The sequence below is a fragment of the Chiloscyllium punctatum genome, unplaced genomic scaffold, assembly GCF_047496795.1.
Source record: "Chiloscyllium punctatum isolate Juve2018m unplaced genomic scaffold, sChiPun1.3 scaffold_93, whole genome shotgun sequence".
NCBI classification, from domain to species: domain Eukaryota; kingdom Metazoa; phylum Chordata; class Chondrichthyes; order Orectolobiformes; family Hemiscylliidae; genus Chiloscyllium; species Chiloscyllium punctatum.
In genome coordinates this window covers 290219-362307 of record NW_027309827.1, presented here as the reverse complement: position 1 = coordinate 362307, position 72089 = coordinate 290219, and the positions used below count along the sequence as shown (strand labels likewise).

At 51.1% G+C, this 72089-nt stretch overlaps 1 long non-coding RNA gene across 1 annotated transcript; it reads right to left on the bottom strand.

Moving 5' to 3' along the window:
• Positions 1-33572: 33572 nt before the first annotated feature.
• LOC140471516 (uncharacterized) lies at positions 33573-64518 on the bottom strand. The gene is made up of 3 exons (XR_011957065.1): positions 64316-64518; positions 63810-63920; positions 33573-33650 (listed from the first exon to the last, which is right to left on the bottom strand). It is a non-coding gene; the product is annotated as an uncharacterized lncRNA (long non-coding RNA).
• Between the last annotated feature and the right edge of the window lie 7571 nt (positions 64519-72089).

The following is a 72089-nucleotide window of genomic DNA, read 5'->3' as shown; positions in this document are numbered from 1 at the left end:
GACCCCACTCTGTCAATGTAACACCCTCAGGCAAGAGCAGACTGACCCCACTCTGTCAATGTAACACGCCCAGGGAAGAGCAGACTGACCCCACTCTGTCAATGTAACACACCCAGGGAAGAGCAGACTGACCCCACACTGTCAATGTAACACACCCAGGGAAGAGCAGACTGACCCCACTCTGTCAATGTAACACACCCAGGGAAGAGCAGACTGACCCAACTCTGTCAATGTAACACACCCAGGGAAGAGCAGACTGACCCCACTCTGTCAATGTCACACACCCAGGGAAGAGCAGACTGACCCAACTCTGTCAATGTAACACACCCAGGGAATAGCAGACTGTCCCCACTCGGTCAATGTAACACACCCAGGGAAGAGCAGACTGACCCCACTCTGTCAATGTAACACACCCAGGGAAGAGCAGACTGACCCAACTCTGTCAATGTAACCCACCCAGGGAAGAGCAGACTGACCCCACTCTGTCAATGTAACACACCCAAGGAAGAGTAGACTGACCCCACTCTGTCAATGTAACACACCCAGGGAAGAGCAGACTGACTCTAATCTGACAATGTGACACACCCAGGGAAGAGCAGACTGACCCCACTCAGTCAATGTAACACACCCACTGAAGAGCAGACAGACCCCACTCTGTCAAGGTAACACCCTCAGGCAAGAGCAGACTGACCCCACTCTGTCAATGTAACACGCCCAGGGAAGAGCAGACTGACCCCACTCTGTCAATGTAACACAGACAGGGAAGAGTAGACTGACCCCACTCTGTCAATGTAACATAACCAGGGAAGAGCAGACTGACCCCACTCAGTCAATGTAACCCTCCCAGCCAAGAGCAGACTGACCGCACTCAGTCAATGTAAACCACCCAGGGATGAGCAGACTGACCCCAATCTGTCAATGTAACACACCCAGGGAAGAGCAGACTGACCCCACTCTGTCAATGTAACACACACAGGGAAGAGCAAACTGACCCCACTCTGTCGATGTAACACACCCAGGGAAGAGCAGACTGACCTCACTCTGTCAATGTAACACACCCAGGGAAGAGCAGACAGACCCCACTCTGTCAATGTAACACACCCAGGGAAGAGCAGACTGACCCCACTCTGTCAATGTAACACACCCAGGGAAGAGCAGACTGACCCAACTCTGTCAATGTAACATACCCAGGGAAGAGCAGACTGACCCCACTCAGTCAATGTAACCCTCCCAGCGAAGAGCAGACTGACCCCACTCTGTCAATGTAACACACACAGGGAAGAGCAAACTGACCCCACACTGTCAATGTAACACACCCAGGGAAGAGCAGACTGACATCACTCTGTCAATGTAACACACCCAGGGAAGAGCAGACAGACCCCACTCTGTCAATGTAACACACCCAGGGAAGAGCAGACTGACTCTAATCTGACAATGTAACACACCCAGGGAAGAGCAGACTGACAACACTCTGTCATTGTTACACACCCAGGGAAGAGCACACTGACCCCACTCTGTCAATGTAACACACCCAGGGAAGAGCAGACTGACCCCACTCTGTCAATGTCACACACCCAGGGAAGAGCAGACTGACCCCACTCTGTCAATGTAACACACCCAGGGAAGAGCAGACTGACCCCTCTCTGTCAATGTCACACACCCAGGGAAGAGCAGACTGACCCAACTCTGTCAATGTAACACACCCAGGGAATAGCAGACTGTCCCCACTTGGTCAATGTAACACACCCAGGGAAGAGCAGACTGACCCCACTCTGTCAATGTAACACACCCAGGGAAGAGCAGACTGACCCAACTCTGTCAATGTAACCCACCCAGGGAAGAGCAGACTGACCCCACTCTGTCAATGTAACCCACCCAAGGAAGAGTAGACTGACCCCACTCTGTCAATGTAACACACCCAGGGAAGAGCAGACTGACTCTGATCTGACAATGTGACACACCCAGGGAAGAGCAGACTGACCCCACTCAGTCAATGTAACACACCCACTGAAGAGCAGACTGACCCCACTCTGTCAATGTAACACCCTCAGGCAAGAGCAGACTGACCCCACTCTGTCAATGTAACACGCCCAGGGAAGAGCAGACTAACCCCACTCTGTCAATGTAACACACCCAGGGAAGAGCAGACTGACCCCACTCTGTCAATGTAACATACCCAGGGAAGAGCAGACTGACCCCACTCAGTCAATGTAAACCTCCCAGCGAAGAGCAGACTGACCCCACTCTGTCAATGTAACACACCCAGGGAAGAGCAGACTAACCCCACTCTGTCAATGTAACACACCCAGGGATGAGCAGACTGACCCCACGCTGTCAATGTAACACACCCAGGGGAGAGCAGACAGACCCCACTCTGTCAATGTAACATACCCAGGGAACAGCAGACTGACTCTAATCTGACAATGTAACACACCCAGGGAACAGCAGACTGACAAAACTCTGTCATTGTTACACACCCAGGGAAGAGCAGACTGACCCCACTCTGTCAATGTAACACACACAGGGAAGAGCAGACTGACCCCACACTGTCAATATAACACACCCAGGGAAGAGCAGAGTGACCCCACTCTGTCAATGTAACACACCCAGGGAAGAGCAGACTGACCCAACTCTGTCAATGTAACACACCCAGGGAAGAGCAGACTGACCCCACTCTGTCAATGTCACACACCCAGGGAAGAGCAGACTGACCCAACTCTGTCAATGTAACACAGCCAGGGAATAGCAGACTGTCCCCACTCGGTCAATGTAACACACCCAGGGAAGAGCAGACTGACCCCATTCTGTCAATGTAACAAACACAGGGAAGAGCAGACTGACACAACTCTGTCAATGTAACCCACCCAGGGAAGAGCAGACTGACCCCACTCTGTCAATATACCCCACCCAGGGAAGAGCAGACTGACCCCACTCTGTCAATGTAACACACCAAGGGAAGAGCAGACTGACCACACTCTGTCAATGTAACAGACCCAGGGAAGAGCAGACTGTCCCCACTCTGTCAATGTAACACACCCAGGGAAGAGCAGACTGACCTCACTCTGTCAATGTAACACACCCAGGGAAGAGCAGACTGACCCCACTCTGTCAATGTAACACATCCAAGGAAGAGTAGACTGACCCCACTCTGTCAATGTAACACACCCAGGGAAGAGCAGACTGACTCTAATCTGACAATGTGACACACCCAGGGAAGAGCAGACTGACCCCACTCAGTCAATGTAACACACCCACTGAAGAGCAGACTGACCCCACTCTGTCAATGTAACACCCTCAGGCAAGAGCAGACTGACCCCACTCTGTCAATGTAACACGCCCAGGGAAGAGCAGACTAACCCCACTCTGACAATGTAACATACCCAGGGAAGAGCAGACTGACCCCACTCAGTCAAAGTAACCCTCCCAGCGAAGAGCAGACTGACCCCACTCTGTCAATGTAACACACCCAGGGAAGAGCAGACTGACCCCACTCTGTCAATGTAACACACCCAGGGATGAGCAGACTGACCCCACGCTGTCAATGTAACACACCCAGGGGAGAGCAGACAGACCCCACTCTGTCAATGTAACATACCCAGGGAAGAGCAGACTGACTCTAATCTGACAATGTAACACACCCAGGGAAGAGCAGACTGACAAAACTCTGTCATTGTTACACACCCAGGGAAGAGCAGACTGACCCCACTCTGTCAATGTAACACACACAGGGAAGAGCAGACTGACCCCACACTGTCAATATAACACACCCAGGGAAGAGCAGACTGACCCCTCTCTGTCAATGTAACACACCCAGGGAAGAGCAGACTGACCCAACTCTGTCAATGTAACACACCCAGGGAAGAGCAGACTGACCCCACTCTGTCAATGTCACACACCCAGGGAAGAGCAGACTGACCCAACTCTGTCAATGTAACACAGCCAGGGAATAGCAGACTGTCCCCACGCGGTCAATGTAACACACCCAGGGAAGAGCAGACTGACCCCATTCTGTCAATGTAACACACCCAGGGAAGAGCAGACTGACCCAACTCTGTCAATGTAACCCACCCAGGGAAGAGCAGACTGACCCCACTCTGTCAATATACCTCACCCAGGGAAGAGCAGACTGACCCCACTCTCTCAATGTAACACACCAAGGGAAGAGCAGACTGACCACACTCTGTCAATGTAACAGACCCAGGGAAGAGCAGACTGTCCCCACTCTGTCAATGTAACACACCCAGGGAAGAGCAGACTGACCTCACTCTGTCAATGTAACACACCCAGGGAAGAGCAGACTGACCCCACTCTGTCAATGTAACACATCCAAGGAAGAGTAGACTGACCCCACTCTGTCAATGTAACACACCCAGGGAAGAGCAGACTGACTCAAATCTGACAATGTGACACACCCAGGGAAGAGCAGACTGACCCCACTCAGTCAATGTAACACACCCAATGAAGAGCAGACTGACCCCACTCTGTCAATGTAACACCCTCAGGCAAGAGCAGACTGACCCCACTCTGTCAATGTAACACGCCCAGGGAAGAGCAGACTAACCCCACTCTGTCAATGTAACATACCCAGGGAAGAGCAGACTGACCCCACTCAGTCAAAGTAACCCTCCCAGCGAAGAGCAGACTGACCCCACTCAGTCGATGTAACCGACCCAGGGATGAGCAGACTGACCCCACTCTGTCAATGTAACACACCCAGGGAAGAGCAGACTGACCCCACTCTGTCAATGTAACACACCCAGGGATGAGCAGACTGACCCCACGCTGTAAATGTAACACACCCAGGGAAGAGCAGACTGACCCCACTCTGTCAATGTAACAAACCAAGGGAAGAGCAGACTGACCCCACTCTGTCAATGTAACAAACCAAGGGAAGAGCAGACTGACCCAACTCTGTTAACGTAACACAACCAGGGAAGCGCAGAATGAACTCACTATGTCAATGTAACACACCCAGGGAAGAGCACACTGACCCCACTCTGTCTATGTAACACACCCAGGGATTAGCAGACTGACCCCACTCTGTCAAAGTAACACACCCAGGAAAGAGCAGACTGAACTCACTCTGTCAATGTAACACACCCAGGGAAGAGCAGACAGATCCCACTCTGACAATGTAACACACCCAGTATAGAGAAGACTGACTCTAATCTGACAATGTAACACACCCAGGGAAGAGCAGACTGACAACACTCTGTCATTGTTACACACCCAGGGAAGAGCAGACTGACCCCACTCTGTCAATGTAACACACACAGGGAAGAGCAGACTGACCCCACACTGTCAATGTAACACACCCAGGGAAGAGCAGACTGACCCCACTCTGTCAATGTAACACACCCAGGGAAGAGCAGACTGACCCAACTCTGTCAATGTAACACACCCAGGGAAGACCAGACTGACTCTAATCTGACAATGTAACACACCCAGGGAAGAGCAGACTGACCCCACTCAGTCAATGTAACCCTCCCAGGGAAGAGCAGACTGACCCCAGTCTGTCAATGTAACACACCCAGGGAAGAGCAGACTGACCCCACTCTGTAAATGTAACACACCCAGGGAAGACCAGACTGACTCTAATCTGACAATGTAACACACCCAGGGAAGAGCAGACTGAGCCCACTCAGTCAATGTAACCCTCCCAGGGAAGAGCAGACTGACCCCAGTCTGTCAATGTAACACATCCAGGGAAGAGCAGACTGACCCCACTCTGTCAATGTAACACACCCAGGGAAGAGCAGACTGACCCAACTCTGTTAACGTAACCAAACCAGGGAAGCGCAGAATGAACTCACTCTGTCAATGTTACACACCCAGGGAAGAGCAGACTGACCCAACTCTGTCAATGTGAGACACCCAGGGAAGAGCAGACTGACCTCACTCTGTCAATGTACCACACCCAGGGAAGAGCAGACTGACCCCACTCTGTCAATGTAACACACCCAGGGAAGAGCAGACTGACCCAACTCTGTCAATGTGAGACACCCAGGGAAGAGCAGACTGACCTCACTCTGTCAATGTAACACACCCAGGGAAGAGCAGACTGACCCCACTCTGTCAATGTAACCCACCCAAGGAAGAGTAGACTGACCCCACTCTGTCAATGTAACACACCCAGGGAAGAGCAGACTGACTCTAATCTGACAATGTGACACACCCAGGGAAGAGCAGACTGACCCCACTCAGTCAATGTAACACACCCACTGAAGAGCAGACTGACCCCACTCTGTCAATGTAACACCCTCAGGCAAGAGCAGACTGACCCCACTCTGTCAATGTAACACGCCCAGGGAAGAGCAGACTGACCCCACTCTGTCAATGTAACACACCCAGGGAAGAGCAGACTGACCCCACACTGTCAATGTAACACACCCAGGGAAGAGCAGACTGACCCCACTCTGTCAATGTAACACACCCAGGGAAGAGCAGACTGACCCAACTCTGTCAATGTAACACACCCAGGGAAGAGCAGACTGACCCCACTCTGTCAATGTCACACACCCAGGGAAGAGCAGACTGACCCAACTCTGTCAATGTAACACACCCAGGGAATAGCAGACTGTCCCCACTCGGTCAATGTAACACACCCAGGGAAGAGCAGACTGACCCCACTCTGTCAATGTAACACACCCAGGGAAGAGCAGACTGACCCAACTCTGTCAATGTAACCCACCCAGGGAAGAGCAGACTGACCCCACTCTGTCAATGTAACACACCCAAGGAAGAGTAGACTGACCCCACTCTGTCAATGTAACACACCCAGGGAAGAGCAGACTGACTCTAATCTGACAATGTGACACACCCAGGGAAGAGCAGACTGACCCCACTCAGTCAATGTAACACACCCACTGAAGAGCAGACAGACCCCACTCTGTCAAGGTAACACCCTCAGGCAAGAGCAGACTGACCCCACTCTGTCAATGTAACACGCCCAGGGAAGAGCAGACTGACCCCACTCTGTCAATGTAACACAGCCAGGGAAGAGTAGACTGACCCCACTCTGTCAATGTAACATAACCAGGGAAGAGCAGACTGACCCCACTCAGTCAATGTAACCCTCCCAGCCAAGAGCAGACTGACCGCACTCAGTCAATGTAAACCACCCAGGGATGAGCAGACTGACCCCAATCTGTCAATGTAACACACCCAGGGAAGAGCAGACTGACCCCACTCTGTCAATGTAACACACACAGGGAAGAGCAAACTGACCCCACTCTGTCGATGTAACACACCCAGGGAAGAGCAGACTGACCTCACTCTGTCAATGTAACACACCCAGGGAAGAGCAGACAGACCCCACTCTGTCAATGTAACACACCCAGGGAAGAGCAGACTGACCCCACTCTGTCAATGTAACACACCCAGGGAAGAGCAGACTGACCCAACTCTGTCAATGTAACATACCCAGGGAAGAGCAGACTGACCCCACTCAGTCAATGTAACCCTCCCAGCGAAGAGCAGACTGACCCCACTCTGTCAATGTAACACACACAGGGAAGAGCAAACTGACCCCACACTGTCAATGTAACACACCCAGGGAAGAGCAGACTGACATCACTCTGTCAATGTAACACACCCAGGGAAGAGCAGACAGACCCCACTCTGTCAATGTAACACACCCAGGGAAGAGCAGACTGACTCTAATCTGACAATGTAACACACCCAGGGAAGAGCAGACTGACAACACTCTGTCATTGTTACACACCCAGGGAAGAGCAGACTGACCCCACTCTGTCAATGTAACACACCCAGGGAAGAGCAGACTGACCCCACTCTGTCAATGTCACACACCCAGGGAAGAGCAGACTGACCCCACTCTGTCAATGTAACACACCCAGGGAAGAGCAGACTGACCCCTCTCTGTCAATGTCACACACCCAGGGAAGAGCAGACTGACCCAACTCTGTCAATGTAACACACCCAGGGAATAGCAGACTGTCCCCACTCGGTCAATGTAACACACCCAGGGAAGAGCAGACTGACCCCACTCTGTCAATGTAACACACCCAGGGAAGAGCAGACTGACCCAACTCTGTCAATGTAACCCACCCAGGGAAGAGCAGACTGACCCCACTCTGTCAATGTAACCCACCCAAGGAAGAGTAGACTGAACCCACTCTGTCAATGTAACACACCCAGGGAAGAGCAGACTGACTCTGATCTGACAATGTGACACACCCAGGGAAGAGCAGACTGACCCCACTCAGTCAATGTAACACACCCACTGAAGAGCAGACTGACCCCACTCTGTCAATGTAACACCCTCAGGCAAGAGCAGACTGACCCCACTCTGTCAATGTAACACGCCCAGGGAAGAGCAGACTAACCCCACTCTGTCAATGTAACACACCCAGGGAAGAGCAGACTGACCCCACTCTGTCAATGTAACATACCCAGGGAAGAGCAGACTGACCCCACTCAGTCAATGTAAACCTCCCAGCGAAGAGCAGACTGACCCCACTCTGTCAATGTAACACACCCAGGGAAGAGCAGACTGACCCCACTCTGTCAATGTAACACACCCAGGGATGAGCAGACTGACCCCACGCTGTCAATGTAACACACCCAGGGGAGAGCAGACAGACTCCACTCTGTCAATGTAACATACCCAGGGAAGAGCAGACTGACTCTAATCTGACAATGTAACACACCCAGGGAACAGCAGACTGACAAAACTCTGTCATTGTTACACACCCAGGGAAGAGCAGACTGACCCCACTCTGTCAATGTAACACACACAGGGAAGAGCAGACTGACCCCACACTGTCAATATAACACACCCAGGGAAGAGCAGAGTGACCCCACTCTGTCAATGTAACACACCCAGGGAAGAGCAGACTGACCCAACTCTGTCAATGTAACACACCCAGGGAAGAGCAGACTGACCCCACTCTGTCAATGTCACACACCCAGGGAAGAGCAGACTGACCCAACTCTGTCAATGTAACACAGCCAGGGAATAGCAGACTGTCCCCACTCGGTCAATGTAACACACCCAGGGAAGAGCAGACTGACCCCATTCTGTCAATGTAACAAACACAGGGAAGAGCAGACTGACCCAACTCTGTCAATGTAACCCACCCAGGGAAGAGCAGACTGACCCCACTCTGTCAATATACCCCACCCAGGGAAGAGCAGACTGACCCCACTCTGTCAATGTAACACACCAAGGGAAGAGCAGACTGACCACACTCTGTCAATGTAACAGACCCAGGGAAGAGCAGACTGTCCCCACTCTGTCAATGTAACACACCCAGGGAAGAGCAGACTGACCTCACTCTGTCAATGTAACACACCCAGGGAAGAGCAGACTGACCCCACTCTGTCAATGTAACGCATCCAAGGAAGAGTAGACTGACCCCACTCTGTCAATGTAACACACCCAGGGAAGAGCAGACTGACTCTAATCTGACAATGTGACACACCCAGGGAAGAGCAGACTGACCCCACTCAGTCAATGTAACACACCCACTGAAGAGCAGACTGACCCCACTCTGTCAATGTAACACCCTCAGGCAAGAGCAGACTGACCCCACTCTGTCAATGTAACACGCCCAGGGAAGAGCAGACTAACCCCACTCTGACAATGTAACATACCCAGGGAAGAGCAGACTGACCCCACTCAGTCAAAGTAACCCTCCCAGCGAAGAGCAGACTGACCCCACTCAGTCAATGTAACCGACCCAGGGATGAGCAGACTGACCCCACTCTGTCAATGTAACACACCCAGGGAAGAGCAGACTGACCCCACTCTGTCAATGTAACACACCCAGGGATGAGCAGACTGACCCCACGCTGTCAATGTAACACACCCAGGGAAGAGCAGACTGACCCCACTCTGTCAATGTAACAAACCAAGGGAAGAGCAGACTGACCCCACTCTGTCAATGTTACACACCCAGGGAAGAGCAGACTGACCCAACTCTGTCAATGTGAGACACCCAGGGAAGAGCAGACTGACCTCACTCTGTCAATGTAACACACCCAGGGAAGAGCAGACTGACCCCACTCTGTCAATGTAACACACCCAGGGAAGAGCAGACTGACCCAACTCTGTCAATGTGAGACACCCAGGGAAGAGCAGACTGACCTCACTCTGTCAATGTAACACACCCAGGGAAGAGCAGACTGACCCCACTCTGTCAATGTAACCCACCCAAGGAAGAGTAGACTGACCCCACTCTGTCAATGTAACACACCCAGGGAAGAGCAGACTGACTCTAATCTGACAATGTGACACACCCAGGGAAGAGCAGACTGACCCCACTCAGTCAATGTAACACACCCACTGAAGAGCAGACTGACCCCACTCTGTCAATGTAACACACCCAGGGAAGAGAAGACTGACCCCACACTGTCAATGTAACAAACCCAGGGAAGAGCAGACTGACCCCACTCTGTCAATGTAACACACCCAGGGAAGAGCAGACTGACCCCACACTGTCAATGTAACACACCCAGGGAAGAGCAGACTGACCCCACTCTGTCAATGTAACACACCCAGGGAAGAGCAGACTGACCCAACTCTGTCAATGTAACACACCCAGGGAAGAGCAGACTGACCCCACTCTGTCAATGTCACACACCCAGGGAAGAGCAGACTGACCCAACTCTGTCAATGTAACACACCCAGGGAATAGCAGACTGTCCCCACTCGGTCAATGTAACACACCCAGGGAAGAGCAGACTGACCCCACTCTGTCAATGTAACACACCCAGGGAAGAGCAGACTGACCCAACTCTGTCAATGTAACCCACCCAGGGAAGAGCAGACTGACCCCACTCTGTCAATGTTACCCACCCAAGGAAGAGTAGACTGACCCCACTCTGTCAATGTAACTCACCCAGGGAAGAGCAGACTGACTCTAATCTGACAATGTGACACACCCAGGGAAGAGCAGACTGACCCCACTCAGTCAATGTAACACACCCACTGAAGAGCAGACAGACTCCACTCTGTCAATGTAACACCCTCAGGCAAGAGCAGACTGACCCCACTCTGTCAATGTAACACGCCAAGGGAAGAGCAGACTAACCCCACTCTGTCAATGTAACACACCCAGGGAAGAGCAGACTGACCCCACTCTGTCAATGTAACATACCCAGGGAAGAGCAGACTGACCCCACTCAGTCAATGTAAACCTCCCAGCGAAGAGCAGACTGACCCCACTCTGTCAATGTAACACACCCAGGGAAGAGCAGACTGATCCCACTCTGTCAATGTAACACACCCAGGGATGAGCAGACTGACCCCACTCTGTCAATGTAACACACCCAGGGATGAGCAGACTGAACTCACTCTGTCAATGTAACATACCCAGGGTAGAGAAGACTGACTCTAATCTGACAATGTAACACACCCAGGGAAGAGCAGACTGACAACACTCTGTCATTGTTACACACCCAGGGAAGACCAGACTGACCCCACTCTGTCAATGTAACATACACAGGGAAGAGCAGACTGACCCCACACTGTCAATGTAACACACCCAGGGAAGAGCAGACTGACCCCACTCTGTCAATGTAACACACCCAGGGAAGAGCAGACTGACCCAACTCTGTCAATGTAACACACCCAGGGAAGAGCAGACTGACCCCACTCTGTCAATGTCACACACCCAGGGAAGAGCAGACTGACCCAACTCTGTCAATGTAACACACCCAGGGAATAGCAGACTGTCCCCACTCGGTCAATGTAACACACCCAGGGAAGAGCAGACTGACCCCACACTTTCAATGTAGCACATCCAGGGAAGAGCAGACTGACCCGACTCTGTCAATGTAACACACACAGGGAAGAGCAGACTGACCCCACTCTGTCAATATACCCCACCCAGGGAAGAGCAGACTGACCCCACTCTGTCAATGTAACACATCCAAGGAAGAGCAGACTGACCCCACTCTGTCAATGTCACGCACCCAGGGAAGAGCACACTGACCGCACTCTGTCAATGTAACACAACCTGGGAAGAGCAGACTGACCCCACTCTGTCAATGTAACACACCCTGGGAAGAGCAGACTGACCCCAATCTGTCAATGTAACACACCCTGGGAAGAGCAGACTGACCCCACTCTGTCACTGTAACACACCCAGGGAAGAGCAGACTGACCCCACTCTGTCAATGTAACACACCCACTGAAGAGCTGACTGACCCCACTCTGTCAATGTAACACACCCAGGGAAGAGCAGACTGACCCCACTCTGTCAATGTAGTACACCAAGGGAAGAGCAGACTGTCCCCACTCTGTCAATGTGACACACCCAGGGAAGAGCAGACTGACCCCACTCTGTCAATGTAACCCACCCAAGGAAGAGCAGACTGACGCCACTCTGTCAATGTAACACACCCAGGGAAGAGCAGACTGACCTCACTCCTTCTATGTAACCCACCCAAGGAAGAGCAGACTGACCCCACTCTGTCAATGTAACCCACCCAAGGAAGAGCAGACTGCCCCCACTCTGTCAATATAACCCATCCAGGGAAGAGCAGACTGCCCCCACTCTGTCAATGTAACCCATCCAGGGAAGAGCAGACTGACCCCACTCTGTCAATGTAACACACCCAGGAAAGAGCAGACTGACCCCACTCAGTCAATGTAACACACCCACTGAAGAGCAGATTGACCCTACTCTGTCAATGTAAAACACCCAGGGAAGAGCAGACTGACCACACTCTGTTAATGTCACACACCCAGGGAAGAGCAGATTGACCCCACTCTGTCAATGTAACCCACCCAGGGAATAGCAGACTGACCCCACTCTGTTAATGTCACACACCCAGGGAATAGCAGACTGACCCCACTCTGTTAATGTCACACACACAGGGAAGAGCAGATTGACCCCACTCTGTCAATTTAACACACCCAGGGAAGGGCAGACTGACCCCACTCTGTCAATGTAACACACACAGGAAGAGCTGACTGACCCCACTCTGTCAATGTAACACACCCAAGGAAGAGCAGACTGACCCCACTCTGTCAATGAAACACACCCACTGAAGAGCAGACTGACCCCACTCTGTCAATGTAACACACCCAGGGAAGAGCAGACTGACCCCACTCTGTCAATGTAACACACCCAGGGAAGTGCAGACTGCCCCACTCTGTCAATGTAACACACCCAGGGAAGAGCAGACTGACCCCACTCTGTAAATGAAACACACCCAGGGAACAGCAGACTGACCCCACTCTGTCAATGTAACACACCCAGCGAAGAGCAGACTGACCCCACTCTGTCAATGTAACCCACTCAGTTAAGAGCAGACTGACCCCACTCTGTCAATATAACACACCCCGGAAAGAGCAGACTGACCCCACTCTGTCAATGTAACACACCCAGGGAAGAGCAGACTGACCCCACTCTGTAAATGAAACACACCCAGGGAAGAGCAGACTGACCCCACTCTGTCAATGTAACACAACCAGCGAAGAGCAGACTGACCCCACTCTGTCAATGTAACCCACTCAGTTAAGAGCAGACTGACCCCACTCTGTCAATATAACACACCCCGGAAAGAGCAGACTGACCCCACTCTGTCAATGTAACACACCCAGGGAAGAGCAGACTGTCCCCACTCTGTCAAAGTAACACACCCAGGGAAGAGCTGACTGACCCCACTCTGTCAATGTAACACACCCAGGGAAGAGCAGACTGACCCCACTCTGTCAATGTAACACACCCAGGGAAGTACAGACTGCCCCACTCTGTCAATGTAACACACCCAGGGAAGAGCAGACTGACCCCACTCTGTAAATGAAACACACCCAGGGAACAGCAGACTGACCCCACTCTGTCAATGTAACACACCCAGCGAAGAGCAGACTGACCCCACTCTGTCAATGTAACCCACTCAGTTAAGAGCAGACTGACCCCACTCTGTCAATATAACACACCCCGGAAAGAGCAGACTGACCCCACTCTGTCAATGTAACACACCCAGGGAAGAGCAGACTGACCCCACTCTGTAAATGAAACACACCCAGGGAAGAGCAGACTGACCCCACTCTGTCAATGTAACACACCCAGCGAAGAGCAGACTGACCCCACTCTGTCAATGTAACCCACTCAGTTAAGAGCAGACTGACCCCACTCAGTCAATGTAACACAACCACTGAAGAGCAGACTGACCCCACTCTGTCAATGTAACACTCTCAGGCAAGAGCAGACTGACCCCACTCTGTCAATGTAACACGCCCAGGGAAGAGCAGACTGACCCCACTCTGTCAATGTAACACGCCCAGGGAAGAGCAGACTGACCCCAGTCTGTCAATGTAACACATCCAGGGAAGAGCAGACTGACCCCACACGGTCAATGTAACACACCCAGGGAAGAGCAGACTGACCCAACTCTGTTAACGTAACCAAACCAGGGAACCGCAGAATGAACTCACTCTGTCAATGTTACACACCCAGGGAAGAGCAGACTGACCCAACTCTGTCAATGTGAGACACCCAGGGAAGAGCAGACTGACCTCACTCTGTCAATGTACCACACCCAGGGAAGAGCAGACTGACCCCACTCTGTCAATGTAACACACCCAGGGAAGAGCAGACTGACCCAACTCTGTCAATGTGAGACACCCAGGGAAGAGCAGACTGACCTCACTCTGTCAATGTAACACACCCAGGGAAGAGCAGACTGACCCCACTCTGTCAATGTAACCCACCCAAGGAAGAGTAGACTGACCCCACTCTGTCAATGTAACACACCCAGGGAAGAGCAGACTGACTCTAATCTGACAATGTGACACACCCAGGGAAGAGCAGACTGACCCCACTCAGTCAATGTAACACACCCACTGATGAGCAGACTGACCCCACTCTGTCAATGTAACACACCCAGGGAAGAGAAGACTGACCCCACACTGTCAATGTAACAAACCCAGGGAAGAGCAGACTGACCCCACTCTGTCAATGTAACACACCCAGGGAAGAGCAGACTGACCCCACACTGTCAATGTAACACACCCAGGGAAGAGCAGACTGACCCCACTCTGTCAATGTAACACACCCAGGGAAGAGCAGACTGACCCAACTCTGTCAATGTAACACACCCAGGGAAGAGCAGACTGACCCCACTCTGTCAATGTCACACACCCAGGGAAGAGCAGACTGACCCAACTCTGTCAATGTAACACACCCAGGGAATAGCAGACTGTCCCCACTCGGTCAATGTAACACACCCAGGGAAGAGCAGACTGACCCCACTCTGTCAATGTAACACACCCAGGGAAGAGCAGACTGACCCAACTCTGTCAATGTAACCCACCCAGGGAAGAGCAGACTGACCCCACTCTGTCAATGTTACCCACCCAAGGAAGAGTAGACTGACCCCACTCTGTCAATGTAACTCACCCAGGGAAGAGCAGACTGACTCTAATCTGACAATGTGACACACCCAGGGAAGAGCAGACTGACCCCACTCAGTCAATGTAACACACCCACTGAAGAGCAGACAGACTCCACTCTGTCAATGTAACACCCTCAGGCAAGAGCAGACTGACCCCACTCTGTCAATGTAACACGCCAAGGGAAGAGCAGACTAACCCCACTCTGTCAATGTAACACACCCAGGGAAGAGCAGACTGACCCCACTCTGTCAATGTAACATACCCAGGGAAGAGCAGACTGACCCCACTCAGTCAATGTAAACCTCCCAGCGAAGAGCAGACTGACCCCACTCTGTCAATGTAACACACCCAGGGAAGAGCAGACTGACCCCACTCTGTCAATGTAACACACCCAGGGATGAGCAGACTGACCCCACTCTGTCAATGTAACACACCCAGGGATGAGCAGACTGAACTCACTCTGTCAATGTAACATACCCAGGGTAGAGAAGACTGACTCTAATCTGACAATGTAACACACCCAGGGAAGAGCAGACTGACAACACTCTGTCATTGTTACACACCCAGGGAAGACCAGACTGACCCCACTCTGTCAATGTAACATACACAGGGAAGAGCAGACTGACCCCACACTGTCAATGTAACACACCCAGGGAAGAGCAGACTGACCCCACTCTGTCAATGTAACACACCCAGGGAAGAGCAGACTGACCCAACTCTGTCAATGTAACACACCCAGGGAAGAGCAGACTGACCCCACTCTGTCAATGTCACACACCCAGGGAAGAGCAGACTGACCCAACTCTGTCAATGTAACACACCCAGGGAATAGCAGACTGTCCCCACTCGGTCAATGTAACACACCCAGGGAAGAGCAGACTGACCCCACACTTTCAATGTAGCACATCCAGGGAAGAGCAGACTGACCCGACTCTGTCAATGTAACACACACAGGGAAGAGCAGACTGACCCCACTCTGTCAATATACCCCACCCAGGGAAGAGCAGACTGACCCCACTCTGTCAATGTAACACATCCAAGGAAGAGCAGACTGACCCCACTCTGTCAATGTCACGCACCCAGGGAAGAGCACACTGACCGCACTCTGTCAATGTAACACAACCTGGGAAGAGCAGACTGACCCCACTCTGTCAATGTAACACACCCTGGGAAGAGCAGACTGACCCCAATCTGTCAATGTAACACACCCTGGGAAGAGCAGACTGACCCCACTCTGTCACTGTAACACACCCAGGGAAGAGCAGACTGACCCCACTCTGTCAATGTAACACACCCACTGAAGAGCTGACTGACCCCACTCTGTCAATGTAACACACCCAGGGAAGAGCAGACTGACCCCACTCTGTCAATGTAGTACACCAAGGGAAGAGCAGACTGTCCCCACTCTGTCAATGTGACACACCCAGGGAAGAGCAGACTGACCCCACTCTGTCAATGTAACCCACCCAAGGAAGAGCAGACTGACGCCACTCTGTCAATGTAACACACCCAGGGAAGAGCAGACTGACCTCACTCCTTCTATGTAACCCACCCAAGGAAGAGCAGACTGACCCCACTCTGTCAATGTAACCCACCCAAGGAAGAGCAGACTGCCCCCACTCTGTCAATATAACCCATCCAGGGAAGAGCAGACTGCCCCCACTCTGTCAATGAAACCCATCCAGGGAAGAGCAGACTGACCCCACTCTGTCAATGTAACACACCCAGGAAAGAGCAGACTGACCCCACTCAGTCAATGTAACACACCCACTGAAGAGCAGATTGACCCTACTCTGTCAATGTAAAACACCCAGGGAAGAGCAGACTGACCACACTCTGTTAATGTCACACACCCAGGGAAGAGCAGATTGACCCCACTCTGTCAATGTAACCCACCCAGGGAATAGCAGACTGACCCCACTCTGTTAATGTCACACACCCAGGGAATAGCAGACTGACCCCACTCTGTTAATGTCACACACACAGGGAAGAGCAGATTGACCCCACTCTGTCAATTTAACACACCCAGGGAAGGGCAGACTGACCCCACTCTGTCAATGTAACACACACAGGAAGAGCTGACTGACCCCACTCTGTCAATGTAACACACCCAAGGAAGAGCAGACTGACCCCACTCTGTCAATGAAACACACCCACTGAAGAGCAGACTGACCCCACTCTGTCAATGTAACACACCCAGGGAAGAGCAGACTGACCCCACTCTGTCAATGTAACACACCCAGGGAAGTGCAGACTGCCCCACTCTGTCAATGTAACACACCCAGGGAAGAGCAGACTGACCCCACTCTGTAAATGAAACACACCCAGGGAACAGCAGACTGACCCCACTCTGTCAATGTAACACACCCAGCGAAGAGCAGACTGACCCCACTCTGTCAATGTAACCCACTCAGTTAAGAGCAGACTGACCCCACTCTGTCAATATAACACACCCCGGAAAGAGCAGACTGACCCCACTCTGTCAATGTAACACACCCAGGGAAGAGCAGACTGACCCCACTCTGTAAATGAAACACACCCAGGGAAGAGCAGACTGACCCCACTCTGTCAATGTAACACACCCAGCGAAGAGCAGACTGACCCCACTCTGTCAATGTAACCCACTCAGTTAAGAGCAGACTGACCCCACTCTGTCAATATAACACACCCCGGAAAGAGCAGACTGACCCCACTCTGTCAATGTAACACACCCAGGGAAGAGCAGACTGTCCCCACTCTGTCAAAGTAACACACCCAGGGAAGAGCTGACTGACCCCACTCTGTCAATGTAACACACCCAGGGAAGAGCAGACTGACCCCACTCTGTCAATGTAACACACCCAGGGAAGTACAGACTGCCCCACTCTGTCAATGTAACACACCCAGGGAAGAGCAGACTGACCCCACTCTGTAAATGAAACACACCCAGGGAACAGCAGACTGACCCCACTCTGTCAATGTAACACACCCAGCGAAGAGCAGACTGACCCCACTCTGTCAATGTAACCCACTCAGTTAAGAGCAGACTGACCCCACTCTGTCAATATAACACACCCCGGAAAGAGCAGACTGACCCCACTCTGTCAATGTAACACACCCAGGGAAGAGCAGACTGACCCCACTCTGTAAATGAAACACACCCAGGGAAGAGCAGACTGACCCCACTCTGTCAATGTAACACACCCAGCGAAGAGCAGACTGACCCCACTCTGTCAATGTAACCCACTCAGTTAAGAGCAGACTGACCCCACTCTGTCAATATAACACACCCCGGAAAGAGCAGACTGACCCCACTCTGTCAATGTAACACACCCAGGGAAGAGCAGACTGTCCCCACTCTGTCAAAGTAACACACCCAGGGAAGAGCTGACTGACCCCACTCTGTCAATGTAACACACCGTGGGAAGAGCAGACTGACCCCACTCTGACAATCTAACTCACACAGGCTCGAGGAGATGATCCAAGAGATGAACTGATGGCCGGTTCAATCCAGAATTTAGGGTCTCGAACACAGTGTCAGAGAGTTTGGTGTGGCTGGGTCAATCCCTGGGTTCGAGACTGGAATAAAGTATCTGGGAGTGTGTGATAGGCCCTATTAATCCATGCATTAGGGTGTGGAGCACAGTTTCTGCGAGTGTGGGATTGGCCGGATTAATGCATGGGTTAGCGTATGGAACACAGTGGCTGAGGCTGTGGAGTAGGCCGGATTAATCCAGGGGTTAGGATCTGGAACACAATTTCTGAGAGTGTGGGATCGGTCGGATTAATCCAGGTTTTGAGGTCTGGGACACAGCATTTGAGAGTGTGGGATAGACTGAATTAATGCAGGAGTTACGGTCTGGAACACTGTGCCTGAGAGTATCGGATAGGCCAGATCAATCCAGGGGTTAGGGTCTGGAACACAGTGTCTGAGAGTGTGGGATAGGCTGGATGAATGCAGCAGTGTGGGTCTGGAATTCAGTGTCTGCGGGAGTAGGATAGGTCGGATTAATCCAGGGATTAGGGTCTGGTACAAAGTGCCGGAACATGTGGGGAAGGCCGATTCAATCCCGGGGTTAGAGTCTGGAACAAATTATTTGGGAGTGTGGGATGGGCCGGATTAATCCAGGGGTTAGAGTCTGGAACACAGGGTGTCTGAGAGTGTGGGTACGCTGGATTAATCCAGGGGTTAGGGTCTGGAACAAAGTGCATGAGAGCGTGGGGAGGCCGGAATAATCCAGGGGTTAGGGCCTGGAACACAGTGTGTGAGTGTGGGATAGGCCGGAATATTCCAGGAGTTAGGGTCTGGAATGCAGTGCTCGAGAGAGTGGGATAGGCCGGATTAATCCATGGGTTAGGGTCTGGAACACAGTGTCAGAGAGTTTGGGGAGGCCGGGTCAATCCAGGGGTTAGGGTCTGGAACACAGTGTCAGAGAGTTTGGTGTGGCCGGGTCAATCCAGGGGTTAGGGTCTGGAACACAATGTCAGAGAGTTTGGGGTGGCCGGGTCAATCCAGGGGTTAGGATCTGGAATACATTGTCTGAGTTTATGGGATAGACCAGATTAATCCAGGAGTTAGGGTCTGGAACACAGTGTGTGAGTGTGGGATAGACCGGAATATTTCAGGAGTTAGGGTCTGGAATGCAGTGCTTGAGAGAGTGGGATAGGTCGGATTAATCCAGGGGTTAGTGTCTGAAACACAGTGCCTGAGAGTGTGTATTGACTGGATTAATCCATGGGTTAGGGTATGGAACACAGTGTCTGAGCGTGAGGGGTAGGCCGGATTAATCCAGGTGTTAAGGTCTGGGACACAACGTTTGAGAGTGTGGGATAGGCTGGATTAATGCAGGAGTTAGGGTCTGGAACACAGTGTCTGAGAGTGTGGGGACACCGGGTCTATCCAGGGGTTAGGGTCTGGAACACAGTGTTTTAGCGTGAGGGATAGGCCGGATTAATCCAGCGGTTTGGGTCTGGAATACAGTGAGGGAGTAGGATAGGCAGGATTATTCCAGGGGTTAGGTCCGAGAACACAGTGTCTGAGAGTGTGGGATAGGCCGGATTAATCCAGGGGTTAGTGTCTGGAATACAGTGTCTGAGAGTGTGGGATAGGCCCGGTCAATCCAGGGGTTACATTCTGGAACAAAATGTCTGAGTGTGTGATTGGTCGGAGTAATCAAGGGGTTAGTGTCTGGAACACAGTGCCTGAGAGAGTGGGATAGGCCGGATTAATACAGGAAATAGGGTCTGGAACACTGTGCCTGATAGTGTGGGATAGGCCAGATTACTCCATGGGTTAGGGTCGGGAACACAGTGTCTTAGATTATGGGATAGGCCGGATTAATCCAGGGATTTGTGTCTGGATTATAGCACTTGTGAGAGTGGCGTAGGTCCGAATAATCCAGGGATTAGTGTCTGGAACATGGGTCTGAGGGTGTGGGATAGGCCAGATTTATCCAAGGGCTAGGCTCTGGAATACAGTGTCTGAGAGTGTGGAACAGGCGGGATTAATCCAGACGTTAGGGTCTGGAACACAGTGCCTGAGAGTGTGTATTGGCTGGATTAATCCATGGGTTAGGGACTGGAACACAGTGTCAGGGAGTTTGGGGTGGCCGGGTCAATCCAGGGGTTAGGGTCTGGAACACGGTGTCAGAGAGTTTGGGGAGGCCGGGTCAATCCAGGGGTTAGGGTCTGGAACACAGTGTGTGAATGTGGGATAGGCCGGAATATTCCAGGAGTTAGGGTCTGGAATGCAGTGCTTGAGAGAGTAGGATAGTTCAGATTAATTCAGGGTTTGTTGTCTGGAATACAGTGCCAGAGAGTGTGGGTTAGGCTGGATTAATGCAGGGGTTAGGGTCTGGAACACAGTGCTTGAGAGAGTAGGATAGGCCAGATTAATCCAGGGGTTGGTGTCTGGAATACAGTGTCTGAGAGTGTGAGGACACCAGGTCAATCCAGGGGTTAGGGTCTGGAACAGAATGTCTGAGTGTGAGGGATAGGCCGGATTAATCCTGGTGTTTAGGATTGAAACACAGCATTTGAGAGGGTGGGATAGGCTGGAGTAATGCATGAGTTAGGGTCTGGAACACAACGTCTGAGAGTGTAGGGGGAGGATGGATTAATCCAGGGGTTAGGGTCTGGAACACAGAGTCCGAGAGTGTGGGGGAGGCCGGAATAATCCAGGGGTTAGGGTCTGGAAGAGCGTGTCTGAGTGTGTGGAATAGGCCGGGTCAATCCAAGAGTTAGGGTCTGGAACACATTGTCTGACAGTGTCGGATAGGCCGGATTAATCCAGGACGTAGGTTCTGGAATGCGGTGTCTGCGAGTGTGGGTGTGCCAGATTAATCCAATGGTTAGGGTTGAGAAGACAGTGCCTGAGAGAGTGGGATAGGTTGGATTAATCCAGGGTTTAGTGTCGGAATACAGTGCCAGATAATGTGGGGTTGGCTGGATTAATCCAGTGGTTAGGGTCTGGAAGACAGTGCCTGAGAGTGTGGGATAGGCTGGATTAATCCAGGGGTTAGGGTCTGGAACACATTGACTGACAGTGTGGGATAGGCCGGATTAATCCAATGGTTAGGGTTGAGAAGACAGTGCCTGAGAGAGAGGAATAGGTTGGATTAATCCAGGGTTTAGTGTTGGAATACAGTGCCTGAGAGAGTGGGATAGGCCGGATTAATCCAGTGGTTAGGGTCTGGAACACAGTGTCCGAGAGTGTGGGGTAGGCTGGACTAATCCAGGGGTTAGGGTCTGGAACACAGTGCCGGAGAGTGTGGGATAGGCCATTTTAATCCAGGGGTTAGGGTGTGGAACACAGTGTGTGAGAGTGTGGGATAGGCAGGATTAATACAGAGATTAGGGTCTGGAACAGAGTGCCAGAGAGAGTGGGATAGGCCGGATTAATCCAGCAATTAGTGTCTGGAACACAGTGCTTGAGAGTGTGGGGTTGGTCGGATTAATCCAGGGGTTAGTGTCTGGAACACAGTGTCTGAGAGTGTGGGATGGGCCGGCTTAATCCAGGAGTTAGGGCCTGGAATACAGTGTCTGAGAGTGTGGGATATACCGGATTAATCCAGGTTTTAGGTCCTGGAACACAGTGTCTGAGAGTGTGGGATAGGCCGGATTAATCCAGGGGTTAGTGTCTGGAACAGAGTGTCTGAGAGTGTGGGATAGGCCGGAGTAATCCAGGGTTTAGGGTCTGGAACACAGTGTCTGAGAGTGTGGGATAGGCCGGATTAATCCAAGGGTTAGTGTCTGGAACACAGTGTCTGACAGTGTGGGATAGGCCGGATTAATCCAGGGGTTAGGGTCTGGAACACAGTGCGTGAGAGTGTGGGATGGACCGGGTTAATCCAGGACGTAGGTTCTGGAATGCGGTGTCTGCGAGTGTGGGAGTGCCGGATTAATCCAATGGTTAGGGTTGAGAAGACAGTGCCTGAGAGAGTGGGATAGGTTGGATTAATCCAGGGTTTAGTGTCTGGAACACAGTGCCTGAGAATGTGGGGTTGGCTGGATTAATCCAGGGGTTAGGGTCTGGAACACATTGAGTGAGTGTGGGATAGGCCGGAATATTCCAGGAGTTAGGGTCTGGAACACAGTGCTTGAGAGAGTGGGATAGTTCGGATTAATCCAGGGGTTGGTGTCTGGAATACAGTGCCTGAGAGTGTGGGTTAGGCCGGATTAATCCAGGGGTTATGGTCTGGAATACAGTGTCAGAGAGTTTGCGGTGGCCGGGTCAATCCAGGGGTAGGGTCTAGAACACTGTGTCCGAGAATGTTTGGGATAAACCAGAGTAATCCAGGTATTAGGGTCTGGACAACAGTATGTGACAGTGTGGCATAGGCCAATGTAATCCAGGGGTTAGTGTCTGGAACACAGTGTCTGAGAATATGGGGAGAGCGGGTCAATCCAGTGGTTAGGGTCTGGAACATAGTGCCGGAGATTGTGGGATAGGCCGGATTAATCCAGGGGTTAGGGTTCTGGAATACATTGTCTGAGAGAGTGGATAGGCTGGATTAATCCAGGGGTTAGGGTTCTGGAATACATTGTCTGAGAGAGTGGATAGGCTGGATTAATCCAGGAGTTAGGGTCTGGAACACAGTGTCAGAGAATTTGGGGTGGCCGGGTCAATCCAGGGGTTAGGATGTGGAATACATTGTCTGAATTTATGGGATACACCGGATTAATCCGGGGTTAGCATCGGGAACACAGTGAGTGAGTGTGGGATAGCTCGGAATATTCCAGGAGTGTGAGATAGGCCGGGTCAATCCTGGGGTTAGTGTCTGGAATACAGTGCCTGAGAATGTGGGATAGGCCGGATTAATCCATGTGTTAGGGTCTGGAACACAGTGTCTGAGAGTGTGAGGTAGGCTGGAATATTCCAGGGTTTTGGTCTGGAACACATGTGTCTGAGAGTGTGGGATAGGCCGTATTAATCCAGTGGTTAGGGTCTGGAACACAGTGCCTGAGAGAGTGGGATAGGCTGGATTAATCTAGGGGTTAGGGTCTGGAACACAGTGCCTGAGAGAGTGGGATAGGCCAGATTAATCCAGGGGTTAGGGTCTGGATCACGGTTTCTGAGAGGGAGGGGAAGGCCAGATTACTCCAGGGGTTAGGGTTTGGAACACCGTGCGTGAGAGTGTGGGATAGGCCGGATTAATCCAGGGGTTACGGTCTAGTACACAGTGTCTGACAGTGTCGGATAGGCCAGATTAATCCAGGCTTTAGAGTCTGGAACACAGTGTCTGAGAGAGAGGGACAGGAGGGATTAATCCAGGATTTACGGTCTGGAACACAGTGCTTGAGAGTGTGTGATAGGCTGGAATAATCCAGTGGTTAGGGTCTGGAATACAGTGCCTGAGAGAGTGGAATAGGTCGGATTTATCCAGCAGTTAGTGTCTGGAACACAGTGCCTGAGAGAGTGGAATAGGTCGGATTAATCCAGTGGTTATGGTTTGGAAAACAGTGCCTGAGAGTTTGGGATAGGCAGGATTGATACAGGGAATAGGCTGTGGAACACAGTACCTGAGAGAGTGGCATAGGCCGGATTAATCCAGCAATTAGTGTCTGGAACACAGTGCTTGAGAGTATGGGGTTGGTCGGATTAATCCAGGGGTTAGGGTCTGGAACACAGTGTCTGAGAGTGTGGGATGGGCCGGGTTAATCCAGGAGATAGGGTCTGGAACACAGTGTCTGACAGTGTGGGATAGGCCTGGTCTATCCACGGGTTACGTTCTGGAACACAATGTCTGAGAGTGTGGGATTGTTCGGATTAATCCAGGGGTTAGGGTCTAGAACACAGTGTCCGAGAATGTTTGGGATAGCCCGGATTAATCCAGGTGTTAGGATCTGGAACACAGTGTCTGAGAGTGTGGGATAGGCCAGCGTAATCCAGGGGTTAGTGTCTGGAATACAGTGTCTGAGAGTGTGGGATAGGCCAGCGTAATCCAGGGGTTAGTGTCTGGAATACAGTGTCTGAGAGTGTGGGGAGAGCGGGTCAATCCAGGGGTCAGGGTCTGGAACAAAGTGCCGGAAATTGTGGGATACGCCAAATTAATCCGGGGGCTAGAGTCTGGTTACATTGTCTAGGAGTATGGGATAGGCCGGATTAATCTAGGTGTTTGTGTCTGTAATTCAGTGTCTGAGATTGTGGGGGAGGCCAGGTCATTCCAGGGGTTTGGGTCTGGAACACAGTGTCTGAGAGTGTGGGATAGGCTGGATTAATCCAGGGGTTTGGGTCTGGAACTCAGTGTCTTAGAGTGTGGGATAGGCCGGATTAATCCAGGGGTTAGGGTCTGGAACTCAGTGCCTGAGAGTGTGGGAGAAGCCGGATTAATGCATGGGTTAGGGTCTGGAACACAGTGTCTGCGAGTGTGGGATAGGCCGGATTAATCCAGTGGTTAGGGTCTGGAACACAGTGTCTGCGAGTGTGGGATAGGCTGGATTAATCCAGTGGTTAGGGTCTGGAACACAGTGTCTGCGAGTGTGGGATAGGCCGGATTAATCCAGGGTTTAGCGTCTGGAACACAGTGTCTGAGTGTGGGATAGGCCGGAATATTCCAGGAGTTAGGGTCTGGAACGCAGTGTTTGAGAGAGTGGGATTGGTCGGATCAATCCAGGGGTTAGGGACTGGAACATAGTGCTTGAGAGTGTGGGAGTGGTCGAATTAATCCAGGGGTTAGGGTCTGGAACAGAATGTCTGAGCGTGAGGGATAGGCCGGATTAATCCAGGGGTTCGGGTCTGGAACACAGTGTCTGAGAGTGTGGGATAGGCCGGATTTCTCCAGGGGTTAGGGTCTGGAACACAGTGTCTGAGAGTGTAGGATAGGCCCGGTCAATCCAGGGGTTACATTCTGGAACACAATGTCTGAGCGTGAGGGATAGGCCGGATTAATCCAGGTGTTAAGGTCTGGAACACAGCATTTGAGAGTGTGGGATAGGCTGGATTAATGCATGAGTTAGGGTCTGGAACACAATGTCTAAGAGTGTGGGATAGGCCGGATTAATCCAGGGGTTAGTGTCTGGAATACAGTGCGGGAGTAGGATAGGCAGGATTAATCCTGGGGTTAGGGTCTGGCACAAAGTTCCAGAAAGTGTGGGGAAGGCCGATTCAATCTCGGGGTTAGAGTCTGGAACAAAGTACCTGGGAGTGTGGGATAGGCCGGATTAATCCAGGCATTAGGGTCTGGAACAGTGTCTGAGAGTGTGGGATAGACCGGGTCAATCCAATGGTTAGTGTCTGGAACACAGTCCCTGAGACTGTGGGATAGGCCGGATTAATCCAGGGGTTAGGGTCTGGAACACAGTGTCTCAGAGTGTGGAATGGGCCGGATTAATCCTGGGTTTAGGGTCTCGAACACAGTGCCTGAGAGTCTGGGGGAGGCCGCAAAATCCAGGGATTAGATCTGAAACACTGTGTCTAAGAGTGTGTTGGAGGCCGGGTCAATCCAGGGGTTAGGGTCTGGAACAGTGTCTGACAGTGTGGGATAGGCCAGATTAATCCAGGGGTTAGGTCGTAGAACACAGTGTCTGAGAGTGTGGGATAGGCCAGATTAATCCAAGGGTTAGGGTCTGGAATACAATGTCTGAGAATGTGGGATAGGCCAGATTAATCCAAGGGTTAGGGTCTGGAATACAATGTCTGAGAGTGTGGGATAGGCCCGGTCAATCCAGGGGTTACATTCTAGAACAAAATGTCTGAGAGTGTGGGATTTGTCGGATTAATCAAGGGGTTAGAGTCTGGAACACAGTGCCTGAGAGAGTGGGATAGGCTGGATTAATCCAAGGGTTAGGTTCTGGAAAACAGTGTCTGAGAGAGTGGGATAGGCCGGATTAATACAGGAAATAGGGTCTGGAACACTGTGCCTGAGAGTGTGGGATAGGCCAGATTAATCCAGGGGTTATGGTTGGGAACACAGTGCCTGAGAATGTGGGATAGGCTGGATTAATCCAGGGGTTTGTGTCTGGATTATAGTACTTGTGAGAGTGGCGTAGGTCGGAATAATCCAGGGATTAGTGTCTGGAACATGGGTCTGAGGGTGTGGGATAGGCCAGATTTATCCAAGGGCTAGGCTCTGGAATACAGTATCTGAGAGTGTGGAATAGGCGGGATTAATCCAGACGTTAGGGTCTGGAACACAGTGTCAGAGATTTGGGGTGGCCGGGTCAATCCAGGGGTTAGGGTCTGGAATACAATGTCTGAGTTTAAGGGATAGACTGGATTAATCCATGGGTTAGGGTCTGGAACACAGTGTGTGAGTGTAGGATAGGCCGGAATATTCCAGGAGTTAGGGTCTGGAAAGCAGTGCTTGAGAGAGTAGGATAGGTCGGATTAATCCAGGGTTTGTTGTCTGGAATACACTTTGAGAGAGTGTGGGTTAGGCTAAATTAATCCAGGGGTTAGGGTCAGTACACAGTGCCCGAGGGTGTGGGATAGGCAGGGTCAATCCAGTGGTTAGGGTCTGGAACACAGTGCCTGAGAGAGTGGGATAGGCTGGATTAATCCAGGAGTTAGGGACTGGAACACAGTGTCTGACATTGTTGGATAGGCCGGATTAATCCAGAGTTTAGTGTCTGCAACAAAGTGCCTGAGAGAGTAGGATAGGCCGGATTAATACAGGGAATTGGGTCTGGAACACAGTGCCTGAGAGAGTGGGATAGGCCGGACTAATCCAGCAGTTAGTGTCTGGAACACAGTTCCTGAGAGAGTGGGATAGGTCGGATTAATCCAGGGGTTAGGATCTGGAACATAGTGCTTGAGAGTGTGGGTTTGGTCGGATTAATCCAGGGGTTAGTTTCTGGAATACAGTGTCTGAGAGTGTGGGATAGGCCGGATTAATCCAGGGGTTAGTGTTTGGAATACAGTGTCTGAGAGTGTGGGATAGGCCCGGTCAATCCAGGGGTTACATTCTGGAATACAATGTCTGAGATTGTGGGATAGGCCGGATTAATCCAGGTTTTAGGGCCTGGAACACAGTGTCTGAGAGTGTGGGATAGGCCGGATTAATCCAGGGGTGAGAGACTGGAACAAAGTGCCGGAGAGTGTGGGGAAGGCAGATTCAATCCAAGGGTTAGGGTCTGGAACATAGTGTCTGCGAGCGTGGGATTGGCCGGATTAATCCAGGGGTTAGGGTCTGGTATACAATATCTGAGAGTATGGGGGAGGCCAGATTAATCCAGGTTTTAGGGCCTGGAACACAGTGTCTGAGAGTGTGGGATTGGCCGGATTAATCCAGGGGTTAGGCTCTGGTATACAATATCTGAGAGTATGGGGGAGGCCAGATTTATCCAGGGTTTAGGGTTTGGAATACAGTGTCTGAGAATGTGAGATAGGCCGGATTAATCCAGGGGTTACGGTCTGGAACACAGTGCCTGATAATGTCGGATAGGCCGGATTAATCCAGGCTTTAGAGTCTGGCACACAGTGCCTGAGAGAGAGGGACAGGAGGGATTAAAACAGGGGTTAGTGTCTGGAACACAGTGCTTGATAGTGTGTGATAGGCTGGAATAATCCAGGAGTTAGGGTCTGGAACACAGTGCCTGAGAGTGTGGGATAGGCCGGATTAATCCAGGGGTGAGAGACTGGAACAAAGTGCCGGAGAGTGTGGGGAAGGCAGATTCAATCCAAGGGTTAGGGTCTGGAACATAGTGTCTGCGAGCGTGGGACAGGCCAGATTAATCCAGGGGTTAGGGTCTGGAACACAGTGTCAGACAGTTTGGGGTGGCCGGGTCAATCCAGGGGTTAGGGTCTGGAACACAGTGTCAGAGAGTTTGGGGTGGCCGGGTCAATCCAGGGGTTAGGGTCGGGAATACATTGTCTGAGTTTATGGGATAGACCGGATTAATACAGGGGTTAGCGTCTGGAACACAGTGTGTGAGTGTGGGATAGGCCGGAATATTCCAGGAGTTAGGGTCTGGAACGCAGTGTTTGAGAGAGTGGGATAGGTCGGATCAATCCAGGGGTTAGGGACTGGAACATAGTGCTTGAGAGTGTGGGAGTGGTCGAATTAATCCAGGGGTTAGGGTCTGGAACAGAATGTCTGAGCGTGAGGGATAGGCCGGATTAATCCAGGTGTTAAGGTCTGGAACACAGCATTTCAGAGTGTGGGATAGGCTGGATTAATGCATGAGTTAGGGTCTGGAACACAATGTCTAAGAGTGTGGGATAGGCCGGGTCAATCCTGGGGTTAGTGTCTGGAATACAGTGCCTGTAAATGTGGGATAGACTGGATTACTCCAGGGCTTAGTGTGTTGAACACAGTGCCTGAGAGAGTGGCGTAGGCCGGATTAATCCAGGGGTTAGTGTCTGGAATACAGTGCGGGAGTAGGATAGGCAGGATTAATCCTGGGGTTAGGGTCTGGCACAAAGTTCCAGAAAGTGTGGGGAAGGCCGATTCAATCTCGGGGTTAGAGTCTGGAACAAAGTACCTGGGAGTGTGGGATAGGCCGGATTAATCCAGGCATTAGGGTCTGGAACACAGTATCTGAGAGTGTGGGATAGGCCGGATTAATCCAATGGTTAGTGTCTGGAATACAATGTCTGAGATTGTGGGATAGGCTGGATTAATCCAGGGGTTAGAGTCTGCATCACAGTGCATCAGAGTGTGGAATGGGCCGGATTAATCCTGGGTTTAGGGTCTCGAACACAGTGCCTGAGAGTCTGGGGGAGGCCGCAAAATCCAGGGATTAGATCTGAAACACAGTGTCTAAGATTGTGTTGGAGGCCGGGTCAATCCAGGGGTTAGGGTCTGGAACAGTGTCTGACAGTGTGGGATAGGCCAGATTAATCCAGGGGTTAGGTCCTAGAACACAGTGTCTGAGAGTGTGGGATAGACCAGATTAATCCAGTGGTTAGTGTCTGGAATACAATGTCTGAGAGTGTGGGATAGGCCCGGTCAATCCAGGGGTTACATTCTGGAATACAATGTCTGAGTGTGTGTGATTGGTCGGATTAATCAAGGGGTTAGAGTCTGGAACACAGTGCCTGAGAGAGTGGGATAGGCCGGATTAATCCAGTGGTTAGGGTCTGGAACACAGTGCCTGAGAGAGTGGGATAGGCTGGATTAATCCAGGGGTTAGGGACTGGAACAGAGTGTCTGACGTTGTTGGATAGGCCAGATTAATCCAGAGTTTAGTTTCTGCAACAAAGTGCCTGAGAGAGTAGGATAGGCAGGATTAATACAGGGAATAGAGTCTGGAACACAGTGCCTGAGAGAGTGGGATAGGCCGGACTAATCCATGAGTTAGGGACTGGAACACAGTTCCTGAGAGAGTGGGATAGGTCGGATTAATCCAGGGGTTAGGATCTGGAACATAGTGCTTGAGAATGTGGGTTTGGTCGGATTAATCCAGGGGTTAGTGTCTGGAATACAGTGTCTGAGACTGTGGGATAGGTCCGGTCAATCCAGGGGTTACATTCTGGAATACAATGTCTGAGATTGTGGGATAGGCCGGATTAATCCAGGGGCTAGGGTCTGGAACACAGTGTCTGAGAATGTTTGGGATAGGCCGGATTAATCCAGGACGTAGGTTCTGGAATGCGGTGTCTGCGAGTGTGGGTGTGCTGGATTAATCCAATGGTTAGGGTTGAGAAGACAGTGCCTGAGAGAGTGGGATAGGTTGGATTAATCCAGGGTTTAGCGTTGGAATACAGTGCCAGAGAATGTGGGGTTGGCCGGATTAATCCAGTGGTTAGGGTCTGGAACACAGTGCCTGACAGTGTGGGGTTGGCCGGATTAATCCAGTGGTTATGGTCTGGAACTATGAGAAACAAAGCTCACACACTTCAATAATTGCAGTCCGAGACAAAATCTGAATCAGTAGTGTCCTTTATTTTACTCTTGCAAGAGGGCGTGATCTCCAGTGTCTACAAGGCAAGGGACATACACACATCCCAAATTCAATTCATACACAATCTTTATATAATTTGGTTTCTTTTGTTTTACATTGCTCCTCCCCTGTTTATATCTTCCACTTCCCTAAGACCGACCCCCATTACCCCTGTTTATCTCTTGCCTTATCCGGCCTTGTCTGTGACAAAACGCTTATTTCTGGCCTCAGGCCATTTGACCTCATCCTGCTGTAGGTCATTGTTCGGCATATTCTTTCTTCACCATTATCTACTCCCTCCATCTGTACCTTCCCCTGATCCTTATGACCCTTTTAATTGGGGTTTGTTCCTGTGTCTCTGTAAAAGTGGGAAACAGATGTTTATACCTCCTGTTTGTACAGGCGTATCTAGCTTAACTTCCTCCCCTCACAGCATCTTATCTATTCCCCTGTAATATCTACCATTGTTTTGCAGTCACGTTTCATTCTTGCACACAATTTTAGCTAATATAAGAACAATTATGTATTTACTCCACATAGTTTCCATTCTTGTTGACTCAGCTCTTGGCTAAAACAATTACACACTGGTGTGAGTTCATTTACTTTGTATAAGTAAATGGAATTGCAGAAATAACACTAGTTTTCCCACATCCCACAATTTCCCCTTTTTCTTTAATTACCATTTGTTACCTTCTGCAATTTTTCTTTGAAGCATCGCCCCCGAAATTCACAAGCATCATTTTGGAGATTTCATCCATCTTGGTCTCACTCATCCCCTCATTATTTAGTCGATAAAGTTCCTCTGCCTGATTCCCTTTTAGGGGCATCTGTTTCATCAAGGCTGTCTCGATCAGTCTTTGGGTGAGTCCTCGTATACAGGGTATGATACAACAGCCAGTGGCCACCAACACCCCGGCTACTACTGTCAGGGAAGGAAGGATAGAAACCACCACCCCCTTCCATTTTCCAAACCAGGATTCAAGCCATCCTGTGAGAGATGTGTCTACTCCTGAATTCTCAGCCAGTTCCTCTGCTAAGGGAGTCAATCCCCTTAAGGCCCGAGTGATTGAACCATCAGGCACAGTGTTATTAGGAATAAAGGTACACCAGCTTCCTCCTAACATCACACACACACCCCCTTTTCCCGCTAGAATCATCTCAAGGGCCATTCTATTTTCCCATGCCATCCCACTTGTCACATCAAGCTGGTCTGATATTCCTTTAACCACATCTCTCGTATAATTTATAAATCACTGTTGGTTATAGAAAATGTAATTTATCCAATCTATCTTTTTATTAATTGTTACCCACCAGAAGAGAGCTGACAGAAAGCCTGCTGCAATCTGGTTACGAGCCTTGAACTCGTCAGGTACCCCCACCCTCCCCCCCCCCAGGGACTCCTACAGAATCGAGATAAATCCTGTATCGAAAGAAGTGTCTAACAGTAATCTCTTACCCCTTCCCTTTTTCCCTACTATCTTTTCCTTCTCAAATGCCAGGGTAAATGGAATTGCCAACTGTACAATTCCACATATCCCTCTCCAATCCAGAGGGAGGGTGGGTCTCTCTATTTTGCCTCCACAGTCCCACCACAGATCCACTCGGGGAACCTTCAGTGCTGAGTAGTTCCCTCCCTTCTCCGTTTCAGTAACATCCTTAGTCTCTGTACATAATTTCAGCTCCCCCCAAGTCTCCAGACCGATTTGTACCTCGTCTACACACACACCACGTGTGATTTCCGACTGTGGCTGGAAACGTGGGCAGGAGGGGGGTTTGCATCTTTCTTCTCCAAGGGAGGGAACATCAGAGATAGGGAGGTACAGTTCCGATCATTCCATGCAGTCTCATCCTGATACAGGGATATCATACATTCCATGCCCTTCCTGTCTCCCTTCCACCCGAGTGGAAAGGGAACCACCTGGGTCACTGTCCGACCAGAGGCACATACATAACAATTGGTCTTGTTCAGACTTTTTACAGGATACCTTACCCATTCAACCCAGGCATTTACATCCCCAAACCCAGTTTCTAGTTCGATGGTCTGTTTTAAGTACTTTACCTCTATAATTTTCAATACTTTAGGGTCATTGGGAAGGGTGAAAGGTTGTATCTTATTATCCAGTAGTTCTGCCCATTTTCACCTGTCCCACACTATTCAAAAACAACAGCCCAAGAAATCATTCCCGTTTGTTTTCATCTCTATCCCAAATGTTTAATTTCATTGGACCTGATAGGTGCCCCCCCACCCCCCCACCCCCAGAATTGATTCGTGCCATGTGGTTTTCTTTGTCATTAAGTATATTGGGTTACACTTTTTATCGGGACAATCGTGAGCTGGTCGGAAGGGGGCCCAGTGTACAGTGACGAGACCATTATACCCAGTACCATCCCCAAGGCCATCCCCATAGGATTAAGATGTATCTCAGAGCTGTGGGACTGTCTCTGATTATCTACATCCCCACAATTTAAGCTGCATACATCAGGTCTGTTACTTGTGGATTATCAGACTCAGGGACTGTTAATAATACATATGAAAATGATATTTGACAAAATCCCAATACGAAGAGAGCTAGCATCATAACTCTAAGCATCTCCAGCATTCTAAACATGATGGGGAAGCACAAAACGACTTAATATACAATCTTACAGAAATAATCCCGCGCTCGTGTCACCACTGTATAATCAGTTACTCAAAGTCTCTTTAGTCTGAGTTTCAGTGGGTCTTGCGTTGATTTGACTGTCCAGACTTCTTCCTCAACTGGAGATTCCACTGGCCCTTTGATCCGAGTGTAGTGAGTCCAGCCTTTTCCCCACCATCCTTATTAACGTTTCGGTCGTCAAAAGAGCCTGGTACAGCCCTTCCCAGTCCGGCTGTAATTTAGTCTCTGTCCATGATTTTACTATGACCCAATCTCCCGGCCGGATGGGATGAACGGTGAATTCAAGGGGTGGAGTCTGTGCCAATAAACCCTGTTCCCTGAGGAAAGACAAAGTGGAGGACAAGCCCAGTATATACTTCTTTAAGAACAAGTCTTTAGTTTCGGGAAGTGGCAATTCCCCATTCGTTCCCAGATAAGGTAATCCAAATAAGATTTCATAGGGGGATAGTCCCAAATCTTTCCTTGGGGCTGTTCGTACTCACAAGAGAGCTATAGGTAAACATTTGGTCCAAGGGAGTCTGGTTTCTATTATCAATTTGGAGAGCTGTCATTTGAGTGTTTGGTTCATTCTCTCAACCCTTCCTGATGATGGCGGGTGCCATTGAGTATGGAACTCCCAGGAAATTCCCAACCCTTTCATTACCCCCTGTAACACTTTAGAGGTAAAATAAGTTCCTTGGTCAGAATCTATATGGTTCACTAGCCCATATCGGGGAATTATGTTCTCTAATATTGTTTTAGACACCCCACTCGCAGTGGCAGTAGCTCGGGAGTATGCTTCAACCCAACCAGATCGATGATCTACTATAACCAACATATACTTTAGTCTTCCTACTCTGGGTAGTTCAGTATAATCTACTTGTATACTCTGGAAGGGTCTCAATCCCGGGTCTCTTCCTCCTGCGGTCTGTTTTCTCAAGACTTTCTTATTTACCTTTCTGCATATGATACATCCCTCACATATTTGTTTAACAATTGTATATATTCCTTTCCATCCATATTCCCTAAGAACTAAATCACACATTGCTTGTACTCCCCAATGGCTGCCTTGGTGTAGGACAGCCATAATCTCTCACATCATTTTGTTTAACATTTCCCTTCCATCAGGTAACCTCCAATGCCCGTCTGCTGTTTTTACAGCCCCTAAATCTCTCAATTCATTTTCTTCGCTTTCAGTAAATATTGGAGCTTCCCGAGGACCTGGGACAGTAGGTATTAGGGAATGAATCACCACTTCTTGTGGGTTCAGGGCTGCTTCCTTCGCCACTTCATCGGCTAATCTATTCCCCCTAACTTCAGGTTCATTTCCTTTCTGATGACCATTTACATGCACTACTGCTATTTCTCGGGGGAGTAATAGGGACTCCAAGACCCGTTTAATCAACTCCTCGTGTACTAATTCCTTCCCCCGGCTATTGATCAGTCCTCTTTCCTGCCATATCTTTCCGAACGTGCCAACACCAAATACATATTTAGAGTCAGTGAAGATTGTTCCCTCTTTATTTTCTAACGCCCTAAGGGCTCTTTCCAATGCATAGAGTTCGCAGGTCTGAGCTGACCACCCATTTGGCAACCTTCCTGCCTCCACCACACTACCTTCCATCCCGTCTACGACTGCATACCCATTATGTCTTTTCCCTTCAGTCACCCGGGATGATCCGTCTATAAAAAGTCTAGCCCCTGCATGAAGTGGAACATCTCTCAGGTCCATGTGGACCTTAGTTTGGTATTCTATAATGTCAAGGCAGTCGTGCCCTGGATTCTGAGGAGAGTCTCCTTCCCCTTTCCAAAGAAAGGCAGCTGGATTTAAACAATTGTCAGTGACCAACACTAGATCATCCTTTTCTATTAATATTGCCTCATATTTCAGAATCCGCGAGTCTGTCAACCATCGCCCAGCTTTTTGGTTTAGGATCGTTCTCACTTGGTGTGGGGTACTTACTATTAGGGCTCCCCCAAATGTAAGCTTCCTGCTTTCCTCCACCAACAGTGCAGTGGCAGCCACAGCCTGCACACACTCAGGTCACCCCCGGGATACTGGATCCAATAGCTTCGAAAGATATGCTCCTGGTTGTCTCATTCCTCCCCACCTCTGGGTCAATACTCCCAGAGCCGCTCCCTTATCTACGGTAACAAAGAGGTGGAAAGGTTTATCTAGAGAAGGTAAGGCTGACTCGGGGGCATGGATCAGATCTCTTTTGAGTTCCTCAACTCGTTCTTTTTCCCGATCATCCCAACTTAGACATTTTGGTTCCCCCTCAAATAGTTTGAGATATAATTTCTTAGTCTTCTGTCCATAGGAATCAATCCACAATCTGCAATATCCCGTTAGACCCAAAAATGTACGTAACCCCCGTTAAGTCCTGGGCAGTGGCATTCCCACTATTCCCTCTATCTGTTCCGGGCTTATCTTTCGCTTTCCCTCACTAACTAAATGTCCCAAGTATTTCACTTCTCACTCCACATATTGTAGTTTGTTCTTAGATACCCTCAGTCCCTGCTGACCCAGGAAATTCAATAATTTGTTAGTGGCTTCTACTACTCTTTCTCTTCTTTTTCCTGTTACTAAGAGGTCGTCTACATCCTGCAACAGGGTAGTCCCCTTGGGGCTGCTAAATTTCTCTAATATTTGTTCTAACAGCTATCTAAATAAACTCAGGGAGACCGTAAACTCCTGGGGGTGCACAGCCCACCGGTATTGCTGTTTCCGTCCTGTCTTGGGATCTTCCCACTCAAAGGTAAACAAATTCCTCCTTTCCTCCGCCAAGAGACAAGCCCAAAAGGCATCCTTTAAATCTATCACACTAAACCATTTGTGACTATTATCTTTCCACAATAATAGCATCCTGCCTGTGCAGACCTCCATCTCTGTCCCTGTCGCTCGAACCCTCTATCAAATGGTCCCCCTTGTCCTCTCCCTCTCCCCCTTGTCCTCTCCCTCTCCCTCTCCCTCTGCCCCTTGTCCTCTCCCTCTCCCTCTTGTCCACTCCCTCTCCCTCTCCCACTTGTCCTCTCCCTCTCCCTCTCCCCCTTGTCCTCTCCCTCTCCCTCTCCCCTTGTCCTCTCCCTCTCCCCCTTGTCCTCTCCCTCTCCCTCTCCCCCTTGTCCTCTCCCTCTCCCCCTTGTCCTCTCCCTCTCCCCCTTGTCCTCTCCCTCTCCCTCTCCCCCTTGTCCTCTCCCTCTCCCTCTCCCTCTCCCTCTCCCTCTCCCCCTTGTCCTCTCCCTCTCCCCCTTGTCCTCTCCCTCTCCCCCTTGTCCTCTCATTCTCCCTCTCCCTCTCCCCCTTGTCCTCTCCCTCTCCCTCTCCCCCTTGTCCTCTCCCTCTCCCTCTCCCCCTTGTCCTCTCCCTCTCCCTCTCGTCCTCTCCCTCTCCCTCTCCCCCTTGTCCTCTCCCTCTCCCTCTCCCCCTTGTCCTCTCCCTCTCCCTCTTGTCCTCTCCCTCTCCCTCTTGTCCACTCCCTCGCCCTCTTGTCCTCTCCCTCTCCCCCTTGTCCTCTCCCTCTCCCCCTTGTCCTCTCCCTCTCCCCCTTGTCCTCTCCCTCTCCCCCTTGTCCTCTCCCTCTCCCTCTCCCCCTTGTCCTCTCCCTCTCCCTCTTGCCCTCTCCCTCTCCCTCTTGCCCTCTCCCTCTCCCTCTTGTCCTCTCCCTCTCCCTCTTGTCCTCTCCCTCTCCCCCTTGTCCTCTCCCTCTCCCTCAACCCTTGTCCTCTCCCTCTCCCTCTCCCTCTCCCTCTTGTCCTCTCCCTCTCCCTCTCCCTCTTGTCCTCTCCCTCTCCCTCTCCCCCTTGTGCTCTCCCTCTCCCTCTCCCCCTTGTCCTCTCCCTCTCCCTCTCCCCCTTGTCCTCTCCCCCTTGTCCTCTCCCTCTCCCTCTCCCCCTTGTCCTCTCCCTCTCCCTCTTGTCCTCTCCCTCTCCCCCTTGTCCTCTCCCTCTCCCTCTCCCCCTTGTCCTCTCCCTCTCCCCCTTGTCCTCTCCCTCTCCCCCTTGTCCTCTCCCTCTCCCTCTCCCTCTTGTCCTCTCCCTCTCCCTCTCCCCCTTGTCCTCTCCCTCTTGTCCTCTCCCTCTCCCTCTCCCCCTTGTCCTCTCCCTCTCCCTCTTGTCCTCTCCCTCTCCCCCTTGTCCTCTCCCTCTCCCTCTCCCCCTTGTCCTCTCCCTCTCCCTCTCCCCCTTGTCCTCTCCCTCTCCCTCTCCCCCTTGTCCTCTCCCTCTCCCTCTCCCTCTGCCCCTTGTCCTCTCCCTCTCCCTCTTGTCCACTCCCTCTCCCTCTCCCACTTGTCCTCTCCCTCTCCCTCTCCCCCTTGTCCTCTCCCTCTCCCTCTCCCCTTGTCCTCTCCCTCTCCCCCTTGTCCTCTCCCTCTCCCTCTCCCCCTTGTCCTCTCCCTCTCCCCCTTGTCCTCTCCCTCTCCCCCTTGTCCTCTCCCTCTCCCTCTCCCCCTTGTCCTCTCCCTCTCCCTCTCCCTCTCCCTCTCCCTCTCCCCCTTGTCCTCTCCCTCTCCCCCTTGTCCTCTCCCTCTCCCCCTTGTCCTCTCATTCTCCCTCTCCCTCTCCCCCTTGTCCTCTCCCTCTCCCTCTCCCCCTTGTCCTCTCCCTCTCCCTCTCCCCCTTGTCCTCTCCCTCTCCCTCTCGTCCTCTCCCTCTCCCTCTCCCCCTTGTCCTCTCCCTCTCCCTCTCCCCCTTGTCCTCTCCCTCTCCCTCTTGTCCTCTCCCTCTCCCTCTTGTCCACTCCCTCGCCCTCTTGTCCTCTCCCTCTCCCCCTTGTCCTCTCCCTCTCCCCCTTGTCCTCTCCCTCTCCCCCTTGTCCTCTCCCTCTCCCCCTTGTCCTCTCCCTCTCCCTCTCCCCCTTGTCCTCTCCCTCTCCCTCTTGCCCTCTCCCTCTCCCTCTTGCCCTCTCCCTCTCCCTCTTGTCCTCTCCCTCTCCCTCTTGTCCTCTCCCTCTCCCCCTTGTCCTCTCCCTCTCCCTCAACCCTTGTCCTCTCCCTCTCCCTCTCCCTCTCCCTCTTGTCCTCTCCCTCTCCCTCTCCCTCTTGTCCTCTCCCTCTCCCTCTCCCCCTTGTGCTCTCCCTCTCCCTCTCCCCCTTGTCCTCTCCCTCTCCCTCTCCCCCTTGTCCTCTCCCCCTTGTCCTCTCCCTCTCCCTCTCCCCCTTGTCCTCTCCCTCTCCCTCTTGTCCTCTCCCTCTCCCCCTTGTCCTCTCCCTCTCCCTCTCCCCCTTGTCCTCTCCCTCTCCCCCTTGTCCTCTCCCTCTCCCCCTTGTCCTCTCCCTCTCCCTCTCCCTCTTGTCCTCTCCCTCTCCCTCTCCCCCTTGTCCTCTCCCTCTTGTCCTCTCCCTCTCCCTCTCCCCCTTGTCCTCTCCCTCTCCCTCTTGTCCTCTCCCTCTCCCCCTTGTCCTCTCCCTCTCCCTCTCCCCCTTGTCCTCTCCCTCTCCCTCTCCCCCTTGTCCTCTCCCTCTCCCTCTCCCCCTTGTCCTCTCCCTCTCCCTCTCCCCCTTGTCCTCTCCCTCTCCCTCTTGTCCTCTCCCTCTCCCTCTTGTCCTCTCCCTCTCCCTCTTGTCCTCTCCCTCTCCCCCTTGTCCTCTCCCTCTCCCCCTTGTCCTCTCCCTCTCCCTCTCCCTCTCCCTCTTGTCCTCTCCCTCTCCCTCTCCCCCTTGTCCTCTCCCTCTCCCTCTCCCCCTTGTCCTCTCCCCCTTGTCCTCTCCCTCTCCCTCTCCCTCTCCCCCTTGTCCTCTCCCTCTCCCTCTTGTCCTCTCCCTCTCCCCCTTGTCCTCTCCCTCTCCGTCTCCCCCTGGTCCTCTCCCTCTCCCCCTTGTCCTCTCCCTCTCCCTCTCCCTCTCCCTCTCCCCCTTGTCCTCTCCCTCTCCCTTTCCCTCTTGTCCTCTCCCTCTCCCTCTCCCTCTTGTCCTCTCCCTCTCCCTCTCCCTCTCCCCCTTGTCCTCTCCCTCTCCCTCTTGTCCTCTCCCTCTCCCCTTGTCCTCTCCCTCTCCCTCTTGTCCTCTCCCTCTCCCCCTTGTCCTCTCCCTCTCCCCCTTGTCCTCTCCCTCTCCCCCTTGTCCTCTCCCTCTCCCTCTCCCCCTTGTCCTCTCCCTCTCCCTCTCCCTCTCCCCCTTGTCCACTCCCTCTCCCTCTTGTCCTCTCCCTCTCCCCCTTGTCCTCTCCCTCTCCCCCTTGTCCTCTCCCTCTCCCTCTCCCCCTTGTCCTCTCCCTCTCCCTCTCCCCCTTGTCCTCTCCCTCTCCCCCTTGTCCTGTCCCCCTTGTCCTCTCCCTCTCCCTCCCCCTCTCCCCCTTGTCCCTCTCCCTCTCCCTCTCCCCCTCTTCCTCTCCCCCTTGTCCTCTCCCTCTCCCCCTTGTCCTCTCCCTCTCCCTCTCCCCCTTGTCCTTGTCCTCTCCCTCTCCCTCTCCCCCTTGTCCTCTCCCTCTCCCTCTCCCCCTTGTCCTCTCCCCCTTGTCCTCTCTCTCTCCCTCTCCCCCTTGTCCTCTCCCTCTCCCCCTTGTCCTCTCCCTCTCCCCCTTGTCCTCTCCCTCTCCCCCTTGTCCTCTCCCTCTCCCCCTTGTCCTCTCCCTCTCCCTATCCCTCTCCCCCTTGTCCTCTCCCTCTCCCTCTTCCCCTCGTCCTCTCCCTCTCCCTCTCCCCCTTGTCCCCTCCCTCTCCCTCTCCCCCTTGTCCTCTCCCTCTCCTCCTTGTCCTCTCCCTCTCCCTCTCCCTCTCCCCCTTGTCCTCTCCCTCTCCCTCTCCCCCTTGTCCTGTCCCTCTCCCTCTCCCTCTCCCTCTTGTCCTCTCCCTCTCCCTCTCCCCCTTGTCCTCTCCCTCTCCCTCTCCCCCTTGTCCTCTCCCTCTCCCTCTCCCCCTTGTCCTCTCCCTCTCCCCCTTGTCCTCTCCCTCTCCCTCTCCCTCTCCCTCTCCCCCTCCCCCTCTCCCCCTTGTCCTCTCCCTCTCCCTCTCCCCCTTGTCCTCTCCCTCTCCCTCTCCCCCTGGTCCTCTCCCTCTCCCCCTGGTCCTCTCCCTCTCCCCCTTGTCCTCTCCCTCTCCCCCTTGTCCTCTCCCTCTCCCTCTTGTCCTCTCCCTCTTCCCCTTGTCCTCTCCCTCTCGCCCTTGTCCTCTCCCTCTCCCCCTTGTCCTCTCCCTCTCCCTCTCCCCCTTGTCCTCTCCCTCTCCCCCTTGTCCTCTCCCTCTCCCCCTTGTCCTCTCCCTCTCCCCCTTGTCCTCTCCCTCTCCCTCTCCCCCTTGTTCTCTCCCTCTCCCCCTTGTCCTCTCCCTCTCCCCCTTGTCCTCTCCCTCTCCCTCTCCCTCTCCCTCTCCCTCTCCCCCTTGTCCTCTCCCTCTCCCTCTCCCCCTTGTCCTCTCCCTCTCCCCTCTCCCTCTCCCTCTCCCCCTTGTCCTCTCCCTCTCCCTCTCCCCCTTGTCCTCTCCCTCTCCCTCTGCCCCTTGTCCTCTCCCTCTCCCTCTCCCTCTCCCCCTTGTCCTCTCCCTCTCCCTCTCCCTCTCCCTCTCCCCCTCTCACCCTTGTCCTCTCCCTATCCCTCTCCCCCTTGTCCTCTCCCTCTCCCTCTCCGCCTGGTCCTCTCCCTCTCCCCCTGGTCCTCTCCCTCTCCCCCTGGTCCTCTCCCTCTCCCCCTTGTCCTCTCCCTCTCCCCCTTGTCCTCTCCCTCTCCCCCTTGTCCTCTCCCTCTCCCTCTCCCCCTTGTCCTCTCCCTCTCCCCCTTGTCCTCTCCCTCTCCCCCTTGTCCTCTCCCTCTCCCTCTTGTCCTCTCCCTCTCCCTCTCCCCCTTGTCCTCTCCGTCTTGTCCTCTCCCTCTCCCTCTCCCCCTTGTCCTCTCCCTCTCCCTCTAGTCCTCTCCCTCTCCCTCTCCCCCTTGTCCTCTCCCTCTCCCTCTCCCCCTTGTCCTCTCCCTCTCCCTCTCCCCCTTGTCCTCTCCCTCTCCCTCTCCCCCTTGTCCTCTCCCTCTCCCTCTCCCTCTTGTCCTCTCCCTCTCCCTCTCCCCCTTGTCCTCTCCCTCTCCCTCTCCCCCTTGTCCTCTCCCTCTCCCTCTCCCCCTTGTCCTCTCCCTCTCCCCCTTTTCCTCTCCCTCTCCCTCTCCCCCTTGTCCTCTCCCTCTCCCTCTTGCCCTCTCCCTCTCGCCCTCTCCCTCTCCCTCTTGTCCTCTCCCTCTCCCTCTTGTCCTCTCCCTCTCCCTCTCCCCCTTGTCCTCTCCCTCTCCCCCTTGTCCTCTCCCCCTTGTCCACTCCCTCTCCCTCTCCCTCTTGTCCTCTCCCTCTCCCCCTTGTCCTCTCCCTCTCCCTCTCCCCCTTGTCCTCTTCCTCTCCCCCTTGTCCTCTCCCTCTCCCCCTTGTCCTCTCCCTCTCCCTCTCCCCATTGTCCTCTCCCTCTCCCTCTCCCTCTCCCTCTTGTCCTCTCCCTCTCCCTCTCCCTCTTGTCCTCTCCCTCTCCCTCTCCCCCTTGTCCTCTCCCTCTCCCTCTTGTCCTCTCCCTCTCCCTCTTGTCCTCTCCCTCTCCCCCTTGTCCTCTCCCTCTCCCTCTCCCCCTTGTCCTCTCCCTCTCCCCCTTGTCCTCTCCCTCTCCCTCTCCCTCTCCCCCTTGTCCTCTCCCTCTCCCTCTTGTCCTCTCCCTCTCCCCCTTGTCCTCTCCCTCTCCCTCTCCCCCTTGTCCTCTCCCTCTCCCCCTTGTCCTCTCCCTCTCCCTCTCCCCCTTGTCCTCTCCCTCTCCCTCTCCCCCTTGTCCTCTCCCTCTCCCTCTCCCCCTTGTCCTCTCCCCCTTGTCCTCTCCCTCTCCCTCTCCCTCTCCCCCTTGTCCTCTCCCTCTCCCTCTCCCCCTCTCCCTCTCCCCCTTGTCCTCTCCCTCTCCCTCTTGTCCTCTCCCTCTCCCCCTTGTCCTCTCCCTCTCCCTCTCCCCCTTGTCCTCTCCCTCTCCCTCTCCCCCTTGTCCTCTCCCTCTCCCTCTCCCCCTTGTCCTCTCCCTCTCCCCCTTGTCCTCTCCCTCTCCCTCTCCCTCTTGTCCTCTCCCTCTCCCTCTCCCTATCCCTCTCCCCCTTGTCCTCTCCCTCTCCCTCTCCCCCTTGTCCTCTCCCTCTCCCTCTCCCTCTCCCTCTCCCCCTTGTCCTCTCCCTCTCCCCCTTGTCCTCTCCCTCTCCCTCTCCCTCTCCCTCTCCCCCTTGTCCTCTCCCTCTCCCTCTCCCCCTTGTCCTCTCCCTCTCCCTCTCCCCCTTGTCCTCTCCCTCTCCCTCTCCCCCTTGTCCTCTCCCTCTCCCTCTCCCTCTCCCCCTTGTCCTCTCCCTCTCCCCCTTGTCCTCTCCCTCTCCCTCTCCCTCTCCCTCTCCCCCTTGTCCTCTCCCTCTCCCTCTCCCCCTTGTCCTCTCCCTCTCCCTCTCCCCCTTGTCCTCTCCCTCTCCCTCTCCCTCTCCCTCTCCCCCTCGTCCTCTCCCTCTCCCTCTCCCCCTTGTCCTCTCCCTCTCCCTCTCCCTCTCCCTCTCCCTCTCCCCCTCTCCCTCTCCCTCTCCCTCTCCCTCTCTGTCCTACATGCTGCCACCCACCCTCCAGTTGCTCACTATTGGTTCCATTCTTTTCTGAACTACCTCACCAACCGTAGCTCCCATCATTTTCACCTTCTGTTTCTGTCTCTCATCCTCTCTCTTTACAAACACTTTCTGTGCCTCTCTTAACAATTCATCTCATGGTTTTTCACTCCACCCTTCTATCTTCTGTATTTTTCTCTGTATGTCTGGCCATGCCTTTGTCACAAAATGTACTTTCAAAAGACCCTGTGCCACTTGGTCCTCAGGGTTCATTCCAGAATATTTCCGCATTGAGTCTCATAATCTTTTCAAGAAAGCTGAGGGAGTCTCATCTTTCTCCTGTCTAACTTCAAAGGCTTTAGTCAAATTCTGCGACTTTGGAACTGCCTCTCTTATTCCTTTTAGAATCAGGTCTTTCAATTCCCTCATTGTTTCTCTATGATCCGGGTTTTGGTTTTCCCACTGGGGGTCTCTGAGGGGAAACTTCACCTCTCCCTGTCCAGCATCCCCATCCCCAGTGGGATATTCCCTGTCCCATATTTTAATGGATGCTCCTCGAATAAGTCCCCTTTCTTTCCCAGTAAATAGGATATTCAAAATAGACATTAACTCAGTCCATGTGTACAGACTGGGCCCCAAGAATTGATCAATTTGTTCAGACAACCCTACCGGATCCTCAACCAGGACCTTCATCTCCTTTTTAAATGTTCTGACCTCCCCACTGGTGAAGGGGGCACTTACAAACCCAATCTCTTTGTCCCCTACTGGTACCTCCCGAAGGGGATAACTCTTTACGTTCTTCCCCTTTTTTTGTTTTCCTCCCCTAGGCTTTGGTTTAGATACTCCGGAGGTCTCCTCAACATCTACTTTATCTTCCTTTTCTTTCGATGAGGATTGAGGGTCTGGGACAAAAACATCCCCATCCACCGCCCCTTCTTCCTCCTCTTGTGGGTCATCCGTTCCCTGTCCCCATCTATCTCCTCCTCCTCCTCCTCCATTTCCACCTAATCTGATTTTATGGTACGGGGGGGGGGAGCGGGGGGAAGCAGCCAAGAGGATCCCAGAGACTGGGTGGGGCAGAGGGGGAATCCTTTGTCTTTACTACCATCATTCCCAAACTGCCCTTCCAACAAGACGCATAGTCCGCCTCCTCTTGACTAAAAGGTTGTTTTTCATTCACATACAAATCTAAATACTGATATGCCCAATCCTTGTCCGAACTGTACTTTGGTCAGAAGACAGCCGGACGAAGGATTGGTTCTTTGGTCCATAATAAACAACAATATTTCATCATTTTCTTTTTATCTTTTTCCCTTGTACAAGTCTTACTTGTCCATTCCCGCAACATCCTCCCCAACGGACTTCCTGGAGGAATGTTAGCAGGGACTTTTTCTTCCTTTACTTTGTCACAGTTTGACTTACTCTGCCTACCCTCCATTTCTCAGGACCCTCGCCAGTCCCTCAGCGATTAAATACCCCTTTTCTCAGCCACCAAGGCAATACTTAAAAGTCAGGTTTCTTACCTTGGTCTGTGCACAGAGTTGCCTTGCCCCTTTCTGCTGTATTTTCTATCGACCTCCGTTCACTGTCTGATTCAGATGTCTCTCTTGTGGGATTCATACCAGTCACCCAAGGGAGCGGACCAAACTGGGACACGGGACCGCTCCTCAATCGGGAACGGGACATGTCTTCCCAGTGTCCAGGGCCAGCCACTCCCCCCAGCAATGGAAGAATATCCCGGATGAACCCCCAGTTTTGAGAAACAAAGCTCATGCACTTCAATAATTTCAGTCAGAGACAAGATCTGAAGCAATCAGTATTGTTTATGATACACTTGCAAGCGTGGTGCCTGCCGTAAGGCACCCAGAGTTTTGCAAGTCCATATCTTATATGGGATTCACTCCTCCCAACCCGGTGCCCATTACTGTTGTTTATCTCTTGCCGTATCCAGCCTTGTACATAACAAAGTAGAAGTCTTGCTTGGCTATTTCACCACATCCTGCTGCGGCCCATTGTTAGGTATATCCTCCTTCACTGCCATCTGTTTCCCTTGTAACATTCCCTCCCATTCCTCATCCATATTGAGCTCTATGACCCTATAATTGGGGTTTGTTTTTGTTTTTACAGAAGTGGGAAACAGATGCTTCGAACTACTGTTTGTACAGGCATATCTGGCTTAACCTCCACCCTCACAGCACCTTATGTATTTGTCTATAACATCTACCATTGTTTACAGGCATGTTTCATTCTTGTATGCACATCTGAGATAATACAAAAACAATTATATATTTCCTTCACATAGTTTTCATTCTTGTTAACTCAGCTCTTGGTTGAAACAATTCTCCACTGGTGTGAGTGTATTTACCTTGCTCAAGTAATTATGATTGCAGAAGTAACAATACTTTACCTAAATCCCACTGTATACTCCTTGATTGACGGTCTCACTAGAGTCCACAAGACAGTGGAAAAGTTACACATTGCTGAGGCATGTTAGCGCAGGATTTAAAAAAAAATTTGAACAGCAGACACTATTGTGCTATGCTTGGTGTGAGTTCAAACCATTATTGATATTCCCCTGAAAGCTGGTTTTAAATTATAGAATATTGCTGCATCAATGCAGGCCAAAATCCATCTTGTCCAGAATGTGTAATATTTTTAAAAAATAGATAATATGAAACAAGAAAAATGATTTTGGTGATGTGAAGAGATTTGTGTGTGGAACAAAAGTGTGTGCATTTGAAAAAGGAGCAGGTGACAACTTGTGTTGACAGGTGCTGAAACAAAGTGACAATTCACTGCATTCCCTCGAAACTTAATAACTTTGGGAAAGTTTATTGTCCTGACATTGTATCCCAATTCTTGGGAGAAGCTGCGATGAACCATGCATCGTTGAATGAGACTGAACAAAGATCACATAGTTATAACTGAGGACTGAATTTTAAATGTTGTGAGCAGAAAATAATTGCACCAGTATATTAACTGCACCAAGTCTGGTGAATTAATCAGTCTGGATTCGGCTTCCTCTGTCTGTCTCCCCAATAACTACTGCAGTCCTTCTTCTGAAAGAAGCAAGACCTTGCAGTTTGATTGTTTGCTGACTACACATTGGAGGATTGAGGTTAGACTTGGCAAGGGTCCAAATTAAAGCTACTATCTGTAATCAGAGACAGTGGGATTGCATTTGAAACAAAAATGTGGACTTTCTTTAGTGTCACAAAACTCGTCCATTTTTATCTGAAAGCTGTTCCTTGGCTCAAGGAGACTCTGTCCTTGATTTTTTGTTGGAGGTGGAGGGGGGGGGGGGGTGCAGGTTCCGATCAGTCTGGTGTGGTACAGAGATAAAAAGGATTTGAAGAGGCCTTTTGTTTACATGTAAACAGATGAGCCTTCAGGCCAAAGTGATCGTGCTTGACAACTCACCGACATAATCAAAGGGCAGTGGTCAGCTCTTTAGCTGAGCTAAGCTGAACAGGTTTGCAAAGTTCAACAGGGAGTTGTGTAGAAACTCTCTTTTCTGCCCTCCAACTTCAACTTGAAGCATTGATACTGGTGTTTAACATTGGAACTGATGTACTCGGAACAGCATAATTACGTCGAGCTGGATAGGTGGGGTTCTGTAGGGGTTCTTTGTTCTTTGTGTAATTTTGTGAGTAATGATTGTGCCTGTTTAAAATCTAGTCAGCAACCGAGCTATTTTATTCCAGGTAATTTTCACTGTACACTTATCGAAACAAACTGCAATGTTATGCTCTGGGCTGCCTGCTTAAGAATGTTGTGAGTGGTCTAATAGTCCACATTAGTCATTTCAATGTTAATGTAGTTGTAGTTCCTTATGTTTTAAACAACTTTATAATAGTCTGAGCTTAACAGTTCCAGTAAAAAATATCAAAAGGAATCAATATTTATTGGATTATGTTAGTTACTGGAAGTATTTATTTAAAGTCACAATTATTTCCTTAGCTTTTAAGATGATGTATATTCCCATTTAAAGGAAGATGATACTTTGCTGTGAAGTGAAGGCTGAATCTGCTGTGATCATTTTGAGTCTGGCCATTTGCAGAGAAACACCTTTAAATTTAATCTCAAAGGAGCACTTTATTGTTTGAGGGCTTTGACACCTAACTAAGATGTCACTGAGCAACTTCCCACTTGGTATATCGAGCAAAACATGAGGGAAATTCAACAGACCAGTTGACGAGAGATGGGCATATAGGTGACAGTCTTTAACCATTGTAACAATAAATTCAGAACCTGGTCAATCTCAGATTACTATGTATGATGTTATGTCATAAATAGATTAGATTCCCGACAGTGTGGAAACAATCCACACCGACCCTCCGGAGAGTAACCCACCCAGGCCAATTTCCCTCTGACTAATGTACCGAACACTACGGGCAATTGAGCATGACCAATCCACCTGACCTACACATCTTTGGACTGTGGGAGGAAACCGGAGCACCCGGAGGAAACCCACGCAGACACGGGGAGAATGTGTAAACACCACACAGACAGTCTCCTGACTGAGCCAGCACACCGCCCAAGTGTTTTAACAAAAACAGAAACAGTAAAACACTTCCTGAGAATTGATGCTGTCTTCCATCCTGTTTAACTAATAAATGGTATTGTTGTTGGAGTGAGGTCAATGGAAAATAAAGACCATGAAAGCATAGGAAGGGTTAAAGCATGAAGACCACTGGGAATCTGTGGTCTGTGGAATGCAGGGGCAGGATGGGATAACCATAGTGGAACATTCTGACACCCATTAGCAGAGTAAGGTTAAGGCTGAAGGGTCACTATGGCCAGATGAGATAACACTAGTAATAAAGCAAGTTTCTCTGGTAAGTGTTATTCTGACAGGATTGGGACCGGAAATATTTGGGACATGACATTAAAATATCTAACTAATAGTTAGTCGAGTCAGCTTGAGACAGGAGACTATTGTAATAGATGGAATAGCTAAATATCTATCATGACAGGTTAGTCTGCAATGGAAGATCACTGCAGCAGAGTTCGCAATAAATATCTAATCATGACATTAGAATAACATCAAGTAGAATGTACAACTAAAGAGGTAATGGGAACTAACATCACTGGTTTATTGTGGAGCTGGAGTGAGATACTTTGATTAAGATAGTTGGTCATGCTGACAAGCTCACAGAAACATGATCAAAAATGATATAAAAATCCACGGACCCTGAGGTTCGGGGGCATTCGAGAATCTGCTTTCTCAGTGTCACAGTTTTTTGTTTGCAAATAAAAGACTTATTTCTTGAAGAACTCTCTGCGTCTCCTGGTGGTTCTCTATAGTTTCTCCACAACACTACCTGACCCAGTAATGCAGGGCCCTGGTCTCTGTCTCCGTTTCTCTCTCTCAGTCTCTCACTTATGCACGCACGAACGCGCACACAGTTACTGAGGGACAGTGAATGACAGAATAATAGAAGCATTTTCAAATATTAAAGCTCCATTAAACAATCCTGGGATGGGTTGATGGGGACAGTGTAGGGGGAGCTTTACTCTGTACCTAACCCTGTTCCGACCCTACCCTGGGAAGGGTTGATGGTGATACAGAAAAGGGAGCTTTACTGTGTATGTAACCCCATCCTGTCCCTGCCCTGGGAGGGGTTGATAGGGAAAGTGCAGGAGGATCGTTATTTTGGAACATAGGAACAGGAGGAGGCCATTCAGCCCCTCGAGCCTGTTCCATCATTCAATGGGATCATGACTAATCTGTGGCCTAACTCCACATTCCTTCCTTTGGCCCATATCCCTCAATATCTTCACTGAATAAACATGTATCTCTCTCTGATTTAACCTCAACGACTGATCCAGCATCCACTGCTGTTTGTGGAAGAGAGTCCCAAACCTCTCCCACCCTGTGTGTGTTAAAGTGCTTCCTACCATCTCTCCTGAACACTCTGGGCCCTCATTCTCAGACTCTGCTCCCTCTTGGTCTAGAATCTCCAACCTGTGGGAATCGTTGATCTTGATTGATCCTGTCTCATTCTGTTTATTCCTTGAAGGCTTTGATCAGATCACCCCTTAGCTTTCTCAATTCTGGAGGAAAACAGCCTCATTTGTCCAGTCTCCCCTCAGAATGTAATCCCTGAGCTCCAGGATCATTCTTGTAAACCTCCCTCTCTGTACTCCAACCTGATACCCACACACTTGCTGACACTGAACTCCATCTAACACAGCTTTGCCCATTCACCCAATCTATCGATATCCCTTTGTAATGTTAAGGTACCATCTGCACTGTCTACAATGCTGCCTAACTTTGTATCTCACCCCATGCTGTCCCGATCCTGTGTGTGTTTGATAGGAACAGTGCAGAGGGATCTATACTCTGTATCTAACCCCATGCTGCACATGTGCTGGGAGTATTCGATGCAAACAGTGTGGAGGGAGATTTACTCTGTATCTAGCCCCATGTTGTCCCTATCCTGGGAATGAATATACCATTGGGTCAGAGACAGGAGACATGATAGAGATGAATGAGACTTTCAGACTGGAGGGAGCTCCATGCACATACAAGTTGGGAAATGTTTTCAGTAAAAGGCAATTGATCCCAGGTCACTGCTGAGTGTAAGAATCTGATGCCTTTCCCTCACTATCCCCCTCCAATCCCTGGGAAGATCTGCTCCCACACCATGTACCATCCTAACTGCTGACTGTGTTCGATACATTAATACATTGGGGATGGACGGGGGTGATTTTAAACCTGGGATCTTGCTGTGTAACTTGCCTTCAAAATGCTCTCACATTCCCTTTCAAGTAATCTTTTCCTTCTTTTATCCCGATGAACTTTTGTTGGGAAAGCTGCAACGTGAAGATCCAAAATGTTCAGGCCGAGGGAAGCCTTGGCCAAGCTCCAGAGGGAGACGTGGTTCTGAGGCCTGAGGCCTGGTCGACAGGCTGCACCCCATGGGGGCCGACATGGATTGTGTGTTTATTTACCCCGAGGTTTAATCTCCTCTGGGGTTCCTGGGCTTTAGGGGCCTCTGCTTAACTGGCTACTGTCAGATTGCGGCCCTGTCATTTTTAAACAGGTTTGAAGCCTGGTGTTAAAGTATGTCATTTACATAAATGATTTGGATGCGAGCATAAGAGGTACAGTTAGTAGGTTTGCAGATGACACCAAAATTGGAGGTGTAGTGAACAGTGAACAGGGTTACCTCAGATTACAACAGGATCTGGACCAGATGGGCCAATGGGCTGAGAAGTGGCAGATGGAGATTAATTCAGATAAATGTGAGGCGCTACATTTTGGGAAAGCAAATCTTAGCAGGACTTATACACTTAATGGTAAGGTCCTAGGGAGTGTTGGTGAACAAAGAGACCTTGGAGTCCAGGTGCATACCTCCTTGAAAGTGAAGTCGCAGGTAGGTAGAATAGTGAAGAAGGTGTTTGGTATGCTTTCCTTTATTGGTCAGAGTATTGAGTACAGGAGTTGGGAGGTCATGTTGCAGCTGTACAGGACATTGGTTAGGCCACTGTTGGAATATTGCGTGCAGTTCTGGTCTCCTTCCAATCGGAAAGATGTTGTGAAACTTGAAAGGGTTGAAAGATTTACAAGGATGTTGCCAGAGTTGGAAGATTTGAGCTACAGGGAGAGGCTGAACAGGCTGGGGCTGTTTTCCCTGGAGCATCGGAGGCTGAGGGATGACCTTATAGAGGTTTACAAAATTATGAGGAGCATGGATAGGATAAATAGACATAGTATTTTCCCTGGGGTCGGGGAGTCCAAAACTAGAGGGCATAGGTTTAGGGTGAGAGGGGAAAGATATAAAAGAGACCTAAGGGGCAACAATTTCACGCAGAGGGTGGTACGTATATGGAATGAGCTGCCAGAGGATGTGGTGGAGGCTGGTACAATTGCAACATTTAAGAGGCATTTGGATGGGTATATGAATAGGAAGGGTTTGGAGGGATATGGGCCGGGTGATGGCAGGTGGGACTAGATTGGGTTGGGACATCTGGTCGGTATGGACACGTTGGACCGAAGGGTCTGTTTCCGTTCTGTACATCTCTTTGACTCTATGTCCATCCCCAGGATCTGAGAGGGGGAATTAAAACCCAAATGATGTGACACTCTCTAAAGACTTGTCATAATGTCAGAGTAATATTGGTTACAGAGAGGGTAGGGTGAGAAAATACAACAGTGAGAGAAAGAGAGTGAGAGAGAGATTTGAAAAATTGAGAGAGCAGGGGAAACAGAAGGGGAGAGAGAGGGAGAGGTGTTTTGAGATTGTGAAATTCTGCAAAGTTTGATTCTGGGGTGACAGGAAATAATTAAACTGAAGCAGCATCACAGAGGGGGAAATGATCAGAGTAATTAGCTGCTGCTGCATTGTTGCATGTGGGATCTTGCTGTGCACCAGCTGCCCCAATGCCGTCATTGCAAGCAGTGAGTGTTTTAATCAGGTCACCTGGTATCTCAAAGTTTCTCCAAAGCTTTGGAATGAAAACTCAGCTCATCACCCGATATGTTTGTGTTTGGATGTCGCTGGGAAATTGTCTATGTCACAGAGAGAGGGGGAAACCTGGGATCTTGCTGTGCTATCGCTCTGTAATAATTTTCCTCCTTTGCCTTTCAATGAATGCTGTCTCTTTCCTCCCATGGGATGTTGCTGGCCCCTTGAAGATTCAAAGAGAGAAACTTTGGGATCAGGAGACCTTTGAACAAGAGCTTTCTCCAGAGGGGGAGCACGGGCCTGAGGCCTGAGGCCTGGTCGATAGGCTGCACCCCGTGGGGGCCCACGTGAGTTGTGTGTTAATTTACCCCGAGGTTTAATCTCCTCTGGGGGACCCTGGGTTTTAGGGGCCTCTGGGTAACTGGCTCCTGTCAGATTGCAGCCCTGTCATTTTTAAACAGATTTGAAGCCTGGAGTTAAAGTAACTGGGGCCCTGGGATTTGACACAAACACATCAATCCCCAGTGAGTATCTGACAGACAGGACTCCCCAAGGAGGGAAGTAAAACCTTAAATGAGAAACTTTCTCCAAAGACTTCTTCTAATATCAGAATAATGCTACATGTGGATCTTGCTGTGTCTCAAACTACCTGCAGGGTGGCCAACGTTGCAACCAGGGTGACCAAATGTGATAATCGCACAGAAAAGACACAGGTTCGCCAATTCCCCAGGTATCTGGGAGGGGATCTCTCTCTCTCTCGGTCTTCCTTTGGTTGATTTTTCAAACAAATAAAATCGTCCCACACACAGAAATCCACAGCCTCCTGTCGGATGTAAAGTGGGATTTGAGCACATTCTGGAGCACAAAGGGGACTACCCTGTGGGATTGCACTGTGCATCAATAGCCCACCCTGTGACTTGTCGTCATTTTAATGGGGAGGGGTGTGGAGGACAGGATGTGGGATTCCAGGCAGGGAGAGACAGACAGAGAGAGACTCATGATCAGAAACTGCATTTGGAAAGTGATGGTATTATTGGGATCTTGCTGTGTGAAAATTACATGGGGGGCATTTTGCTTGTGGAGTGGTTGATATGGGGAGGGGTTGTTGCTGGGGGATGGCACTAGTTCTCGCAGGGGGTAAAGATGAGGAAATACCCCAGGTATGCCACACCCAGCTTCCTGTTGGATCTTGCTGTGCGCCCCTCAGCCTGCAGGTTGCCCCTTACACATCACAGGAGTCTGTCCAAAGGGCCCAGGCTCCGTTTGCTGATGGTCTGATAGTGGGTGGGGTGTATCATCCCTCCTTTCCCCAGCCCAGACCCCCCACCACCTCTCCTCCCCCTCCCTCCACAATGTGATAGTGAGGGGGCTAATGTCTACAGGACAGGGCGGGGAGATGGGAACACACTTTAAATGGGAGGGAGGGAGGGGAGGGCATTTCAATCAGAACAGAGGGGAATGGAGAGAGAGAGAGAGAGAGAGAGAGAGAGAGAACAATCCATTCTCGAGAACAGGAGGAAGCTGAGCGGAGAGATGGAGAGGGGGATAGGGACAGGGAGAGAGAGGTGGGGGAGAAGAGAGAGAATGAGAGAGGGAAACAGATGGGAAGGAGTGAAGGAGAAAGAGAGACAGTGTGAGGGAAGGTGGGAGAGAGGGAGAGAAGCAGCTGGAGGGGGCAGGTTAAACACGGAGGGAGGGACAAGATCCAGGCTCTGAGACCAACTCCCTTCCATCGAGTCTCAGAATATAAACCCTTGGGGTGGGGTTGGGGGTCTCAGTCAGAAAGCATTGACCCCCTGGGTCCCAGTGAAATCTGTTCCCATTCTCTGGGTTTAAAATCAGGGGGAAGTGCTGATAAAATGGGGAGCTTTGGGAAGTCACTCAGTGATGGGATTTTGTTTGTTTTTCTTGTTTTTTGATTCAAAAGATCTTGGCTCTGATTTAATCAACTTCCATCTCCCTGTCTCCCTCCCTCACACTGCCAACCCTGGGATTTTCTCTCTTTCTGTGTCTGTCTCCATTTCTCTGTCCCTAATCTTGTTTGTGTTCTCTCCCCACCTCGGTCTCTGTCCCTCTCTCTATCTGTCTGTATGCCCCCAGCCCTCCCTCCCTGTCCTCCTGTCCCGAAGGGAGATTTGGACTCAGTATCGTGTGGTATTGCACGTATCATAAACACAGTGGGATCTTGCTGTTCCCTGGGACTCCTGTTGTTGTCAAAACTGTGGGTGTGGGTGGGGGGAAAGAAAGCCCCTTTCTCAGGGTGGAGTGGGGCAGGGGGAAGCCTGGGGACTGGGATCTTGCTGTGCATGAAGACACACACAGTCGAATGGCCGGTAAGTCTCTGCACATACTCCCTGTGCCCCCCCCCCCCAGCCCAGGGCCAGGGACACAGTGAGGGGTGGGGGTGGTGAGGGAGGGTGGGGGAATTGTACACAATGGAGACACAGAGGGGGCTTTTATACAGAGATAGGGGAGTATGGGCAGAGGGGACAGTGGGGTGGGTAGGGGGTAAATGAAGGTACACCGGGGAGAGGGGCAATTAGATTGGGGAAGGAGGGGAAAATAGGGGGGGCTGGAAAATTCCAGGGGAGTGGAAAATTATGGGTGGGGTCACAAATTAGCCGAAGATGGGGGGCTTTGGGGTTACAGAGGAAGGGGATGGTAAATGTAGGGGGAACAGAATATTGGGGGGCAATATTTGGTGGGGGTGTGGATTGGAAAGGGAAATAAATGGGGATGGGCTGGAAACCCCCCCCGAAGTGGGGGAGAGACTGAACATGGGGGTATTGGGAATTGTGGTCAGGAATATAATTGGCGGGGGGGGCAGCACAATAGAGTGAAAATGTGATGGGGGGGAGGTTTATGTAAAGTCCCTGTCTCAGGGAGTGAGGGGCAGTGAAGCAGTCCCTCAAAAGGTCACTGAGTGTCTGCACGTACTCACTGTGTCCCCCCAACATAAAGGGGTGGGTGGGGGAGGGGGTGCTGCCAAATTAGGAACAGACATAACATCCAGGGGTGGGGACAAAACTTTGGGAGGGCAAATAATTAGGGGGAATCCTTATGGAAAACTAGGGAGCAGGGGGTGTCAGGAAAAACCCCTTTGAGTGAGATTGGGGCATGGGGTGGGGGGGGGGGAGGAAGAAGTGACGAAATTGCTGGAGAGTGGGATCTTCCTCTGCCCATCCACGGTCAGTCAAAAGGCCAGTGAGTGTCTGCACATGCTCACTGTGTGGGGAGGCGGTGGGCTATCAGTGAGGAGCGGTCTCTGCCAGAACGGGGACTCAGTCACGGGCCATTCAGGGGCAAATCCCAGGGGGGCAGGACACTGGGCCGTTAATAGAAGGGGGGATAGACACGATGGGCTGAATATCCTTCTCCTGGACTGTGAGCCATCAGGGATTCTGGTCTCAGCCAGTCCCCACAGGCTCCTGTACCCCCTGGACGGGTATTGGGGGAGGTCCATGAGGAGGGTATATCGGACACAGAGGGGCTTTTATATACGTAGGGGGACGTTCAGAGGGCAGGAACAAGGAGGGAGGGGGCCAGAGAAAAGACGGATGGGCCAAAAAACAGAATGGAAAGGGAGTGGAACAACGGAGAGAGGGACCGACAGGAGAGGGAGGGAGTGGGGAGGGAGGGAGTGGGGAGGGAGGTAGAGGGAATGGGGAGGGAGGATGAGGGAATGGGAGGATGGGGAGGGAGAGGGAGGGTGAGGGAAGACCAAGGGGGGAGAGAGGACGAGGGGGAAGGAGGACGAAGGGTGAGGGAGGACGAAGAGGGGAGGGAGGGGGAGGGAGGACGAAGAGGGGAGGGAGGGGGAGGGAGGACGAAGGGGGGAGGGAGGGGGAGGAAGGATGGGGGGAGGGGGAGGGATGATGGGGTGGGAGGGGGAGGGATGATGGGGTGGAAGTGGGAGAGAGGATGGGGTGGGAGGGGGAGGAGGGAGAGGGGGAGGGGGAGGGAGGATGGGGTGGGAGGGGGATTGAGGGTGAGGGGGAAGGAGGATAGGGTGGGAGGGTGAGGGGGAGGGAGGACGAAGGGGTGGAACAGGTCAGGGTGGGGGAAATGAGGGCGAAGGGGGTGAGGACAGGTAGAGGGTCCCACCTGGTTGGACAATGGGAGGAATGAATCCAGTTGGTGGGAGAGAGCAGGGGAAGGAGGTTACTTGAAATTGGAGGACTCCGTGTTGAGTCCTCCAGACTGTAGGCTTCCCAGGAGGGGGATGAGATGTTGTTCCTCCAATTTGTGGTGTGGTTTGTTGTGGTAATGCAGGAGGTCGAGGATGATCATGTTGGGGGGGAAGTGAACTGGGCGGTGACTGGGGGGTCTGGTCAGCCCCTCTGGGCCCGGCTGTGATGCTCAGTGAACCGTTCCCTAAGTTTCCATTGGGTCTTCCTGATGGAGAGAAGCCCACACCGGGAGCACCTGATGCTGGAAACACGGTTGGAGGAGAGGCAGGTGAACCTCTGTCTCCCCTGGAAGAAGGGGTTGGGGGCCCTGGATGGAGCTGAGGGGGCTGGGGGTGTAACAGCAGGGTTTGTATCTTTTCCAGTGACAGGGGAAGGTACCTGGGGGTTTGGGGGGTGAGAGTGATACAAACCCAAGGAGTGTCAAAGGGAACGGTCCTTGTGGAAGGCAGAGAGGGGTGGGGGAGGGGAAGAGGGTCTTGGTGGGAAAGCAAATTCCTGATCCCAAAACAAAGGTCCCATTGATTCCGAGCTCTGGTCCTGGATTATACACTGACCAGGGCAGGGGGGTGTGTTTTGACATTGGGACAGGGGCTAGGGAGATGCTCACTGCAGAACCCTCCCCATTCACCTGGTTCTGGTTGTTATCTCAGTGTTCGGGTTATTCCAGTTATATTCAGGGAGAACCCTCAGGATTTGATGGGAACGGGTCAGGACGGGTGGGGACAGGTGGGGTCAGGTGGGGTCAGGTGGGGTCAGGTGGGGTCAGGTGGGGTCAGGTGGGGACAGGTGATTCTGATGGGGACAGATGTGGACTGGTGGGAATGGAGGGGGAAGGAGTGGGACTGGTGATGACAGATGGGGACTGACAGGAACTGATAGGGACAGATGGGGACAGATGATTCAGTTGGTGACTGGTGGTGAGATGATGACTAATGGCGACAGAGGAGACTGGTGGGAACAGATGGGAGCAGAGGGGGACTGAATGGGAATAATGGCGACAGATGATGACTGGTGGCGACAGATGGGGAGAGATTGGGACTGGTTGCAACAGATGGGGAGAGTGGGGGGGGTGGAGAGAGTGAGGGGGGGGAAAGAGTGAGAGGGGGGAAAAGAGAGGGATTGGTGGCGACTGACAGGGACAGAGAGGGACTGATGAGGATAGAATGGGAATAATGGGGACTGGTGGGGACAGAGGGAGACTGCAGGGACTGGCGGGGCGAGGTGGGGAGAGAAGGGGACAGAGGGAGACAGATGGTTCTTGTGGCAACTGATGGGGAGAGAAGGAGACAGGAGGGGGACAAATTGTTCTGATAGGGACTGGTAGGGGCACATGGGGAATGGGGGGACTGATGGGACTGATCGGGGACTGGTGGGGAAAAATGGAGACTGGTGGGGGATTGGTGGGGACACATTGGGACTGGTGGGACCTGTGGGGACACGGAGGCTGGTGGGGTCTGATGATTCTGATGGGGTCAGATGCGGATTGGTGGGGACACAGGACAGAGGGGAACAGAGCGGAACAGGTGGGGACTGGGGGAACCGGTGGGGAAAGATGGGGACTGGACAAGGGACGAACGGTAGTGGGTGGGGACTGAATTAAACAGATGAGGTCTGCTGGGGACTGATGGGGACAGAAGGGGGCAGGTGAGGGGTGGGGGGGGGTCGATGGGGACGGGGGAGACGGTGGGAGGAGGGGTGATGATGGGGGGGACAATTAGGGGAGGGGGAACAATGGGGGCCGAGGAATGATGGGGAGCGGGGGGATGATTGGGAGGGGCAGATAATGGGGGGGGGGCGACGGGGGGTGGAAGGCGATGGGGGGGAAGGAGACGGGGGGGGGAAGGAGACGGGGGGGGGGAAGGAGACGGGGGGGGGAAGGAGACGGGGGGGGGAAGGAGACGGGGGGGAAGGAGACGGGGGGGGAAGGAGACGGGGGGGGAAGGAGACGGGGGGGGGGGGGAAGGAGACGGGGGGGAAGGAGACGGGGGGGGGAAGGAGACGGGGGGGGGAAGGAGACGGGGGGGGGAAGGAGACGGGGGGGGAAGGAGACGGGGGGGAAGGAGACGGGGGGGGAAGGAGACGGGGGGGGAAGGAGACGGGGGTGGGGAAGGAGACGGGGGGTGGGGAAGGAGACGGGGGGGAAGGAGACGGGGGGGAAGGAGACGGGGGGAGGGAAGGAGACGGGGGGGCAAGGAGACGGGGGGGGGAAGGAGACGGGGGGGAAGGAGACGGGGGGGGAAGGAGACGGGGGGGGAAGGAGACGGGGGGGGGGAAGGAGACGGGGGGGGAAGGAGACGGGGGGGGAAGGAGACGGGGGGGGAAGGAGACGGGGGTGGGGAAGGAGACGGGGGGGGGGAAGGAGACGGGGGGGGAAGGAGACGGGGGGGGAAGGAGACGGGGGGGGGGAAGGAGACGGGGGGAAGGAGACGGGGGGGGAAGGAGACGGGGGGGGAAGGAGACGGGGGGGGGAAGGAGACGGGGGGGGGAAGGAGACGGGGGGGGGAAGGAGACGGGGGGGAAGGAGACGGGGGGGAAGGAGACAGGGGGGAAGGAGACGGGGGGGAAGGAGACGGGGGGGAAGGAGACGGGGGGGAAGGAGACGGTGGGGGGAGAGATTAGGGCGGAAGAGGGCGGTTTGGAATGACTGAACAAAGTACAGTAAGAGGCAGGTTTGGGAGGGAAGGTTTAAAGTGAGTGGAGGAGGTGACAGTGATAGAGAGGTTTGGAGTGTTTGGAGGAGGTGACAGTGATAGGGAGGGTTGGAGTGGTTGGAGGAGGTGACAGTGGTAGGGAGGGTTGGAGTGGTTGGAGGAGGTGACAGTGATAGGGAGGGTTGGAGTGGTTGGAGGAGGTGACAGTGATAGAGATGGATAGAGTGATTCGAGGAGGTGACAGTGATACGGAGGGAGGGAGTATATTGAGGAGGTTACACTGAGAGGGAGGGTTGATGTTACTGGAGGAGTTGACAGTAATAGGGAGTGTTGGAGTGTTTGGAGGAAGTGACAGTGGTAGGGAGGGATAGAGTGATTCGAGGAGGTGACAGTGATAGGGAGGGTTGGAATGTTTGAGGAGTTGACAGTGATAGGGAGGGATGGAGTGTCTGGAGGAGGTGACAGTGATAGGGAGGGTTGGAGTGTCTGGGGGAGGTGACAGTGATAGGGAGGGTTGGAGTGTTTGGAGGAGGTGACAGCGATAGGGAGGGTTGGAGTGTGTGGAGGAGGTGACAGTGATAGGGAGGGATGGAGTGTGTGGAGGAGGTGACAGTGATAGGGAAGGTTGGAGTGTTTGGAGGAGGTGACAGTGATAGGGAGGGTTGGAGTGTGTGGGGGGAGGTGACAGTGATAGGGAGGGATGGAGTGTCTGGAGGAGGTGACAGTGATAGGGAGGGTTGGAGTGTGTGGGGGGAGGTGACAGTGATAGGGAGGGTTGGAGTGTTAGGAGGTGGTGACAGTGATAGGGAGGGATGGAGTGTCTGGAGGAGGTGACAGTGATAGGGAGGGATGGAGTGTTTGGGGGAGGTGACAGTGATAGGGAGGGTTGGAGTGTTTGGAGGAGGTGACAGTGATAGGGAGGGATGGAGTGTTTGGGGGAGGTGACAGTGATAGGGAGGGTTGGAGTGTTTGGAGGAGGTGACAGCGATAGGGAGGGTTGGAGTGTTTGGAGGAGGTGACAGCGATAGGGAGGGTTGGAGTGTGTGGAGGAGGTGACAGTGATAGGGAGGGTTGGAGTGAATGGAGGAGGTGACAGTGGTAGGGAGGGTTGGAGTGACTGGAGGAGGTGACAGTGATAGGGAGGGTTGGAGTGACTGGAGGAAGTGACAGTGATAGGGAGGGTTGGAGTGTGTGGCGGAGGTGACAGCGATAGGGAGGGTTGGAGTGTGTGGAGGAGGTGACTGTGGTAGGGAGGGTTGGAGTGAATGGAGGAGGTGACAGTGGTAGGGAGGGTTGGAGTGACTGGAGGAGGTGACAGTGATAGGGAGGGTTGGAGTGACTGGAGGAAGTGACAGTGATAGGGAGGGTTGGAGTGTGTGGCGGAGGTGACAGCGATAGGGAGGGATGGAGTGATTCGAGGAGGTGACAGAGATACGGAGGGTTGGAGTATATGGAGGAGGTTACAGTGAGAGGGAGGGTTGATGTTACTGGAGGAGTGGACAGTGATAGGGAGGGTTGGAGTGGTTGGAGGAGGTGACAGCGATAGGGAGGGTTGGCGTGTTTGGAAGAGGTGACAGTGATAGGGAGGGTTGGAGTGTTTGGAGGAGGTGACAGTGATAGGGAGGGTTGGAGTGTTTGGAGGAGGTGACAGTGATAGGGAGGGTTGGAGTGTGTGGAGGAGGTGACAGTAATAGGGAGGGTTGGAGTGTGTGGAGGAGGTGACAGTAATAGGGAGGGTTGGCGTGTTTGGAGGAGGTGACAGTGATAGGGAGGGTTGGAGTGTTTGGAGGAGATGACAGTGATAGGGAGGGTTGGAGTGTTTGGAGGAGGTGACAGGGATAGGGAGGGTTGGAGGTTTGTAGGAGGTGACAGTAATAGGGAGGGTTGGAGTGTTTGGAGGAGGTGACAGTGATAGGGAGGGATGGAGTGTGTGGAGGAGGTGACAGTAATAGGGAGGGTTGGAGTGTGTGGAGGAGGTGACAGTAATAGGGAGGGTTGGCGTGTTTGGAGGAGGTGACAGTGATAGGGAGGGTTGGAGTGTGTGGAGGAGGTGACAGTAATAGGGAGGGTTGGAGTGTGTGGAGGAGGTGACAGTAATAGGGAGGGTTGGCGTGTCTGGAGGAGGTGACAGTGATAGGGAGGGTTGGAGTGTTTGGAGGAGATGACAGTGATAGGGAGGGTTGGAGTGTTTGGAGGAGGTGACAGGGATAGGGAGGGTTGGAGGTTTGTAGGAGGTGACAGTAATAGGGAGGGATGGAGTGTTTGGAGGAGATGACAGTGATAGTGGGGTTTGAGGGTCCGGAGGAGGTGAGAGTGATAGGGAGGGTTGGAGTACTTGGAGGAGGTGACAGTGATAGGGAGGGAGTGTTTGGAGGAAGTGACAGTGATAGGGAGGGATGGAGTGATTCGAGGAGGTGACAGTGATACGTAGTGTTGGAGTATATTGAGGAAGTTACAGTGAGAGGCAGGGTTGATGTATCTGGAGGAGGTGACAGTGATAGGGAGGGATGGAGTGTTTGGAGGAGGTGACAGTGATCAGGAGGGTTGGCGTATTTGGAGGAGGTGACAGTGATTGAAAGGGTTAGAGTGTTTGGAAGAGGTGACAGTGATAGGGAGGGATGGAGTGTTTGGAGGAGGTGACAGTGGTAGGGAGGGTTGGAGTGTTTGGAGGAGGTGACAGCGATAGGGAGGGTTGGAGTGTTTGGAGGAGGTGACAGTGATAGGGAGGGTTGGAGTGTTTGGAGGAGGTGACAGCGATAGGGAGGTTTGGAGTGTTTGGAGGAGGTGACAGTGATAGGGAGGGTTGGAGTGTGTGGAGGAGGTGACAGTGATAGGGAGGGTTGGAGTGTGTGGAGGAGGTGACAGTGATAGGGAGGGATGGAGCGTCTGGAGGAGGTGACAGTGATAGGGAGGGTTGGAGTGTTAGGAGGTGGTGACAGTGATAGGGAAGGTTGGAGTGTTTGGAGGAGGTGACAGTGACAGGGAGGGTTGGAGTGTTTGGAGGAGGTGACAGTGATAGGGAGGGATGGAGTGTGTGGAGGAGGTGACAGTGATAGGGAGGGATGGAGCGTCTGGAGGAGGTGACAGTGATAGGGAGGGTTGGAGTGTGTGGAGGAGGTGACAGTGATAGGGAGGGATGGAGCGTCTGGAGGAGGTGACAGTGATAGGGAGGGTTGGAGTGTGTGGAGGAGGTGACAGTGATAGGGAGGGATGGAGCGTCTGGAGGAGGTGACAGTGATAGGGAGGGTTGGAGTGTGTGGAGGAGGTGACAGTGATAGGGAAGGTTACACTGTCTGGAGGAGGTGACAGTGATCGGGAGGGTTGGAGTGTTTGGAGGAGGCGACAGTGATAGTGGGGTTTGAGTGTTTGGAGGAGGCGACAGTGATAGGGATGGAGTGTTTTTAGGAAGTGACAGTGATAGGGAAGGTTACAGTGTCTGGAGGAGGTGACAGTGGTAGGGAGGGTTGGAGTATACAGAGAAGGTGATAGTGAATGGGAGGGTTGGAGTGTCTGGAGGAGGTGACAGTGATAGGGAGGATTGGCCTGTTTGGAGGAAGTGACAGTGATAGGGAGGGATGGAGTATTTGGAGGTGGTGACAGTGATAGGGAGGGATGGATTATCTGGAGGAGGTGACAGTGAGAGGGAGGGATGGAGTGATTCGAGAAGGTGACAGCGATATTGAGGGTTGGAGTATATTGAGGAGGTTACAGTGAGAGGGAGGGTTGATGTTACTGGAGGAGTGGTCAGTGATAGGGAGGGTTGGAGTGGTTGGAGGAGGTGACAGTGATAGGGAGGGTTGGTGTGTCTGGAGGAGGTGACAGTGATAGGGAGGGATGGAGTGTTTGGAGGAGGTGACAGTGATAGGGAAGGTTGGAGTGTTTGGAGGAGGTGACAGTGATAGGGAGGGTTGGAGTGTGTGGAGGAGGTGACAGTGATAGGGAGGGATGGAGCGTCTGGAGGAGGTGACAGTGATAGGGAGGGTTGGAGTGTGTGGAGGAGGTGACAGTGATAGGGAGGGATGGAGCGTCTGGAGGAGGTGACAGTGATAGGGAGGGTTGGAGTGTGTGGAGGAGGTGACAGTGATAGGGAAGGTTACACTGTCTGGAGGAGGTGACAGTGATCGGGAGGGTTGGAGTGTTTGGAGGAGGCGACAGTGATAGTGGGGTTTGAGTGTTTGGAGGAGGCGACAGTGATAGGGATGGAGTGTTTTTAGGAAGTGACAGTGATAGGGAAGGTTACAGTGTCTGGAGGAGGTGACAGTGGTAGGGAGGGTTGGAGTATACAGAGAAGGTGATAGTGAATGGGAGGGTTGGAGTGTCTGGAGGAGGTGACAGTGATAGGGAGGATTGGCCTGTTTGGAGGAAGTGACAGTGATAGGGAGGGATGGAGTATTTGGAGGTGGTGACAGTGATAGGGAGGGATGGATTATCTGGAGGAGGTGACAGTGAGAGGGAGGGATGGAGTGATTCGAGAAGGTGACAGCGATATTGAGGGTTGGAGTATATTGAGGAGGTTACAGTGAGAGGGAGGGTTGATGTTACTGGAGGAGTGGTCAGTGATAGGGAGGGTTGGAGTGGTTGGAGGAGGTGACAGTGATAGGGAGGGTTGGTGTGTCTGGAGGAGGTGACAGTGATAGGGAGGGATGGAGTGTTTGGAGGAGGTGACAGTGATAGGGAAGGTTGGAGTGTTTGGAGGAGGTGACAGTGATAGGGAAGGTTGGTGTGTCTGGAGGAGGTGACAGTGATAGGGATGGAGTATATGGAGGAGGTGTCAGTGATAGGGATGGTTGGAGTGTTTAGAGGAGGTGACAGTGATTGGGATGGTGTGTTTGGAGGAGGTGACAGTGATAGGGAGGGTTGGAGTGTTTGGAGGAGGTGACAGTGATAGGGAGGGTTGGAGTGTCTGGGGGAGGTGACAGTGATAGGGAGAGTTGGAGTGTTTGGAGGAGGTGACAGTGATCAGGAGGGTTGGAGTGTCTGGGGGAGGTGACAGTGATAGGGAGGGTTGGAGTGTTTGGAGGAGGTGACAGTGATAGGGAGGGTTGGAGTGTGTGGAGGAGGTGACAGTGATAGGGAGGGTTGGAGTGTCTGGGGGAGGTGACAGTGATAGGGAGGGATGGAGTGTGTGGAGGAGGTGACAGTGATAGGGAGGGTTGGAGTGTTTGTCAGAGGTGACAGTGATAGGGAGGGATGGAGTGTTTGGTGGAGGTGACAGTAATAGGGAAGGTTGCAGTGGCTGGAGGAGTTTAAACAGATCGGGACGGCTGTGATGTTCCCCCAAGGTGAAATACATAGGGAGGGCTGTTCAGACAGCAGAATATGAAAGCCTCTGGAGGAGGCTGGGTGGTATGAGCAGGGAAGGGAATAGTGTGTGTGAGAGGGAGCATAAAGTGAGTCTGAGTGATGTTTGTGAAGGAGGCCACACATACGAGTGGAATAAATTAACAGCACATACCTCAAGGAACTTCAGGGATGAAACCCTCATTTGAACATGACTGGAAGAATAACAGTAAACTGTCACAGAAAGTCAAAACACTCATTATTAAAGGTAGTGCAGGTTGGACAATGGCAAAGAGATTGTCATGAAGGACAGGGATGAAACAGAATAATGCATGGGTATGCATTCAGATCCACAGTAAGGGGATCATACCAGGGCCTATCCAATGAACCACAGCAAAACAAGTTTACAATTGAATTATAGATGAATGTTCAAAAACATTCACCTCTGAATCAATGTGATTGTACTTCAATGTAAACTCCCTGGCTGAAGCTTGTAGCTGAGAAGTTAGCACAGGACTGGCATCAAACACTTCGTTTTCATGAATTCCACTTCTCTGTAAAATGAGATGACAAAAGAAACATGTTGAGAGACATTCAGAATAAACCAGCCCTTGGCTTGAGTGTTAAATATCCACCTATTGAAGGAGTTTCCAAAATCTACCACCATCAGTTGAGGACGGGAATTGATCAAATGATTTGAGAGAATTAGTATTTTAATGACAAGGTTATGTTGTAGAGATGACTTGGGAGATTTGATAGATGCTTCAAATTTTAAGATATTTATCTAACCGCTAATTGTGTTCTTCCAAAGATTATTTGGATAGCAGAAGATTGGAATACAGGAAAGAGAAACTTATTAATGAACAGAATTAATCTTCTGTGTTAATCTCCTCAATGGCGGAGTACCTACCCAGCATTCCCCGCGATGGTGAATACCCTCTATACTCACTACAGGCGAGGGCGGCGCAGTCGCAGTGCCCGGTCTGTCTCCGTGGGAAACGGGAAGAGACGCGCTTTTCCAGACGGCAAGGCTGCAGGAGCTGGAGAGGGATTCGGACCGAGAATAAACCCTTCCAGAGAGAAGCGAGCACCTTGAAAAATAACGTGTGGTTAAATGTTTTGCAATTTCGAGGTGAAAATCCGCCATCTTGGCCGGGACCGTGGACGCATGCGCACACGGATATGTGACGTCACGGGGCGGGGCCTGAGGGTGATTCATGCAGATGCTGAAAATCTGAGACTGGAGTCACAGAAATGTCCAACATGGAAACCGACCCTTCGGTCCAACCCGTCCATACCGACCAGATGTCCCAACCCAATCTAGTCCCACCTACCAGCACCCGGCCCATATCCCTCCAAACCTTCCTATTCATAAACCCATCCAAATGTCTCTTAAATGTTGTAATTGTACCAGCCTCCACCACTTCCTCTGGCAGCTCATTCCATACACGTACCACCCTCTGTGTGAAAATATTGCCCCTTAGGTCTCTTATATCTTTCCCCTCTCACCCTAAACCTATGCCCTCGAGTTCTGGATACCCCCACCCCAGGGAAAAATCTTTGTCTGTTTATCCTATCCATGCCCCTAATGATTTTGTAAACCTCTGTCAGGTCATCCCTCAACCTCCGCCACTCCAGGGAAAACAGCCCCAGCCTGTTCAGCTTCTCCCTCTTGCTCAAATCCTCCAATCCTGGCAACAGCCTTGTAAATCTTTTGTGAACGCTTTCAAGTTTCATAACATCTTTCCAATAGGAAGGAGACCAGAATTGAACACAATATTCCAACAGTGGCCTAACTGATGTCATATACAGCCACAACATAACCTCCCAACTCCTGTAATCAATACTCTGACCAATAAAGGAAAGCATACCAAACGCCTTCTTCACTATCCTATTAATCTGCGACTCCACTTTCAAGGAGCTATGAACCTGCACTCCAAGGTCTCTTTGTTCATCAACACTCCCTTGGACCTTACCATTAAGTATATAAGTCCTGCTAAGATTTGCTTTCCCAAAATCCAGAACCTTGCATTTATCCGAATTAAACTCCATCTGCCATTTCTCAGCCCATTGGCCCATCTGGTCAAGATCCTGTTGTAATCTGAGGTAACCTTCTTCTCTGTCCTCTACACCTCTAATTTTGGTGTCATCTGCAAACTTACTAACTGTGCCTCACATCCAAATCAAATCAGAAAGTGCTGGAGGAAGTCAGTGGGTCTGGCAGGAGATGTGGACAGAGAAACAGAGTGAACCATTTCAGTTCTGTGTGCATCTTCTTCAGAACCCATTGCCCGGGTGGTGCAGTGTCCTGGGCATTAGCTTTATAACAGCTTCATCCTCAGGTGATCTCTGAAACAAACAGCAGTCTACTTGAATCCCTGGAGTTTTCTGCAGGTGACATTTTTAACCAACCTGTTCAGACGTGTCATGTCCCACTTGTGAAGGAGGTGGGCCTTGAGAATCCAGGCCTTGTTAGTTCGAGGGGAGTCCCTCAGGGTGGAGTCTCAGGGTCAACCATCTTCAGCTGCTTCGTCAATCACTTTCCCTTCAGAAGTGGGGATGTTGGTTAACGATTGGACAATATTCAACATCATTTTCAACTGCTCCGATACTGATGTAGCACATATCCATATGTTCAGGTTGTAAGTTTGCTCGCTGAGCTGGTAGGTTTGTTCTCATTGAGAACAATCTTACAACCTGAACCTCAACCTGAGCTAAACATTTTCTCAAACACAACACATCCATATGTAGCAAGACCTGGTCAGCATCTAGAATCTGCACAAATGGTAAGTAACAGCTGTATCACATCCGTGCCTGGCAAAGCCCATCTTCAACAAGAGAATATCTGAGTATCCCTTGTTGACATTCCACAGCAATATCATTGTTGAATCCTCCATGAACAGCATTCCAGGGGTGTAATATTGATGAGAAACTGAACAGGAGTAGCCATGCAATTGATACAAGATCAGGGCAGAGGCAAAACAATCTTACAGCGCTCAACTCACCTCCTGCCTGCCCACCTTACAAGACATAAGTCAGGTGTGATATGGAATCCTCTCCACTTGCCTGGTTGAATGCTGCTTCAACAACACAAGAAGCTCATCAACAGGTGGGACAAAACAGCACTCTTGATTGCCAACAACCTTCCCCATTCCCTTTCTTCCCCATTGATATACAGTCACAGCAAATCTCTTGTGTAATATTCTTCTGGATAGGGGGCTGTGCTGTCCATCAGTTGGCGAGGTACATCCCACAACATGTTTGCACCTCAGGACACACATTGTCTCATGTATGCTGTAACAACAACCTGATTTATTCAGGAAGGTTCCTTTTTGCTTTTGATGGGGATTTTTGCATCTTTTGATGTGACTGGATCATTTGTTTGGGTGCGGTATAGAATAGAGGAACAATGTCTTTTTGAAATTGGATTTGTTTGTTCTGAGATTTTACCCTGTATGGACTGTGATAATGTTTGAAGATAATTTCACAGAGAAAAAGACTGAAAGAATTGAAGATGAGTGAGTCAAATCAAACATGAAATAAAGATCCAACAGAGTCACTTAATTCATTTGGACATAAAAGGAATGTGTTTATCTGGTATGTCTGTCAGCAAAGATTTCACAAAAACATTGTGAGTGGTAAAGAGACACACACACACACACACACAAGAGTGTGAGTGTTCCACTGAACTGACTGCAGAAATTATTTAACATTATCGAGTTAACATTCTTTAAAAATCCACAGACAGAGAAGCCATAAATATGTTGTGTTTATGGAAAAGGATTCAACAGATCATCCAACTTGGAGATATCTGAGGAGATCAGCACCATGGAAATGTCTGGATTGTGAGAAGGATTGCAAATCCCAGACCAGCTGGAGACTCATCGACACAGACATTCTGGGGAGAGACTGTTCACCTGCTCTATGTGTTGGGAGGGAATTACTCTGTCATCCAGCTTCATGTAACACCAGTGGGTTCACACTGACAAGAGAACTTTCCCCTGATTGTGGGAAAAAAAGAAACTTTAAGATGTGTAAAGGTCTTAAATTTAATGGTCATAATTTAACATCAACCCGTTCCCATGGGGGAGAAGGTATTCAGCTGTTCCACGTGTGGGAAGGTATTCACTTGGGGATCCAGCCTAACAATGTCAGACAAACGTCTTCATCATCGGGAGAGAAGCGTTGTCTGCTCTGTTTGGGAATGAATAAACTTCCCAATTCAGCCTAATGTCAACTGTTGAGTTGACTCTGCAGAGAGACTAATCATCTGCTCTGTGTGTGAGAAGGGATTTATTAAATCAGCAAAGCCTCAAATACACAAGTGTGGCCATACTAGAGAGAGAGAGAGAGAGAGAGAGAGAGACTGTCTGCCTGCACTGAGTGTAGGAAGGGACTCACTTAGTCATCTGGACTCAGTGAGCACCAACACATTCCCACCTTTTCCCTGCTCCTTGTGTGGGAAGGGGTTCTCTCGGTTCTCCAATCTCAGCAGCTATGGCTTTGTTCACATCAATGAGAGAACATGTCAATGCGCTGACTGTGAGAAGAGCTTTATGAGTAGTAATGATTTGATGAAACACCAACAAACACATTGTGGGAAGAAGCCGTTCACCTGCACTGTGTGTAGCGAGGGATTCAATTATTCATCCCCACACGTGACACTCCAGTTTAGCTGAGTTGGTTGTATTGTTGGTTTACAAAGCAGTGTGATGTGAACAGCATGGATTCGGTTCCCATTGCCAGTTTAAGATTACCATGAAGGACACTCGTTCTCAAATTCTTCCCTTGCCTGAGGTCTGAGGGCCCTCTGGTCAAATCACCATGAGTTGCTTCTCTCTGTAATGAAGAGATCAGCCCCTATGGTCTGGGAAGACTATGGTGACACACACACACATTCCAGTGGGGTAACATGTGATCGTATTCTGCTGTTATTGTATCCAGAATTGGACTGTGTTCATTCTGTCGGCAGTGGTTCACTTCATTGGATGTGAATTGTCTTTTTAATTGAACTGGTGTTTAATTATTCAGGTAGCAATCACATCAAAAACACAGTTTTTACCCACTGATTTCTCTCCCGTGAGATGAGACCGATAGATGTCCATTTCCTTCCCTGTTCTTGGGTCCTTTATTCATTACTAAGGCTTGATTTGTATTTATAAATGTATTTTCACACATTCAGGATTTCTGAATGTGCTTCATAGCAACTGAAGTCCTTGTGAGGTGGAGTCACAAGGCCCAGGTCTCCCACTTAGAATTTAATGGCACCTGCATGAATTCTCCAATTATTGTTGCCCTACATCAATTCCTTCCATTTAGTTATTCCCTGATACACATCTTCCACGTACGGATGCCCTTCTGATTTTTTTTCATTTCCCGATGCTTGCAACATTTCTTCTTTTTATTGAATCCCTGTCCCCTATTCCCCAATTTCGACAGGCTCTACTCCAATTTTCCAATATATTGGCACTCCCACCAATTTTCTAATGTAACGGCACTGTGCACCAATCTCCCATTTATTGTTTCCACCAAATTTCCCATTTCCTCATATCCCTGTACTAATCCTTCCATTTACTGATGCCCGAGCCTGATTCTACCATTTAAGGGTGCGCTACTCTAATTCTCCCATTTACTGTTGCCCTGCACCAATTCTCTAATTTAGCTCCACTGTGCACCAGGTCTCTCATTTACTGAGGTCCCACACCAATTCTCCAATCCCGTGTTGCTGAGCACCATTTTCCCCAATTACTGATGTCCTGAACAAGTTCTCCATTCAGTGTTGCCTTACACCAATACTCATACTGACTGATGCCCTCGCCCAATTTAGGGGTGCGCTACTCTAAATCTCCCAAGAGGTAATGTCCTGCCCCAATTCTCCCATTTAGTGCAACACAGCACGACTCACCCATTCAGTGATGAACTGCACTAATTAACCATTATCTGAAGCCCAGTTGCAAATTCTCACATTTCCATAATCACTTTCCCAGTTTTTTTTCATTTAGTAGTTTCTTGCAATGATTCTCCAATTTCGTGGAGCTCTGCCAGAATTCTTAAATTTGGGCGTGGACAAGTTGGACTGAGGAATCTGTTTCCGTGCTGTACATCTCTAAGGCTGTAATTAGTGCTCTACTTCCCTGCACCAATTCTCCCATTTCCCAATCCTGCACTAATTCGGGAATTTCACCAACTCTCCCATTGACGTTATCCTGCCCCAGTCCTCCCATTTAGAATTTAATAGCATCTGCATGAATTCTCCAATTATTGTTATCCTGTATCAATTCCTTCCATTTAATTGTTCCCTGATACACTTCTTCCACATACGGGTGCCCTGCTGAATTGTTTTCATTCAGTAATGCACTGAACTGAATCTCCAATTTCCCGATGCTTGCAACATTTCTTCTTTTTATTGATTCTCTGGCCCCTATTCCCCAATTTAGACAAACTGTGCTCCACTTTTCTAATATATTGACACTCCCACCAATTTTCTAATGTAATGGCACTGTGCACGGAATATCCCATTAATTGATTCCCACCAAATCTCCCATTTACTCATACCCCTGTACTAATCCTTCCATTGACTGATGGCCTAGCTGATTCTACCATTTAAGGGTGCACTACCCTTATTCTCCCATTTCCTGTTGCCATACACCCATTCTCTAATTGAGCTCCACTGTGCACCAGGTCTTCCATTCAGTATTTCCCTGCAACAATTCTCCCATTTAGTAGTCTGCTGCCAGAATTCTCTAATCTTGCGATTCTTGCATGAAATCTCCAAATTACCGATCCTACACATATCTTCCCTTTAGTGGTGAACTGCACCAACTCCCCCATTTCGTGGTGCACTGTATTGCATCTGGACCACTAATCCTTTGCAACATTGGTCCTATTTACTGATTCACTGCCCGTGTTCTCCCATTTGCTCCAATTCTCGAAGTTATCAGCACCCTGTGCAGGTCTCTCTTTTACTGATGCCCCACACCAATTCTCCAATTCAGTGTTGCTGAGCACCACTTTCCTAAATTACTGAAGTCTGGAACAAGTTCTCCACTCAGTGTTGTCTTACACCAATCCTCATCCTGACTGATGTCCTTGAACAATTTAGGGGTGTCCAACTCTAAACCTCCCATCAAGTATTGTCCTGCCCGTATTCTCCCATCTAGTGTTACACTGCCCCAATTCTCCCATTAATTGATGCCCTGTTACATTTCTCACATTTCGATAAGCCCTTCCCCAATTCTCCCAGTAAGTACTTCCTTGCAATGATTCTCCAATTTATTTGAGCGCTGCCAGAATTCTTTAATTGTGGCATGGACAAGTTGGACCGAAGGATCTGTTTCTGTGTTGTAAATCTCTATGATTGTATGACTCTATTTATGGCTATTTCCCCCATTTCCGTATCCTGCACACATCCTGGAACTGCACCAATTCTCCCACTTCGAATTTAAATGGCACCTGCATGAATTCTCCAATTAATGATGCCCTGCATTTTTTTTTCATTTCGTGATGCACTGATCTGAATCTCCACTTAACTGATACTTGCAACACTTCTTTTTTCTAAAGGTAGAAGACAGAGGGTGGTGGGGGAGGGTTGCTTTTCAGACTGGAGGCCTGTGACCAGTGGTGTGTCACAAGGATCGGTGCTGGGTCCACTGTTGTTTTGTCATTTATATAAATGATTTGGATGTGACCATAGGACGAATGGATAGTAAGTTTGCAGATGACAGTAAAATTGGAGGTGTCGAGGACAGTGAAGATGATTATCTCAGATTTCAACAGGATCTTGATCGATGGGCCACTGGGCTGAGGAGTGGCAGATGAAGATTAATTTAGATAAGTCTGAAGTGCTGCATTTTGGAGAAGCAAAAGAGAGCAGGACTTACACACTGAATGACAAGGTATGAGGGATGTTGTGAAACAAATAGACCTGGAGTGCTTTTTCATAGACTGTTGAAGGTGGACTAACATTTCGATAGGATGGTGAAGAAGGCGTTTGGCATTTTTGTCTTTATTGCTCAGTTAATTGTGTAAAGGAGTTGGGAGGTCATGTTGTGGTATTGGTTCGGCCACTTTTGGTATATAATGTGCAATTCTGGACTCCATCCTGTAAGAGGGATGTTGTGAAACTTTAAAGTGTTGAGAAAAGTTTTACAAGGATGTTGCCAAGGTTGGAGGGTGTGTGCTGGAGGGTAAGACTGTATAGGTTGGGGCTATTATCCCTGGAGTGTCAGTGGCTGAGGGGTAACCTTATAGAGGTTCACAAAATCATGAATGACCCTCAATAGGGTAAAAAGTCAAGATGATTTCCCTGTGGTGTGGGAGTAAAGAAGCAGATGGTACATGTTAACATTGAGAGGGGAAACATAAAAGGGACCTAAGGGGAACATTTTTCACACAGAGGGCACTGTGTGCATGAGCTGCCAGAGGAAGTAGTGGAGGCTGGTACAATTACAACATTTAAAAGGTATCTGGGTGGGTGTAGGAATTAAAAAGGGTTCAGAGGAACATGGGCCAAATTCTGACAAATAGGATGAGATTGACATCGGATATGAGTTCAGCATGGATGTGTTGGACTGAATGATTTGTTTCCGAGTTTATATTGCTCTGAGTGGGTTGAGCTCCTGATTGTAAATTTATGAAGCAGTAAATAAAGTATGGTACAGAGTTAAACCGAGAAATCCTGCTGATCCCATCAGCTTTATCCTGTTTCCTTAATCCTCCTCCTT